Here is a 59,364-nt window from a genome sequence, read left to right as displayed (position 1 = left end):
TTTTTTTTTTTTTTTTTTTTTTTTTTTTTTTTTTTTTTTTTTTTTTTTTTTTTTTTTTGTATGGTTGTTTTACTCTTTTGGTAATTCTACTGTCCAACTTTTTCTTCATTATAAATTATTTTCAATGCATTCAGAAATAAATGTATGACTTCGGGGCTTTTCTTTACCATTTCAGGGGAAGTTGAGTTGTTTGATGATCAATGACATTGATGCTGGCATTGGTAGATTTGGTAAGATTATATTTACTTAGACATAAAATTATAAAAAAAAGTGAATAAAAATAACGTTAACGCATCATCTGTTACCTCTTTTAAAGATAATTCAAATTAACATTTGGAGTTAAAATTTATTAGATTATATTATATATTGAAGTATTTATTCAACCATATATAATTAGTATGCTTATATTTTGTTCTTGTCTAGAGAATACACAGGTGACAGTCAATAATCAAATTGTTGCTGGAACTCTGATGAATCTAGCTGACAATCCTAACAGAGTTAGCATTGGACAAGATTGGCGAGAAGCAGATATTACAAACAGAATTCCGATCATTCTTACTGGAAATGATTTTTCAACTATTTATGCTCCCTTAATTCGTGATGGCAGGATGGAAAAATTCTACTGGTATGAAATTAATTGTTTTCAAGATTATTACGTTGTTAACTTCTTAAAGAAGTTATAATATATTGTACTAGTATAAGTTATAATATATATTTAGATCTGTGATCATGTTTGGATCCTAATGTATAAGTTACATTCTATACTTGTGATACTCACCCTCTTGTTTCCTTTTGTTTTTCAAGTCATAAATAGTATTATAGCTAAACCTCCCTCTTCTAAAATGTGATTTGGTAACAGGCAGCCTAACCGCGAAGACATAGTGAATATTGTTCATAGAATGTATGAGAAGGATGGGATATCCAGGGCTCAGGTCATTGACATCGTAAACACGTTTCCTAACCAAGGTAAGAAACCTTTTTTGTGCAATTTTAAAGGTTTCAAATTGGGGTTGATACCACCAACAAGTTTGTGGAAAGCGACTCCTTTTCGCTTAGCGAGGATCAATTATAAATTCCAATAAGTTGAACCTGAAGTAGTATCATGGTCACTCTTGCTCTCTCGTTCTCTCTTTTTGTGTGTATTTTGTGGAGTGCTGGACGATGACCATGAAAATTCTTTATATTCATATAGTCGTATCTTGTAAATTCAATATACTTATGTAGCATTTTTGTTTCATCACAAATGTCAATAGCTGCCAACAATTGTATGTTTCACACAAAAGAGAAAATTTTGGTGTATGATTTGTGGGGAGTGAGGGAGGTTAGAAGGTCTCGGACGATATTTTTCTGTCTCTGCCACTCTAATATCCACAACGTACAGCATTCTTAACTTTCAAAGCAAAGTTGTGAACGTATCATCATTATCTTACATTTAAAAATTGATCCTTTTCTTTTTTCTCAGCTTTGGATTTTTATGGAGCTCTAAGGTCACGGACATATGATACATCCATATCTAAGGTATATAACATTTTCATTGCCATTTGTAAGACCTTGATACTATCAATGTTTCTTATAAATCATTTATTGAATGAAGGTGTTAGGAACCATTCCATCCATTAGAAAAGTTGAATAATTCAATATTTTCACATCGAACTCCCTTTGTGTTTCAGTGGGTTGATGATATTGGAGGAATGGAAAAGCTAGGAGAAAAGCTTCTTAAGAGAAGGAAGAATGAAGAGCTTCCTACATTCACACCACCAGAGGTGATCAATCTATAACATTTCCAAATTCATGCTTATTTGGTTTGTCTATTCTGCTAGTCCTTTAATTGCTTGATGTTGATCAATAGTTACTTAGTCGACTGATCTATCAACAAATGCGTGGGTACTATTAATTCTTTTTTTTTTTTTTTACTTTTATAGATACATAATGTTGATGTATTCACAATGAAAGCACTCTATAGCACGTTAATTTATGAAATTTTTCTTAATTGTCAGTATGATAGAATAAATAATACTTAATATCACATTGAAGCGAAGCTGTGTAGCTCTCTAAAGAAGTCTAGCATGAATATTCACACCATTTTATATCCTCGCTTCACCAATGTGGTCATTATCCATCTTCACTGTACAGTAAGTTTTAATTGTTATAATAAAACGTACGTCTTCTTGTTCGTTCTGAAGATCTGTATGACATTCCAACTATTTATCTCTGAATCGAAAATGACTAGTTGCACATAATTACCTTTTGTCTATGGAATATTTAGGAAGTATATATGTAAATTTGTTCCACAATGGTAATATAATGAATTTTTTCTGTTAGTCTTCTGGAGTATACTGTCTGGATTTGCATAAAGTTAAAAGGAACGAACAGAACAGAACTCACTACTTTAGTTGAAAATTATATATAGTCCTTTTGCTCTTTTCTTTATTATTTAATACAGAATCAGTGAAGTATGTCATTCACTATTTCCATGTCCATCGTCTAGTTACTTGAACTTAAAGTATAGGTAAACATGGAGTGACTTTTGTATTTGGTTGAACAGCAAACAATGGACACCCTTCTTGAAGCAGGCTATTCTTTGGTCAAGGAACAGCAATTTGTCATGGAGACTAAGCTTTCAAAAGAATACATGAAGAACATGGACGACTAGCTAGAAAAGTGAGATAGTGACTTAAATTTTTTTGTGATATCTGTTCACATCGCATTTTTCATTGATTGACAAGCGAATTCATGTATTTTTATTGTCCACGGTATTCGTTACTTAATTCTCTTTTTTTATGAGCACATCTGAACCAAGCATTTATGGTTCACATCGTTAGTCACTGCATAAATATATGTTACATTTATGACTGCGACCTACTTAATTTGTCATGTCAAGAGATCAATTTTGAGTGAAACTTCTTATGGCCACTGTGGTATTCGGCGGGCTCTTTGGATGGTTAGTCTCAAACCTTACCTGCTCTCTGCTCATTATAAGATTTTGATGTCATTTTATTGATATTATTATTAGTTTAAAATATATCCTTCTAACCGACTGTCAAAGTGAATATCATACGTGAAAATAGGGCTACTTTTCCAATTGCTGGACTTAAACATCAAGTGAGTTCAATGCAAGACCGCAGGTAATTTTTACTTTTTTTTTATAGTGTTCAGCTAATAAAATATAGTGGTGGGGCTGTAGATAGATTTGAATTTTTTTTTTTTTAATTTTTATAGTGTTCCGCTAACATAGGAGTGAGACTATAGATAGATCTAAACATTTGATATTTTAGTCGATAGTATATATTTTGAACCACTTTCAGAATGACAGGAGGCAATAGTGCAATACTAGAGTCTGGATAAATCCTATAATAGCAGTAATTCCTGCATTTGAACTTCATAAATAAAAGTTAAGCATGCACTTACTCAAATGTCTTAATATATTGAATCACAGTACAGTTGCGTCGCAATCTAGTCATGATGATGCGAAATTATTAGCATATATATCTATGAATATATACATTAACTAGCGTTCTTTTGTTTTCTATTTAATCATGAAGAAACTGGTTAGATGTTTAGTGCTGAAAGATGCCCATATTGATTGCCCATTGGCTCGGCATTCCCCATGACTAAGAAGGCCACAACCTTCAGTGCCAAGTACGCAGGTCTCTTTTCATTGTGCTTGATAACATGGATGTGCGGCTGCTAATTTGGCGCCTTTAAAATTGTGCTATCATTGTTCAATTCTTCAATAATGACACCATAGAAAATTGAAAACTTTTGTACCAGCGAATTTGGTATCTGATATCTCTTTAGTCTATCCTCATATCTTATTTCACTTAACCGACAATTTTTTTTTTCCTGAAGGTACATTAATTTATGCTACCGATTGGATGTTCATTAGATATTTTAGTAGAAGAACCTATAATATGAAGACTACACAGCAAAGGTACACATCTCCTTTCACTTTTCGCTTATTTAAACTTTTATGGCATAGCTTGTGGAATTTGAATTGATTACCTGATTACCTGATTACCTACTTTTATGGCATACCTATAATATGAAAACTACACAGCAAAGGTACACATCTCAAGCTATACATTTTTTGCCATGTTGGAGTCTTTTTATCCTATGGTCATATGAACTTGGAATTCTAGAACTCACTTTTCAAGATACACACTTTTACGAGTCATTTTATAAGTCTCAACCCCACAAATCAAATACAAAATACACTTAAGTTCTAACCTTTTTTTAAAAAAAAAATTTTATTATTCAACTAGTAGGTTAGTTAGTGTTCGAATTTCAACTTTATGTCTAATTGGTTTCTAAACTTTATAGCGTATCTAATAAATCTTTGAACTTTCAATTTTATGTCAAATAAGTTCTTCAACTTTACTTTTGTATTCAATAAGATCATGAATTTTGTTATTTTGAGTTCAATAGGCGGCTCCTAACCTATTCAAATTTTTTGAAAATTCATGAACCTATTAGACACAAAACTTTTTAGAAATTTATTAGGTAAGTTATTAGGCTCAAACTTAAAAGTTCAAAAATTAAATTGGTAACTTAACCCATTTAAATATAAGTTGCTCAAAGTCAAAATTTAAATATAAGTTGCTCAAAGTCAAAATTTAAAGCTTTAGGCTGATAATTCCATCTTAGGCTTGCTAACTATCTGCCAAAGTTTCCTCATTTCTTAAATGACTAGGCAAAAAAATAAAATAAAGAACATCAAACTTAGGTTTTCCAACCTTAGGCTACAGTTTTTTTTTCTTTTTTTTTTTTTTTTCCTTTTTTCCCCTTCTTATGAATTCATGAATGAATAAGGAATAGGCTTATTAAAATTGCAAGCCAAACATCCTCTTAATTTTCAAATCTCTTGGCAGAAAACAACATAAAGACCATCAAAATAGTATTACTCTTTTTGGCCGTTTGGACAATTCTCCTCCTTCGAAACTTGTGCTTCTTACTTTTCAAACCCTTGTTAGACCTCACAAGTGGAATATCCTTTTAGATATGCCCTTTCTAGATAAGAAATTGAAATGAAATGTTTGCATACACATAGTGCATAAAAAAATATCAAAGGAACTTACATATTTATACAGAATGATAGAAATAGAGCAACAGAAGTCCTACGTCTAAGATCAAACAATATCTTTTACTTCTTGATTTGATTTTCATTTGTCTATATATTCCATGATGAGAGAACAAAGTGGTATTAGATATTATTCTTTTGGGGGCCTCAATCTTCTAAAGATCAGAACAATAGTCAGTCATTTGAATTGGATTATAATAGGTATGCCCTTGATTTGGAAGTCTAATTGGTCATGATTTAAACAATCTTCATAATTGGAGGGTTGTCCTTGCGAAACCCAAATGGAAGATGACTAAGGCCTCCCGAAACATCCATTTGGATTCTGGATTTTGTATTTATTGGTGTTATTTAGGCAAGGCTAGTCCCTACCCTAGTGGTATCTTTTTCTTTCCAATTGGGCCACCTTCAAGAAAGCTTAATTTATATCTATTCAGGCTTTAATCATTTAGCCTCCATCAAAGTCGTTGTTTTCAATGCCTTGTTGACCTCTAATTAGACTAATGGACAAATTAGTTAGATGAAATTATGGGAAATTATCAAAATTTGCCTAGATGGGACATCCTGTGTGTCGGTCCACGTAGATTATTCCACATTTTAATTGGCACACCTCTTTTTTTTCCTTTTTTCTTTCTTGTCGGTGAACAGTAAAAAAAAAAAAAAAAAGTCAAAAATATCTTCACAAGTAATTTTTTTTTAATCTTTTTAGGTATATATTTATTGTATACTTAAATTTATTTATTCGGGTCTTTACTCAAATGTATAAAATTGTTAGACGAACACGACTCTCTTGGTATGATATTGTCCACTTTGAACATAAGCTCTCATGGCTTTGTTTTGGGCTTCCCCAAGATGTCTCATGCTAATAGAGAGCGTATTCTTTGATTATAAACCCATGATCATTCCCTAAATTAGTCGATGTGGGACTTTCATCATCTAACACCTCCCATCGAATAAAGTACGCCTCTCCTTAATCGAGGCTCGACTCCTTTGGAGTCTTAATCATTTTTTAATGCCTTCGATGAGGCTTGACTCATTTTCTTTTGGAGTCCTTTGTTCGACATTTGAGGATTTACCAATCTATTGGCACGACTAAGTTTAGAGCATGACTCTGATACCATGTTAAATGAACACGACTCTCCACAATGGCATGACATTGTTCACTTTGAGCATAAACTCTCATGACTTTACTTTAAACTTCCCCAAAATGGCTCATTCTGATGAAGATAGTATTCTTTGATTATAAATTCATGATCATTCCCTAACCGATGCGAGACCTTCATCATCCAACAAAAATAACATTAATTGTGACAATATTAGAATCGTCGTTATTAATAGCTTAAATTTCATTTCTATGTATTGAACATATAATAATACGAAATATAAAAATTTATTTGCCATACAATGCTTAGATTTAAAAAAAATAATAGAAAATAGTTTTTTAAGTCTTAAATTTAAATATTAAATTGCTAAAGTTGTGAACAAACTCGATTATAGGAATATGTGTTGACCATGAGTGAACCATGGTTGATCTTGAGATTAGATTTGCTTCGGTTCAAAAAATAAAAATAAAATAAAATAAAATAAAATAAAATAAAATAAAATAAAGCATATCGAATAAAAGATTTGAGTGAAAAGCGGCTTTACCTATAAAATCTTTCCTTCTTTTGTTGAAGTTGACGAAGTTCGCACCACATCTATTTTTTTTTTTTTTTTTTTTTTTNAATTAGATATTTTGATTTAAAGGTTAAATAAATTTTAATAAAAAAAATTGTTGTTCTGTTCAAATGTCTCTAAAAAAACACCGACACCTCTCTTGATTTCGACGGAGTAACAAACTAGCCATTAATTCTTAATTTTATATATTATTATATTTCAAATTATTATTTTTTTATGCTCTGAAAGTCCCAACTGTTTTTTATTTCAGGACTTGAAGTATAGACGACATCAATTCTATTAATGGAATTATTATTTTTTCTAAAAACAAAATTAGTTTATTAAAGGTATATAATTGCCCTAAGTTTATTTTACATATTACTCTTTTTTTTTTTTTTTTAAACCAAATTTATACTATCGATTTTTTTTAATGGCGTGGAGAGTGTTGGAGAAATTCTCACATCGACTATGGAGGGTGTTGGATGAAATTCTCACATCGGCTAATTTAGGGAATGATCATGAAGGAATATTATCTCAATTGTTATGAGGCCTTTTGAGAAGCCTAAAGCAAATCCATGAGAACTTATATTTAAAGTGGACAATATTTATTATGGAGAATCGTGTTCATCTAACATGGTATCATAGTCATGCTCTAAAACTTAGTCATGTCAAAGGACTCCAAAAAGAAAAGTAGTCCTCGATTAAAGGGAGACGTACTTTGTTCGAGGGGAGGTGTTGGATGAAAGTCTCACATCGGTTAATTTAGGGATGGGTTATCATGGGTTTATAATCAATGGATACTATCTTTATTGATATGAGACTCTTTTGGAGAAGCCAAACGCTGAGAGTCTATGTTCAAAGTGGACAATAATACCATACCATTATAGAGAGTCGTGTTCATCTAGCAAAGAATTCTTAATCGAATTGTTTTTTTCTTAATCGAATTGTTTTTTATAGAAAGAAACGAATCTGGATTAATATTAATGAACAACTAAATAATATATCTATACCTTGGCTTTCTTATTTTGAAAATTTCCTGTGATTGCGTGTCCCATTATTTTCAAATTTTCTCCGCGGAAAGACAAACGGAAGCTTCCAACGAAGCTGCAACGTGTCGCCGAGTGAGTGGCTGATAGAGTATCCTTTAAAAAAAAAAAGCCAGTGTGCAAGGCCCGTCTGGTCACCAATAGGCATCTTCAAATCCGCCACGTGTGATTTTTGCCGACACTAAATACATCTCCGTGTGATTATTTAGAGATTAATAAGAAAATAAAATGATTTTAATTGAATATATATTCAAATTTTTAATTAAAAAATCAAAACATTTTTCATAAGGTCAAAACTGCCCCTTTGGAAAACATTCCACTGGGCTTCTGGACTTCACAGACCCATGTCGGACACGTTTATAAGATTTTGTCATATATAATTTATATATATATTATATTAAAAACATATAAATAATAATTTATTCTCACTTACCAATTTAATGAAAAATGAAATACTAAAGGAAATGACGGTGTTGGTGTTACACAGCTATCCCGAGTCCAATCACGTGCTTGCTTTTTCAATTATTATTATTTTACTTTCAACTACTTTGACCCATTTTTAGGCTCCTTCCCTATCAAGGTTTCATCACAATTCTCCTCTTTCTATATATATATATACATACATATATATATATATACACCCAAAAGTGTTACTCTATAGAGTACACTACATTCAATACAAATCACTCACACTTACACAAACTCACATATAACTCTAACCAAAGAATCCCATACTCCTTACGCCTGACACTGTTTTTCGACTCTGATGTGAAGTAAACTATGACTAAAACCTTGACATCAGAGACAGGAGCAGTGGAGTAGGGCACCTTCCACTGTGCGCCAAAGCCGAAGGCGTAGTGGTATTTCCTTCGATGACTGCATCATCCTAGTGCAGGGCGAGTAGGAAAACTGTGGTATGACGTTGACTTTAGACATATAATAACCTCCCACCTGATGAGTTGTCGAACCCTCTTTATAAGGCAGCTCGACCCTGGTACAATCGCTATTTTGCGGGTGTGTTATCGTCTTTATCTTCCATTGGATGCGAATGACACTGGGAAATATCCTCTTTGTCTTCGGCTTTATTCCCATGGATGATAATGATAATAACCAGCGTGATATATTCGTACGTTTTAAAATATATTTTTCACTAAATTTTGAGATTGTATTAATATAATAAATTTAGAACGTGAAATTTTTATAAGTATGAAAAAAAATCTGTTGTATCGAATCTACAAACTTGGACGAAAAATTAAAGATTAAATTTTAAGATCTTAATTAATTAATGTAATCTTCGAATAAATGATATTGTATATATATTTTGAATGAGTCGAAATTACATCTATAGAAACATGTCAAGACTATTAGATATCAAATTCTAAGCAATAGGTGTTACATAATTTCACCGCATATTTTCTTTAGTTTGTTTATTATTTTTCATATTTGTAATTTATTATCTTGTTTAAGGATAAAATATGAGAATTTGAACTTCTGACTTTAGGAGACGTTCTATTAATTTTAAATTATTGTGAGAAATATTAGTGGATCGGTATAGAATTTTCTTCAAAAACATGTTAAAATGTCTTTAATAATTTTGTTAATTAGATAATTAAAATTATAACTTACAAGGAAAGTTATTAGGTGTATTTGAACCTTACATGATTCATCCAAGAAACAAGGATAAAATGAAGGAGAATACAATCAATGTCCCACCAAAAATTAATTTATACAACTAAATTTTATGTACAAATATAAATTTAAATCTTAAATTTTTTATTAATTTTATTAAATAAATTAGATTTATAAACGATCATAAATAAATCAATTTAGACCATTTATTTCAAATAATAAATAATTTTTAAACGGATGAATTTAAATTTTCGAACAAATCTACTCAGGTAATAAAATTTAATAAACTAAATTTTTCCTAATTGATATATTAATAAATAAATAAAAATAATAGTTTTTAGTACATTAATACTTCATTTTATTGAATAAGATATTTTTCTCTATTATTACACCATCATTCATCTATAAATTATGTAAATATTATTAATTTAAAAAAAAAAAAAAAAAAAAANGGTTGATTGTCTTTCTAATCTAAATAATTTTACCAGATTTATTTAAAGTTGTGGACCCCACACTATTAATTAAGCCAAAAGAAAAAGAAAAGAAAAGTAAAAAAATAAAAAAAAAGAAAAAGAAAAACCCATTATTTTTCAATAAAGATAAATCCATTGTTAATTTTACCTATTAAAGCAACAAATAGAGATTAGAACGCTAAATGGAGTGTTATTAAAGGAAAGTTAAAAGTCACTTGAAATTATTTATGTAGAAATAAATAAATAAATAATAATAATAATAATAATAATAACGAGTATAAAGTTAAATTATATAAATAAATAAAAACTTAAGTTTTTTAAATTTATTTTTAAAATATAAACTGTAATTTTAATCTTACCTTTTCATAAACATTTTAAAATTATTATTAAAATAGAAATATACAAGAATATTAGATAAAAAATTAACGTAATAATAATTTAGAATGACACGATCGTGACTTTATGCTTATTTGAAGTAAATTTGAAAGAACGATGTTAATAATTTAGAATGACACGATCGTGACTTTATGCTTATTTGAAGTAAATTTGAAAGAACGATGTTAAAACGTGTCGATTAATTATACAGTAATGTAATAATTTTTTAATAAAAGGGCAATCTAAAAAATATTCCATTATAATTGAGCTAAAATGTAAACAAATAAAATAATAATAATAATAATAATAATAATAAAATGCGGGGAGTTTGAAAGTCATAGTGGGACAGTCGTGTATACGTAGGCAACCGGTCCCGTGTCGGTGGCCTCGATTTCAGATATAAAATCGACTGCCCATTTGGTTCTCTATAATTGGCGCTTCCCGTTTTCAATTTGTTTCCCTTCAACTTTATTTCATCTTCCATTTCGTTGCTCTGTTTCTCTCTCTCTCTCTCTCTCTCTCGCTCTGCAATTTCGTTACCGTGTTCTGTACAATCTCTCTAGCCAACAGCACTGGAAGAACCGAGAGTGAAAGGAGAGGGGCAGTTCTGGCCGGACTAAGTACCATAGCCGTTCGACTCGGCGGCTGTGGAGGCGGATTTTGGTACCGGAGGAAAAAGAAGAGGCGGAGCCAGAGAAGGACCAAAGTTAAGCTTCGGTTTATGGAGCTTTGGCATAAGATGGTTTTCCCTGTCCGACGAGTTTGGCTCGCTGTTTCCGCTCGAGTTAGGGCTCGGAAGAACGGTTAGTTTGTTAATACTCTTCTTCTTTCGCTTTCGATTTTAATTTTTCTCGAATCGGAGTTTGATTATGGCTTAATTTGATTCAATGTGATGATCTCCACTGCTTGATTTGCTTCCGATTGATGGAATTGCTGAATTTCTGTTGCTCTATGGTTTCTGATTTTTCTTCTTCCATTTATTGTTTCGATACTGCTATTTGGAGTTGAAAACTGCATAAGAATTTGTTTGAATCATCATTTACAATCAAAATTCCTGCATAATATTATGGTATGCGATTAAAAGGGGGAAAAATCTCGTTCTCGATTAATGGTACAATAAATTTGAAAAAGACGAAAGGAGCCACCAAGTGAACCGAGAGGTGAAATACGGTTCATAATACTCATTTCTTAATCTTTTCCTCTTTCTTTATTAGCTTTATCGCTTTAAATAGGTTATATGTTATACCTTGATCTGTATGCAATGGTTATTAGCCACTTAATCTCCACCACTATGATAGCGAAAGAGAGATAAAGAGAGTTGATGTTATAAGGCAATTGTAAATGGCCATGTGATTATTCAACCTATCCAGTACAATAATTTGGTAGGAAAAATCACAAGGAACGTTCCGTAGACATTGGCCCATCTATTCTTATTTTTTAGAGTGACTATTGTATCTATGTGTAACAACTTAAGCGCGCCGTTAATAGATATTATCCATTTTATTGGTCGCCACCAGCTTTACAGTTTTAAAACGTATTCGGCTGATTGCGATACGTTACGGGCCAAAGTGGATAATATTTACTCGTGGTGAGCTTGAACTGTTACAAATGGTATCAGAGTTAGACGCCGAGTACTGTGCTAGTGAGGACGTTGGCCCCCAAGGAAGGTGGATTGTGAGATCTCACCTTGGTTGGAGAGGGGAACAAAATATTCCTTATAAAGGATATGTCAACCTCTCTCTATCCGACGCGTTTTGAAATTGTGAGGTTGATAACTATACGGATCAAAAGACAATATCTATTAGCGGTGAGATTGGACTTGCCATATATATAGCCAAAAATATCACCAAAATGATTTTCAATATGAAATTCCTTTAATGGTAGGAATTTTAGTTTATGAGCCAGATGTTTCTATCGTTAAACCACACTTTCATTTTAGGGAATTCAGTTTCTAAACCGACATCTTGCTTTATATTCAAACTACTCGTTTTAATTTTCTTGTTAACAATGAGATTCAAATCTTTGATCTAAGTATCATCTTAACAATCTTGCCGAATCTTTGCATGAACTTAATTTTATTTTTGAAGGTGTATTATATTTTTGGGGACAATTCCCCATTTAATAATGCACAAATAGGTCCCCACTTGCAGCAATGCAGTTGAAGACAGAGCGAAAGATTAAAGGCACCTTTATGCTTAAAGTTTTTTTCTTATAACAGTTTTGATTGTCTTGTTGTGATTCTTAACAGTCATCTGTCCCACTTGAGACTAACGACGGTCTCCAAATGCGCATTAGTTTTCAACTAGTGGCCTCCCATTTTGATTTGGTTTTGTCCTCTATTGCTATTCTAACCATAACGCCAACAGGCCTGCCTGTCTCTACTCTTTTTAGTATTGTCCAAGTCGCACCACAAATTTCCTCTACCCTCTTCACACACACACACATATAGAGAGAGAGAGAGATGTGGTGGGGTGGAGTTAGGTCATTCCTGTCCCTTTGAAAGGAGTGGGCTCAAATTAGGCCCATTCAAGTCTGAATTGGTTGTTGGGTGGCCCCATCCCTCAAGGAATCTTTCATAATATGAACTGAACTAATCTTTCATCCATAAGATTGCTCTTTAGAAACCTAAGCTAAGCTAAGCAATGATGTGAACTTTTGTGCTAACAGGAGGAGGGCTTTTGAAGAAGCTCCATGATGATGTAGAAACCTGTGGATATGAAGATGTGAAGGTGATGTGGGAAATGTTGCGTCGATCGGAGTCGGAGCTGCTCGGTCAACCGAAACGCAAGCAGCGCCTATTCTGGAGAGTTTCTGTGTGGTCCAACCATGCTGCTGCACCCTCCTGTTACTCTGCAACTCATGCTTCATGAGCCCATCAAATCAACAACTCTACTCTCACTTCAGCTCAGCTCAGCTTAACAGCCAATGCTCCAACGGCACAGAAGTCTTTACCAAACTTGTTCAAAGAAATGTGAAGTCTTTGCACACGCAGTTCCTCTCTTCCACTTTGAGCAGAAAAACACCCTCTTGTAAGTATTAATAAATTTTTTTGGTTTGTAGCTAAGAATCGTTTGTGAATCAATGATGCTGGATTGGATGCGTCTCCATGAAAATGAATAGAAAACCAATCATAAATTCAACCTTAATTGAACTTTATAATGTTCAAATTTTCATGTTTCTCGATACATGGAGGAGATCCAAACATTTTATCGATTTTTTAAAATGCTTTAAAGTTATTATCATACTTTAATCATTATTGCGACTTTTATGCTATTATTGTAAGGTTTGATGTAACATAAGATTGATACTAAGACATTATTGACACAAAGCAGGAGACATGATTGGGACTTGACCATTATGACTTGAAAGGAATCTATATGGAATGTTAAATTATTGATGAATCCAATGACTTAAATTAATCCTTTAATAACCTATAAATTCAATTTTCCCCACTACATTCTCTTTCTTTTTTTTTATAAGTTCTATATATATATATATTTTTTTTTTTTTTGAAAACATAAAAATATGTTATTTTTTTTGGACAAGTTCTACATAATTTAACATAAAATATGATTTTCGTTCTACGTTCCGAGATAAGTTTCTATTTGATCTAGAAATTTAAAAAAAACGACCATTTTAATAGATTAAAAAGGGCCCATGAGCCCTTAGATGACAACTAATAAAAAGACTATTTGACTATTAACATATCCACTAAATTTGTTGACATGATTTATTATTACCTAAAATTTTCGATGATGAACAAAAAAAAATGTGTTGATTCTTATCACAAAAATATCTTTGGGGTCGTGGGTCAATGGAGGGAGGACCATCCGTTCCTTAAACTTCAAAAACTAAATAGAAACCTAGCTATTACCAATCTCGAGAACGAGATGTATATGTAACCCTACAATTTAGAAGAAGAAGATAGAGGCAAATTCTTTTTTTCAAGGATCATTAATTGAACACAAATAAATACAAAAAAAAAAAAAAAAAAAAAAAAAAAAAAAAAAAAAAAAAAAAAAAAAAAAAAAAAAAAAAAAAAAAANCGCCACAAACGGCACAAACATCAGCATCTCAGCCGTGAATCTAAACTCCGGCTTCCTCACAAAACAACTCTTCAAAAACCCTCTCGCCTCCTCCGACAACCCTTCGGAAATCATCGGCATCCCGTCCTTCTCTATAATATATTTCCCAATCCCGTCCCTGTCCGTGGCGGGCCACGGGCAGTTACCAGTGAGCATTTCGAGCACGACGCAGCCGAGTGCCCAAATATCACTCGGCGATTCTTGCACGTTCGATCAACATCTCCGGCGCCATACACATCAATGTTCCTCCCAAACAATACCCTTGCTTTGTCTTGCTCATTCTCCTTGCCAACCCTAAATCGCCGATCTTTGCCTCAAATCGTGAATTCCTCTGCAGTAATAAGATATTCGCCTTCAAATCACAATGTATTGATTCTTATGAATTAATCCTTTGATTATTGACTTTGTGTACCTCCGAACCTCTTCTTCCGGTAACCCTTCTCCACCTAATTTTATTCATAATTAAATGAAAAAAAAAATATGTAATTCACTACTCTCAAGTATGATATTGTTTGTTAGACGAACCCGACTCTCCACGATGGTATGATATTGTCTACTTTGAGTATAAACTCTCATGGTCTCATACCAATGGAGAGAGTATTCCTTCATTATAAATCATGACAATTCTCTAAATTAGTAGACGTGGGACTTTCATCATCCAATAATTGCTACTTGTGTTCTTGATTTGGTCGGCTAGGGTTCCGGCCAGGGCGAATTCGAGCAGCAAATTATAAATCATGCTGCCATTGACATCGGTGGTGATCTCATCACCAAAGCATTTGATCAAAGAAGGGCAGGGTTTTAAATTATTGTAAATTTGTATTTTGAGATGGGTGGTTTAAGAGAAGCCATGAAAACGGATCCAAAGGTTCCTTTTCCGATCACCGGGCCTCTTTTCCACCGGATTCCGTCGTTGGAAGAGGTGGCGGGAGTGGCGTGTGTGTTGTGATTGGGTTGATTTTCTCTTCATTTTTTTAGGGAAGAAGGGAATTTGGAGTGGGAGTTGTGTTGTGAAGTGGTAAGTAATGGTACTGAATAAATTGGGTATTTGAAATTAAAAATAAAATAAAAAAAGTACGATAATATCCTCTCAATCATCCATGAATACGTATTTCTTACTTATAAATTCAGGATCTAAGATATGAGTGAGTGGCTAAATCTCAGCTTTTCTCTCTCTTTCACTATACACTCGTATTCTTTGTTAAGACTAATCGAGGAAAGATTAAAACACTCATGGGAGAGTTGTAACCTACAATTCTAATCGAGGATGGGTTTTTGGAGTTAGCTTACCCTTGCGGTATCACGACCCTTTGTCTCGGCCATTGTAGCACGTGTGTTATCCGGGGCATAAGAGGCATGATGATTTGACGTCATCCTCACCTTCCTCCGACTTATCACCGACAGTCTGCTTAGGGTTCCAACCTCAATGATTGACAACTAAATACAAGGGTTGCACTTGTTGCGGGACTTAACCCAACACCTTACGGCACGAGTTGACGATAGCCGTGCACCACATGTGTCCGCGTTCTCGAAGGCACTCCTCTCTTTCAAGAGGATTCGCGGGATGTCAAGTCCTGGAAACATTGTGTTTTGTATTTCTTGGAATGATAAACTGAGTAGGGTGAGGGATACTAGTCAAGGTATTTCTAAATTACTCTAAATACAATAACTCTAAATTGTAATCCACCCAAAATTTATAACATGAAACTTCATTATTCTTCGACGTGGCATGAATTGAAATATCTTTTGATAATTTCAACAATATTTTCTTCCCATATTCATTGAAACATATTGTATGATTGATGTCTTTTGGTTCATATCAACTTGTCTCTTCCAAGTTTGATGATGTGAGATTCCACGTAAGTTAGGAGTAGAACGAAACATTTTTTATAAGTGTGTAGAAACCTCTCCATAGAAGACGCGTTTTGAAAATTTAAATAAAAAACTCGAAAAAATAAGTTCGAAAAAGACAATATATATTAGTAATGGACTTGGACTCTTACGGAAGATCTCGAGTTGGATCATATGACTAAATTCCAACTTCCTCGAACTCCTACTTACATATTTAGCTTAAAACACAATCACTTGAGTTCAAACATAAAGGCTAATAGACTACACTCATTACCTCTAATAGACAGCCTAAGTCTCTATCTGTTTAGGTGTCAACCAAAGACATTATTTCAAGTACTACGTGTTGAAGAAATGATCCAGTGGGTCTTGTTGTTTTTCATAGTTGTCATTTGTTAAGTTTTGGACACACGATAGGGGTACACATTCACACACATTGGGGCCTCTATTCAACAACAACCGCCACAAAATTTATTAGAAAACCATAGCGACGATTCTACACGATGATATGATATTGTCTACTTTAAGTATAAGCTCTCATGGATTTACTTTGTGATTCTCTAAAAAGCCTCGTTCCAATAATAGATATATATTCTTTATTTATAAACGTATGATCATTCTCTAAATTAGCCCGACTCTTTCCTACTTTTTACTTTCTTCTTCCCCCTCAGTTTTAATTTTAAATTTCTCCTCAAAGAATTACACCCACTTCTAGAAGGGGTTTTTCAGTAAATTTTCATTTTTTTTTTACCTAATTTTTCCAACCATCTCCTAAATTTATGAGTTGGATTTTTCTTATTTTGAATCCATCAATTTTCAAACCTTTCTTAATATCAATTTTCTTTGTTTATTTTCTATTATTTATAAGAAAATCATTCTCTAAGTATCATTATACATTCAAAAACTCTTGCTAAGAAAAAATTTCCACTCTTGTAACTAACATTTTACTCTCTTCTCCAGGAAGTCCCACATCCGCTAATTTAGGGAATGATCATGGGTTTATAAGTGAGAAATACTAACTTCATTGGTATGAGGCCTTTTGGGGAACCCCAAAGCAAAGCCATGAGAGCTTATGCTCAAAGTGGACAATATCATACCATTGTGGAGAGTCGTGTTCGTCTAACACACCTTAGGTACTAATATATATAGAAAATGTGTAAACGAGGGGATGTCAAGAGATAAAACAATAATAATTTTTACCTACGTCATCTATTTATTTAATTAATGTTGTATATCTATGAAATTTTAGATGAGTAAGTTTTAATTTTGGTGGTATTTAAAAAAATTAAAATTAGTTGCGTACTAAATATAATACAACTTTTAGTAATTATTCTCAAGAGATAAAACAATAAAATATTAAAATATTCGTGGGGGATATTCTCTCGGAATTAGGAAATATTGGAAGGCGTGATAAAAAAAAACCATACAAAATAATAATCCATCCAATTAAAAAGGAAAAAACAATTAAAAGAAATTAAAAGATATAATGGGGCCCACATCAAGTAGATGACGACAAATATTTGCATCAGAACATCCACCATAACGCCAAATCTTAACCGTTGGATCATAACACGTGGTTTGGATGTCGTTTTGTTCTGCAATTTATCTGCTTCGCGTCTCGGTGAACGCGACCACATCAAATACCCACAACTCCATGTTCCTCTCTTCCTCTCTCTCTTCCTCTGTATGTGAAAATTCGAAGAGGATTCTTCACAGCGAAGATTCGGCGAAGTTCTTCCCCGAATTCTCTCCAATGGCGCGCGATAATTCCGGTAAGCTAGATAGGATTCTGGAAGGCTTTTCTCCGGCGTCGGCTCCTCGAATTCAGTGGAAATCTCGCCGGAGATCAGGTAGTACTACTTAATTCTTCTCTCTGGTGGAATTTGGCTTCAATTTTTGAAAATTTTGTTAAGTCGATGAAGATCGGAAACGCGGAATTTCTCTATGGGAAAGTAATCGAATCCGTCTAGGTTTTCTAATTATCGATATAATCTGAGACGTTTCCTCACAAATTTTGAAGAACACTTCTGCCCTAACCAGGCTCCTCTGTTCTGATTCCTCATCTTTGGCTCTTGAACTGCTTTCGTGATTTCTTTGATGATGAATTCATTTTTCAGTTCGTCAATAGCCTTGAAAAATTGGAGATGAGAAAAGATGCACGCTAACACGAACGGTTAACTTCGCTCTTAAGTTACGTGTGCTTTTCTGTTTCTGTTCATGCCTGCCTCGTGATTTCTGTTACCAAAAAAAAAAAGAAAAAAAAAAAAAAAATCAAATAATTTCTAATTGCAAAACTAATATAATTTCAATAAAATAAAACATTTAATGTAAATTTGAAAACTTTTTCTATGGTTTTTATTATTATTACTATTTATTTATTTATTTGGAGGAATTAATGATAGGGAGTAGATTAATAGGAGTAGTTTGATAGTTTGACAGTTTGATAAAAAGATNTTTTTTTTTTTTTTTTTTTGTGTGGTGATAAAATCGGCTGAACCAACCCATTTTTCACCCCACCCACCCGTGGGAGTCGACGTTTTCATTGACTTTATTTATATATTCATTTATTCATTTTCCTCATTTATTTGATACGAAAGGCCATTATTGTCATCATATGGGGAATTATTAATTAAAATTGAATTTAGAAACTATTATTTTTTAAAACGACGTCGGAAAAGGAATCCTCCACCCCATAATAGAGCATGCCTTACAAGTCAGTCATGAGCTTTTTAGTTTGTTTTTAAATAATTTTTTATGCTTTTCAAAAAGCTTTTATAATTTGATTTTGAGTTTTCCAATGAAAACTCAATAAGAATAAGAATAGTGTTTATTTCTTATAAATTCATAACATTCCTCTTAATTAGTGGACGTGATAATTAAGCTTAGGTGAGTGAGGATTGAATTACAGGATTGATCATTGGGATGCACCTTGCCATATATAGGGAATGTTTAAACGTTCTAAATGGACATTGGATCCCTATTCCTACACTTGGATACTTTTCTCTAATATCAAGTTTGGTATTTAAATGATGGGACTCAACACCAACTATTTTAAGTTTTTTTTTTTCATTAGGCCCACATTCAGTTCTCAATTTCTTGTTGTCTTCTTCTCCTTCAAACTCAAGATTTGATGATTTGATGATTTGATGATTTGATGATTTCTTGTTACCATCCCATCTTCCCATTTCATTTCATTTATCGTCATCATAATGTAATTTTTGTATGATTTATTATATTTTTTAAGACTCGCCTTTACTTTTCTCCTTTTTTTTCTTTCTTGTTCATAGTTCACTGTTTCACTCATTATTGTATCTTTGCTTTTAATATAATTTTCCCTTTTCTGATGGAAAGCATGGTTTGTTCATACTTTTCACAATTTGGTTATGTCAACCTCAATTGGATGTCTTTTTTTTCCACTTTTCTTTCTTCTTTGGACCTAATCTAACTTAGAGTTATCTTGAGATCGAGAGTTCGAGCTTATTTTTCTTTTTTAATAATTAAAAAGTCCTATAAAACCTAAAAAATCTGTTGGTGTCATTTTGATCTCTAAACTTCATATTTTGTTGTTAAGGGGTGATGGTGTAGCTCGCTAGTGCTAGGTCTCATAGCTTAGAGTTATCATGAGGTTGAGAGTTTGAGCCTCTCTCACCCCATTAGTATTTTTTTTAACGATTAAAAAAAAGTTTATGTCATTTTAATCCCTGGACTTTAAATTTTTTTCACCGAGGGGTGGTGGCACAGTTGGTTAGCGCGTAGGTCTCATAGCCTCTCTCACCCCATAGTTTATTTCTTTTTTAAACAATTAAAAACAAACGTCCTGATAAACCTAGCTAAACATTTGTTTGTGTAGTTTTGATCTCTGAACTTTAAATTTTTTCATCAAGGGGTGGTGGCGCAGTTGGCTAGCGCGTAGGTCTCATAGCTTAGAGTTATCCTGAGGTCGAGAGTTCGAGCCTCTCTCACCCCATAGTATTTTTCTTTTTTAACCACTAAAAAAAACGTCCTATAAAACCTAGCTAAACATTTGTTTGTGTGATCACTTAACTTCAAATATTTTCTTCTAAGGGGTGGGGTGGTGGCGTAGTTGGCTAGCGTGTACGTCTCATAGCTTAGAGTTATCTTGAGGTTGAGATTTGGAGCCTCTCTCACCCTATAGTATTTTCTTAAACAATTAAAAAAAAAACGTCCTATAAAATCTAGCTAAACATTTGTATCGTTTTGATCTCTGAAGTTCAAATTTTTTCATCAAGCATTTCTGTATTTGTTGTCCCTCTAATTTTGTTGGAACTAGAATGCTCTCTTCTTTCCAACAGCTACCGAGAGGATCTTAGACAACATAACTCAAGATCATGATGCTGCTGACAAAACATCCGACAAACACGAACAACCTCAGCCCCCCAAAACACTCTTCCCCGACCTCTCCGACCGTCGAAAGGCCCTCTTTGAGCCTTTAGAATCCGTCAAAAACATCAATGGCCGCAGACCATCAGCTGAATCCTTACTCCCTCCACCCGACTTCGACGCCACCGCATATCCCCGAGGCTGGCTGATCGGAAAGAAGCGAAAACTCGTCAATGTCGACGTTGTCGAAAGCATGCGGAGGATTGCCATTCAAGAAATGAACAGAAAGGCATTCCTCTAATTTTACTATTATTATTACATCACATCAACGTGGTCTCTCTAGTTCATTGTTGTTGTCGTTGTTGTCGTTGTTGTTATTGTAGGACCGAGAAATCGGCGGTCTGAATGAGCAGCTCGACGAGGACGCGCGCTGCTTAGAACATCTTCAAATTCAACTTCTACAAGAGAAGAGCAAAAGATCAGAGGTCGAGAGGGAAAATGCAATGCTGCATGATCAAGTAAGTATGCTAATGAGCATGCTGGAAAATGAAGGAGCTGATGGCTCAGATGAACCTTAAAATTCTATTATCATATACTTTATTTGTTTCTTTTAAATTCTTTTTTTGTAGATTATAATTTGGTGTGGTTGGCAGATAAATTTTTAATTATTTTAAATATCCATGAAAATACATGCATCCTTAGTATTGTATGGATATGGTAAATGTTTTTTATTTTTATTTTATTTATCTATAATTAATTTTGTGGTCGACGTGGACGTGCAAGAACCTCACATTTTCCCAAAACAGAATTATTAATTAGAAATGGTAAGTACACGAACACGCGGCTGTTATTCCAGGCAACCCCACGTGCAGATCACGTGTCGGGGGAACAACCAAGTGCTTAACAACTGGTACAAGCGGCGTTGACGTTATCCGTAAACTTTCGGATAAACACTGGGCCCCACCCACCTTTATTCTTCAACCTTTTTCTTTCTTTCCATAATTTCCACTTTCTTACGTGTCACTACAGATGTCAGGAGATTTGACACGTAACCTTCCACTCCCCACGTGGCAAGTAGTTAGCTCCTACCCGTACTATGCCAAAACTTAAAATATTAATAATACAAAACCGTTCCATGTGATGGAAAATAGAATCGCATTTAAGCAATATTGAATTTATTTTTTTTTTTTTTTGGGTTAAAGTGCACGAATCTCGAGGATGGTATGATATCGTCTATTTTGAATAAGCTCTCATGATTTTATTTTGGGCTTCCCGAAAATGTCTCAGGCCAAGGCCAATGGAGATAGTATTCCTCACTTATAAATCCATGATTTTCCACTAAATTAATCAATGTGGGACTCACACACAATAATCTTCAACAATCCTTTCCTTGAATAAAGTATACTATAAGCCTCCCTTGAGGCTTATGAAATTCTCGAATAGCTTCCACTTAATCAAGGCTCGACCCCTTTCTCTAGAGCTCTTGTTTCGACACTTTAGTCATCTTTGACTACACCTTCGAGGCTCACAATTCTTTGTTTAATATTTAAGGATTCTACTGACATGGTTAAGTTTAGGGCATGGCTCTGATACCATATTAGAAACACGACTCTCTACAATCGTATGATATTGTCCACTTTGAGCATAAGCTCTCATGATTATACTTCGGATTTCTCCAAAAGGCCTCAGTAGTATTCCTCACGCAATATTGAAAATTCTTAAGCTTGAGTTAATTACTTGACATAAATTTAATGACAAAATCATATTATTTATTTTTAATTATTCAAAGATATTTGGTTGAAATTAATCTATCTCTTATTTTTTTTCAAATGGATTAGTTGAATACAACCATCTTTTTTACACAAACAATTAGAGACAATGATGTGATAAATAGAGTTCAAGAAGAAGAATTAGTTGAATTAAGAGAGTAAAAAAGGGGTTATTAATAGTTAATAAAATAAGGAGCGATAATAATAGTAAATTAAAGAGGGATTGGAGCATTATAAATGCAGGTGAAAGGGTAATTTTGGTATGATACACAAAAGTGGGGGCTACACAAAGGTCAGCCCTCCATCTCTTGTTCCCATCCTAAACATTTCACCAATTTCCTACACGAAAATGGTGACAAATCCACAGATGTCGAATTTCTACACACTGAATCTGACCGGAATTTCCGTTGGTGGGTTGAAATTGGTGGTGCCGCGTTTGGCTCGGAGTAAGGGAGTTTTGAGCTTACTCGATTCCGGCACGGTGATTACCAGGTTGCCTCCGTCGGTATACCAAGCTTTGAAGGAGGAATTTGTGAGGCAATTTTCTGGGTATCCAACGGCGGCTGGATATTCGCTGTTGGACACGTGTTATAATCTTAGTGGGTTGAAAGAAGCGAAAACTCCGAATGTGAAGCTTCATTTTGAAGATGAGGGAGTGATGAGTGTGGATGTTGGGGGGCTTTTTTACTATGTGAAATCTGATGGGTCTCAGATTTGTTTGGCGTTTGCGAGTTTGGCGGATGAAGATCAGATTGGGATTATTGGGAGTTATCAGCAGAAGAATCAGAGGGTTATTTATAATTTGAAGGAATCCAAGCTGGGTTTTGCAGGTGAGCGTTGCAGTTTCTAGCTCTGTTGGGACAGATTTTCCCGGAAAATTGGAATGGATTTTCCCGGAAAATTGGAATGGATTTTCCCGGAAAATTGGAATGGATTTTCCCGGGAAACTTGAAATGGATTTTCCCGGAAAATTCTGGGGTGGAGAAACGGGGCTTGATGTTGTACTATTGTAATGGGTGGGGAGAATTTGGGTTTGTATATATTTCATTTTTTACTCTCTAAATCTGAATTCAAATATTCCCCTAAATAATTTTTACTTATATTTATTGCTTTCAATTCCATATTTTGTGGAACATACTAGTTAGGGGTATTTTTGTCTTTTTGTTGTGATCGACACCTAGCATATAGTTAGGGGTATTTTCGTCCTTTTGTCATCCTCCAGTGTAGCATCTAGTTTTTTTTTTTTTTTTTTTTTTTTGGGGTCGTTGTATCCTCCAAATTTCACAAATTTCACAAATGTATAGTACTCTATTTCATTATAAAAATCTACCGTATGCACTCTTTTGCTTGCATTTATAACTCTCTTTCAAAATCTCTTTCGAAAATTTCTCTCGCCCTCGTTTTCTAGAATCTTCTTAAATCGAGGTTAGAGGCTCGAGCATACGTCGTTTGTCCGTAAGCAACATAAGAACGAATTGGCTTAGCTCACAGTATATGGTAGGGGGATATGACTTCTTTTGTCATGGTCAGTACTGTAGCATCTAGGATTTTTTTTGTATCGTCCAAATTCTCTTTGTGTATGTGCTTCTCGGAAACGTATAGTACTCTATTCAATTACAAAAATCGAGCGTAATCAACTAGACCATTTATAATTGTAAGACAAAAAATGGTGATGGATACGAATTAATTGTATTGTTAATATCAATTTTATTTATATCAAGCCAATAGTAGATAAATGAAAAAAAAAAAATTATTATTATGAAAAAATCATATCTACTAAATAATTAAAAGGGGGGCTATAGAAACTGATTTCCTCTTTACGACAAAGTATTTAATAAAATTATTATGTCTATTTTTTAATAATGTAAATTAAAAAATAATATATATTAAATTTATTAAATACAAAAATACAAACAAGCAACTTCCATTTGTCTCCCTAAATATTTTCTTACTGTTTCTTTTCTCCCTTTCCTTTAAAATTGCGGTTTTCCATTGGACGAATCGGTCATTTCGTCTCTCTCTCTCGTTCTTCCTCTTCTTCGCGCACTTCCCTCTTACCACTCCACCTCCTCTGCTCGTTTTAATGGCGAAGATCTCACACTCACCCCACGAAAATTCCATTTCCACCACTGCTGATCCATCTCACTCTTCTCCAATCCATCAGAGCAAGGCTCTCAAGCGCACGCGTAAGTCCGTTCGTCGTGATGCTCCCGCTCAGCGTAGTTCTGCATACCGCGGCGTCACCAGGTTAGGTTAGCCTTTGTCGATTTGGTTGAAGTCGAATGAATCGATTGATTTGAGTTCTCTCTGTTTTCTATGTTTTTTTTTTTCTTTTTTCTTTTGCTTGAGTCTATTTGGTTTGCTTTAGGCATAGATGGACGGGACGGTATGAGGCGCACTTGTGGGATAAGAATTCTTGGAATGAAGGACAGAATAAGAAAGGAAGACAAGGTTCTGTAGTTATCTGTTTGTTTTTTCTTTTTGAATCTGTAAGTTGAGGCGATTCTAATTTTTTTGTTCTTTGATCTTTTGATTCATGCCTCTGTATTGCTGTGCGTGGCTTATTGATGAAATTTTGAATCGAAACGCGCAGTGTATTTAGGTATGGTCTGCGATTGGAACTTGAACTTGTGATTTCATGTTGAAACAGAGCTTCGATCGGGTTAAGTATGTGTGCTATTGTTTACTTCTGATCTACAGGAGCGTACGATGATGAAGAAGCGGCGGCTCATGCTTACGACCTTGCAGCGCTCAAGTACTGGGGAGCAGAAACTGTTATTAACTTTCCAGTAATTTTCCAATCGATTGATCGTTGTTCTGCACTCACCTCTTTTTCTTTTGGCTATGGAAATTAAGAAATTGGTTGAAGCTGTGTTCATTCTCTGATTTGATCATTTGCAGCGATTAACGTACCAAGACGAGCTTAAAGAAATGGAAGGCCAATCAAGAGAAGAGTATATTAGATATTTGAGAAGGTAATAACCATTTTATTCTCATCTTAAACTTCAAAATAGAATCCTTATCCATTTTTATGAGTTCAATTAACAGGAAGAGTAGCGGCTTTTCTCGCGGTGTTTCAAAGTACAGAGGTGTAGCAAGGTACCATAGCCTCGTTCACATTAAAGTTTAGAGCTACAATTTTATTCAATCAAAACATGTTCATATATAAATAAATACATGTGACACTGTTTTGCCTACTATTTTAACAAGTAATCTAAGTTTGTTATACCATTGTTTACTTAACCTTCAATTTTGTTCATGAGTTTATGGTTCTTAGATCTAGTTTATAGTATCAAAGGTATTGCAATTACTAAATTTGTTGCTTCTGGCAGACAATCTTATGCATCAAACACTAATTTGATACCTTACTCCTAAGTCAAACACTCCCTATTACCTACTTATACTTCCCCTTCATACACATATATGAAACACATGTGATGTGTTGCGTGTGGAAGTTTCTTTCTTGGCTTTCTTCGTCGCCATTTTGGGGTTCTTTTTAGCCATCAATTGGGGAAATATCTCTTTCCACTTACAGTAGGGACAATTAATGATATCACCATTCAACCACTACTAACCCACTGGGAAGGAGGGGAAGAACATTTCCATATGTGCATAGTGTGTTTTTATTTTCTTAATTTATATTCTTGATTTTATTTTTCTCAAATCTTTTTATTATGTCGTGGCAATTGACATGCAAATACCTTAAATGTTCAAATACTTTTATCTTTGTAATTATGAAAAATAAAAAAAACAGGGAAATGCAGGCACGTGGCTACGGGCATGTAACACAATTTTCTTTGGTCAAAGCTGCTTTAAGGAGCAATTATCATAATTCTTTTTCCACATTTGAATTATTGAATGATAAAGATAAAATTTATTATTTCAGCATAAAATTTATACAACTGGTAGAAATAGGAGTAGTTTTAGTTTAAATGAAGAAATTGAATAATTAAACCATATGTCTGCTTGTGAAGATAGAACCCGTTACCATCTTTGGGAGTGTTGAGGAGTGTTGAGGATTATTGGGGTGTGTCCCATATTGGTTAATTTAGTTAATTTAGTAGAAAATCATGGGTTTATAAGTGGAGAATACTATTTCCATTGGCATGAGGTGTTTTGGGGAACTCCATATCTCCATTGGCATAAGGTGTTTTGGGGAAGTCCAAAGCAAAGTCCTCTTATTCCTAATAGGGGATTGTAATGCATTTACATTTTTTTTTTTTTTTAAATTGAAAGAATTTTGCTTAATTTATATGGATTTGAATTGCTGCAGGCACCATCATAATGGGAGATGGGAAGCTCGAATCGGCAGAGTGTTCGGCAACAAATATCTTTACCTTGGAACATACGGTATTTTTCTCTTTTACTGCACAAACCCAACTATTAACGGTTGAAAACAGACTAAATCTATAGTTTAATTAAAGAAAAAACCACGTAGAAGCTAAAAAGATATAAAGGGGGAAAATAAAAAACAATTGTTTCTTTAAATTATAGGTTTTTCATGATGTGGTCAACAGCCTCCATTCATTATATTATTATAGAGTTGCTATCACACATCATACCATTTTTGTGTCTTATTTCATGCATCACTCTTTTAATATTTTGAATGAATAAGAATAGTTTTATTTCTTTTGTTTGTTAGTTCAGTTGTCATCTAATCTTTTGATTTCATAGAATAATTTATATTATCGTCTGCCTTTCTATTCTAATTTTTTTTTACTGCCAAAACCCATAATATTAATTATTAAAAATTGTTCTATGTTTATCATCTATTTATATAATGTGAATTTATACCTTTCAATAAAAACCGTGCTCTTATCTCGATTATAAAGCTACATCATTGCCCTTTTAAAGAAGTATATAATAACATAAAGTGTTTGAAAACTGTGGTAATTAATCCAACATAAAATCTAGTTAAACTTTGGTAGTTTTAGGTAAGTACTGAGATATGGCTCCTCCTAAAAGCTTCTTTCTCTCGAAGCTTTAAAACCCGTCTACTAGGGGAAGGTTTCCACATCCTTATAAATGGTGGTTTGTTCTCCTCCCCAACCAATCCCCTCGAGGCTTTAAACGCATTTCATAGGGAAAGGTTTCCACATCCATGTAAATGGTGGTTTGTTATTTTCCCCAACCAATGTAGGACATCATAATCCACCCCCCTTTTTGAGGCCCAGCGTGCTCACTGACACTCTTTCCTTCCTCCAATCGATGTGGGACCGCCCCCAAATCCACCCCCCTTTGGAGCCCAGTGTCCTTACTGGCATACCGTCTCGTGTCTACCCCCTTCGGGGAACAGCGAGAAGGCTGGCACATCGTCCGATGTCTGGCTCTATACCGTTTGTAACACCCCAAATCCACCGCTAGCAGATATTGTACTCTTTTGGGCTTTTCTTTTTAGGCTTACCTTAAGGCTTTAAAATGGTAAATAAATCTATCCATATTATTTTTCTTCAACAAAAATTTAATTTTTTTTTTCTTTAAAAAAGCTAAAATATTTAAACCATATACGCAACTAAATCTAGTAGTTGGCATGTAGATCACCAAACCTCAACTGCAGCATGGCCAGCTATTTAAGTTTTATTCATGTCGACACATGATATCATAAATTCATTGTCTTCTCACCAAAACTTGCATACATATTATTCCGGGGAAATTAGAAATTAATATCTATTTTTTTTTAAATTGTTATTTCTATTTGCTTTATTTTCACTTTACAGCTACGCAAGAAGAAGCTGCTAGAGCTTACGACCTGGCGGCAATAGAACATCGTGGCCTTAACGCCGTTACAAATTTCGATATCAGCCGTTACATCAAATGTCTCCGTCCAGGGGAACAGCATATCCCAGACAATAACCGTCCATCAAGTCCAAACGCCGGTGACACTGCCTCAGAATTTGACCCCAAATCCCCTCTCGAAATTACCTTTCCGTCGCAATCTTCGAGCTCCGACCAACCAACTACCGCGCCGGAACCTCACGGCGGCCACCCCTCATCGTCGTCGGCGACGTTGGAGCTGCTACTCCATTCGTCAAAATTTAAACACATACTAGAAAGGACATCCGCCGCTGAGACTCCACAGACGCTGCCGGAATCCGTCCGGCCGCGTCGCTGTATACCGGACGACATTCAAACCTACTTCGATTGTAGTACTCAAGATTCTGACGACATTGCCGGAAGCGACGACGGAATTTTCGGGTACCTAAACTCGTATTTTCCTTCATCAGTTTTTCATAGCGCACTCGATGCTTAATTAGGTGTAATCAAGAAAGGAGATTGAGGAAATGAGGAAATAGCTTGGGTTGGCCATGGCCATGGCGGATTACGACGATCACCAGAAACGGCGACAATGGAGGGCATCGCCTGAGGTAGGTAATTAATTAAAATTATAGAAATTTTGGTTTTTACTTTTGTGAAGCCTTCTCTTTGATTCACAAGAATGGGGTAAGAAAACGTTTAATTTTTTACCCCCGTAGAAATTATCTGCATGCTACCGTAGAAATCTTGGGTGCATTGAGGTTGGAAGTTTAGCAAAAATCACTCATTTCTAAATTATAATAAGAAGGGCTTAGAGTCTATCTCATGGATTCATGGGTGAGATTTTATTTTTGTAAATATAAATAAAATACATGGTAAGAATGAAAAGTATCGGAAATTTTCAAAAACCCTCTTTAAAATCATCTTAGTCATGTAAAATTGCTTCTATTGTTATTATTATTTATTTTTGTAGTTTTAAAAACTTATTCGAAATTACTTTATTTCTTTTAAACTGATTCTATTTTAAAATCATCTTAGTCTATAATTTCTTTACAAAAATAATTATTTTAATCCTTAGCATAAGATAAAAAAATAGTTAGAATATAATTTAAACCTTTATTTTTTCAGAATATTATGACCAAAAAAAAAAAAAAAAAAATTNAAAACATGGTAACAAAAAAAAAAAAAAAAGATTAAAAAAATCAAAACTACAATAAAATTCAGATTGTTAGGCTACATTCTCTATTGACATGTAGATATATAATTAGTTTCGAATTAATTGATGTAATACTTTTTCCCATAGTTCAGAAATTCAATCCAAGTAAGTTATTATCTTAAAGCTTGTGGTCACATAGGCTTCTTAGTTCTTGCTGACTTTAGGCATCCCTTTTATTATGCAGGGTCCGGGCTACACACTTGGCGAGTGATTGTGATTTGGTTAGCTGGAAATTGAAAGTCTTGACGGTATACCAGCTCAACTCCTCCAGGAAAATTGATTGTAGGTATAATAAATTTGTTCGATTTTGTCAAATTATTAAAGTTCTTAAAGTTCGATAGTATTTTGTATAATTTAATCTTATGTTTAGATAAACTATATTCTCCTTTTAGATGCTCTAATATTTGCAAATTATTAGGCCAATTGATCCAAAAGAGAAACTTGATTCACCAAAAGCATTAAAGCAAAACATTGTTAATCATCAAAATTCAGAACTCTTAAGTCAAGAGAATTTACAAATACATCTTCAATTAGGGTTGCATCGATCTTTGGTAAGTCAGGCCATTGCAAGGAAAGTTGTTCAGAGATTGAACAGCAAAAGAGCTGAGAAGCAGCCAAGGATTATCATACTGAGCAACAAAGCTTTGAATCTATGGAAGCCAGGCATATGCAAAATGCTTGGTAACCTGTCAATGGATACCTGCCAAAACACAAAACACCCCATAAATTATATCAACATCCCACAAGTCTATGAGCTAATTGAAACTTTAATGTTCTAATAGACACAAAATTCAATTTTATATCTAATGGTTTCGTTTTCTAACTAGTCGATGACCTTTTAGATAGTAGCATGAAAGTACAACGACTAAATGGTAGGACATCCAGTTGGTTTTGGTCGGTTTTATTTCCAATGAACACAAAGAAGGGCTGACTAGGAATTGATCTGCTTACCTATAATCCATCACATACTTGGACTTCCCAATCCTTCCAAGTTGGAGAATTGTTTGCTTGCCATTTTCCTGTGCCAAAAACCCACTAACAAGCTCAGCCTCTTCTAATTGAAATTCATTCTCTTCTATCTCATTAGAATGTAGATTTGTACCTCTAAAGTTAACTGAAAATTCTTCACAGAGGTTTGGATCATAAGACCTGAAACTGCTCTCCCTCTGTCTCTGAAGTCCAACTCATATTGCTTAGAAATCTGAAGAACAACCAAGAGCAATGAAACATTGAGGAATATCCCAAAAGACTTCAAGTCTCTATTGAAGAGTTTTGAATTGCAATTTCCAATTCACCTTGTTGTATTGAGGAACTCTAGAAACAAGCTGGTGGACTTTGGTCTTTTCTTCCTCCCACTCCCTTGGCAGCCCTGCTATGTGCTGCACCTGCTACAGCATACAATCAAGCAGCTATTTAAAAAGTTTCGAAAACGTTCGAAACATGTCGACAAGTATTAGAAATGCCTACAATATGAATATGAAATACTAATAGCAACTCAATGACTTTTATAGGCTTCCCCTCAAGATTTTAAAAACGCGTCTGCTAGGGAGAGGTTTCCACACCCTTGTAAAAGAATGTTTTGTTCCACTCTCCAACCGATGTGGAATCTCACAGTCCACCTCCCTATTGGGTCTAGTGTCCTCGCTGGCACTCGTTCTCCTCTCCAATCGACATGGGATCTCACATGTTTCTATTGACATTTTTATAAATTTAAAAGCATCACATCACATTGTTGGTACAAAATTCTCACAAAGCCTTGTAAGAGTTGAAAAGGTTTTCATATGTTCTTAAGCACCTGATTGGTGTTTTTCAGCTGAATTGTTTGGTGCTTGGGGATGAAAGCCTTCATGCTTCTATGACTGCCTGTCCAAGTGGTTATTGTAGGCATGAATCTGTAGAAAAAACAGGCAAATCAGTTACTCCAAACGAGAAATAGGGAGGGGGAAGAAAATAGAGAGAGAGCTGGAAAGATGGGGCGGCGGCCTACGTTACAGCAGCAAGAAGCGATTTCGACTGGCTCGGGATGGGTTTCAGTCGGCTCGCCTGAGAACGAACATGAAAAGAAACCATGTCATAATCATAGGTACTCTGCAAACTTCTTTCTAATTCAACACAATTGAACATTCCATTAAACCTGATCCCATATATGATATTTCGAACCAACAAGGTTTGTAGTCATGGATCCAACAAAACTATCATCTGCATTGCACAATATCCCTCTTGCACTCTGAGCTATTTTATACTCTGACCTCCCATTCCGTCGTCGATGCCGAGCCACCGCCAACTTCCGGTCCTGCCTTCCCTTCCCTTCCTGATACCAAGATGTTCACCAAAAACAAGTAAGTAGGTGCAGGGTTGGGAGTTTCTATTGTTCTATTTTTCTTGGAGGGTCGAGTTAGAAGGTCCTAAATTTCTCATAAAACACCCTTGATTATAAGATAGATAATCAAAATCTCAAGGTTAGAGAAACATAAACACAACCATCCTCAAAAAGTCTAAAGCTGAACAACTAAGATTTGGCATAAGCAAACTAACTGTCAGATCCCACGTCGGTTTGAGAGGAGAACAAAACATCCCATATAAGTGTGTGGAGGCCAAAGCAAACAATACCTGCTAGTGGTAGGCTTGTGATGTTTACAATAACCCGTTTAAAAGGGCACCATTTCTATCCATTTTGCTTCGAGTTTTCAGAACTAGATTTGAATTTTGAAAATACTAACAAAATAAAGAAATTCATGAACCAAAGTAGTATAAGAATGGGAAAGAGACAAACTTACATTGGTGTAGAGAGAATAGAAAGCACCACCACGAAGCCCATCCGGTGACTTCTCCTTCACAATGACACAGGTACATCTCCCCACATCCACAGGCAATGGCCTACACAACAACGACCTGAAAAAAAACAAAACACAAAACATAATCACATCCTTAACATCCTCAAAAGAAGCTGTGAGGTAGTAGTTGAAATGATAATCAAAATGAGTATTCAATGTCTTGTTCAACAAGGTTGTGAGATAGTAAGCTTAATTTAGTTCTCAAAAACAGAGAACTAATAAGAGAACCCACCTGTTAGGCAATGTGGACCAAGAAGAAGCTGGAGCAGCTTCAGAATCCGAAAAGTCCCAAATCTTCAACGAACTCGAATGCTCTGAATCAGTCCCCTCCCACAACTTAGACCCAAAAACCTTATCTGGTTCATTCATCTGCATACACAGATGAAGCGACGAAGGCTTCAACGCCTTCCCAGTCGAAAACGACTTGAAATCCCCAAATTTCTTAGGATTAGCACAAGACCCATTAATCGGAATCGCGTTTTCTTTGTCGCAGAGAACTCCATTTTCATCGCTCTGTTTCTCCTTCGTATTGGGTGTCAAGTTTTCCTTACCTTGCCGGAATCCGCCGTCGCTACAGCTACGGTTGTGCCGGAGGTCAGTAAGGGGATTAACATAGAGAGGATTATAGGAAGTTTGGCGTTGAATGATCGTCTTCTTGTCACCACTCATGCTTTTGTCTGTTGAGACAAGAACAGGGGAAGAGTTAAGAGAATGAGAAAATGGGGGAAGGTATTTTGTGGTCTAGTCTCTATCTCTGGATTCATAACCTGGAATTTATACGCGAGGAAGAAAGAGACCATTAAAAGCATTCAGCTTTGTTTTAGAACATTTAAATTAGAGTGATTAAGAAAAGATTCAAACTTTAAATTTTTTTTATTTTTTTATTTTTTTATTTTTTTTAATTTTTATAAGCTGAAGTGAGCTGTGGGAAGATGACATTGGGAAAGGTCAGAAGCTTTGGGGGAAAAAGGAAATATTTGAATTTGAAATGGGCATTGGAAAAAGTGGAAGCTTTGGATTTTGTTTGGAGGTTTTGTTTTTGCATGAGGAACCAACGGTAACCTTAAAAAAGAAATAAATAAATAAATAAATAAAACAGTGGGATTTGACTGTTTGATGGAGAAGGAGGGAAAGGCGGGAAGTGGGGTTTTTTCAAAATGGGACATTTGAGAATCTGTCTTTGTCTATGTTCTTGTTTGGAAGTGGACCCCACTCTGTTTCATTTGCTTCATTCTTTCAAAAACGAGTTAAATAAATAAATCAAAACTATAGCATTTTAGGGAACATGTTTAAAATTAGTAATGTTAAGGTTTTTTTTTTTTTTTTTTCGTAATATATTTTAAATAAAAATACAAATAGTTTACGTCAAATAGATATATTATTCATTTACTAGAGAAGAATATTCATTTAAATTAGGAATGAGAAAAGAAGTAGAAAGAGATTTATTCTCATTAGTTAACTGAGACTTGAGAAAGGGATTACATTTCTTATCTTTGTCTTTGACTTTACCCCATATATATATATAGGCAAAAGGAAGGAAAATCCATGGACCGACCCCATCATTTCCACCCTATAGGAACTACGATATCACCTCAAGGATGCCTTCAGTATTTAAGGGTCGCGGACCGACCATAGAACCCTGTTCAATAAGTGGAATGCATTGATGTCCGCTATCTGGTTGGGCAGTAAGGGTCGGAGAAGGGTAATCACTCATTCTTAAAACCAACATTCTTAATACCAAAGAGGCGGGCGGAAAAAGGGGGGAAAGCTCTCCGCTCTTGGTTCTCCTGTAGTTGGATTCTCCGGAACCACAAGAATCCTTAGTTAGAATGGGATTCCAACTCAGTACCTTTTATTTTTTTTTTTTTTTTTCGTAATATATTTTAAATAAAAATACAAATAGTTTACGTCAAATAGATATATTATTCATTTACTAGAGAAGAATATTCATTTAAATTAGGAATGAGAAAAGAAGTAGAAAGAGATTTATTCTCATTAGTTAACTGAGACTTGAGAAAGGGATTACATTTCTTATCTTTGTCTTTGACTTTACCCCATATATATATATAGGCAAAAGGAAGGAAAATCCATGGACCGACCCCATCATTTCCACCCTATAGGAACTACGATATCACCTCAAGGATGCCTTCAGTATTTAAGGGTCGCGGACCGACCATAGAACCCTGTTCAATAAGTGGAATGCATTGATGTCCGCTATCTGGTTGGGCAGTAAGGGTCGGAGAAGGGTAATCACTCATTCTTAAAACCAACATTCTTAATACCAAAGAGGCGGGCGGAAAAAGGGGGGAAAGCTCTCCGCTCTTGGTTCTCCTGTAGTTGGATTCTCCGGAACCACAAGAATCCTTAGTTAGAATGGGATTCCAACTCAGTACCTTTTTGAGATTTTGAGAAGAGTTGCTCTTTGGAGAGCACCGTACGATGAAAGTTGTAAGTTGTGATCGAGGGGGGAGGGGAGGGGGAGTTATTGTCTATTGTTGGCCTCTATAGTAGAATCAGTTGGGGGGCCTGAGAGGCGATGGAGGCGGTGGTTTACCCTATGGTGGATGCTAGCGGTTCGAGTCTCCTTATCTCCAACTCGTGAACTTAGCCGATACACCGACAATCTAAACTCTGAAGATCAAAATATTGATAACACCTACAACTAAAATGGAAATCGAGCGTTTCGAGGTTTAAAATCATCTATTAAAATTATCTTTAATATTAAAACACAAAAGTAGTTAGTATATATCGAAAAATAGAAATTATCTATTAAAATTATTTTTTAAAATATATATACAAAAAATGAGAAATTTTTTTTAGAAAGAATTCCAGTTCGGTCTAATTAAACTAGGTTTAAATTGTGTATAAAGTTGGAGGTTGAGTGATAGATTTATGGTTAATTATAAGTTTAATTCCGTGCCTATCAAATTATAATTTTTTGTCAAAACAAATTGTCACATCATTATTTAAATTAATTATTAAAATATATACAGAAAAAATTTGAACTACTTACAAAAAAATTTACAGGTGTTCACAAATTAAATTATATTAATGTATCATGCAACTTAAGATACCCCAATAACATTGGGTCGTATGGTTGTTGGACCAAAAACTAATTTAGCCCAAAATCCTACAAGGCTCGTCAAAAAATCCATAGCTAGAGAATGCAGAACATTATGTGACACCTGCTAGAATACATGAACAAAGATCGCAGCCTTATATTTGAATATTTGATAAAATTTCTAATTTATATATATATATATTTATTTATTTATTGATACACAAACTAAGCTAAGCTAATTAGAGTTAGAATAACCATAAACTAAAAAAAATAAAAATAAGATATCCATAATTTTTTTTCAACGTATTTAAATGTTCCTGATTGATTTATCAAAGAATCATATAAATATATAAATAATGGATTCTCATGTGATACACTTTTGATAAGGAACTCGGCAAAATAGCCTCGTAACTTCGGGAGAAGGGGTGCCTCCTAAAAATTGTATACCCCGGGAACAGTAGTTAACAAAGGTCGTGTAAATAATAAATAAATGAAATGAGTTTAAAAGTCATAATCACCGTCTACCTAAAATTTACTATGAATTATCAATTACCCAACAATTATGCTACTATGAGTACACAGAGCTATTCATGAGTCAAACAAACAGATTTCAGGCATCTTAGGCACCAGTGAATTGTTCAAATAAAGCATTAAATTCGTTTCTGCAGGGTAACACAGTTGATTTTCATGCACCCAAGACCACATACATTACTAATCAGCAAACACAAAATGACTGGTTAATGCATTCTTTGTGTTAAGAAATTCATTTCTCAGATATTAACGTATACAGAGTTCACTTGCATTTTACTACACAACTTTGTATGGCAAACTGACTAACTTGAACTCATTTTCTTTCTTCTTTTTTTTTTTTTCTTTTTAAATCTTCAACCCAAATTGTTCGGAATTACAAACAAAATGCACAAATTGCAGAGCACTAACCCGAGTATTAAAGAATTTTCAGTTTCCCTTTAGCCATGGAAGTCTTTGCAAGCTCCAGTTGACACTGAGCCTTTTGCGCCCCAGTCAGTCCAGAGCAAGAGGAAGAGCCTAAGGTGACAGCAAAGTAAAGGTAAATCGTGCAAAGAAAAGTCAAGAGGACAAGTGCTGTGAGGAGGAAGCGATGTCGCTGAACGAGAGTCGACCAACTACCCAACTCATTTGGAGGAAAGGCCTTTCGGAATGATGGGGACCTCCTGTGAGGAGAAGACAGGACACTGTCAAGAACCATGTTGCATGATCCAACCTCCTCAGTCAGCCTGAAATGTAAAGCACGGATTAGATAATTTACTACATGATTTTTTAACTTTTTTCACAGCAAGATTGAAGTTCATTTAGCATGCTAGCAGAACATTTCGAGGAAGGGTAATTGATCTCAGTTTCTAATGTTGTTGATGATGACTTCACCAAGAACAAGACATTCCAAACATCATATATAAGTAAGAAATCCAAACAGTGGCACTTTTTTTCTTTCTAAAAAATGGAACTCATACGAGCACAATTCTTTATCTCTTGGCTCTTGTACTGATGCAAGACAAATGCAACCAAGTAGTAACCATTCAGCACTGTTCTCCAGTTCTTCCATTACCAACAGATGTAAGAATGAGGCAACCAACACTCCCAATGCAAGAAAACGTTGTTTATTTCAACATATGATGCAGAAATAAGCCAAAGAATGCAATTTTCAAACATGGGGTTAGAACCTACGACCCTCAAGGGAAAGAGTTCATGTCAATAACCGTTGAGCTAAGCTCAGTTTGATATAAATTTGATATATTCTAATCGAAAGAAAAGTAGCTCATCAAGCAATTACTTTCAATGTAATGTAAAGAAAGACAACATATCCTGTCACATAAACACCAATATCATAATGGAAATCTAAAAAACCATATTCTGATTAGTCCACCGAGAAGCAGGCAAGCAAGTTCAAAAGGTGCCTCAAAATTTATCCAAATAGATAACCCACAAGCACATGTCTGAAGGTCGCTAGAACATGAAATTAACACAACTCACTCATATAACTCTTCATGTTGTGACTTGATAACTTCAGAAATTTCAAGCATTAAGATAGATAGACAGACCGAGTTCTTGAAATACAACTTGAAAAATGGATATATCCAAATTGCAGTCCATTGGCTAAAGTCGATGATGCAAATTTAATTACTTGTTAATTATCAAAGATGAAAACGACCAGAAAGAATCCCAAAAATTCAGATGCAACTGTAAGCCGGTAAAATTTAATGTGAACAAGAACCCCAAAATTCGAACATTTTAAACAGCAGAAAGTTACAGAGGTTCAAAAATGAAACTCTTCCTCCGTGTTCCTAAATTAATCCCAAACCCTATCATTTCGAAACCTCTACTACGCTAAAATTACTCCCACCGAAAAGAACGTAAAGAACCAAACAAATAAACAACCACAACTAAATCACAAAACAAAACTCACGAGATGGCAAGGTTTCAGAAGATCGAATTCTCAAAATTTACACTAAAATCAGATCGAGGCACATTGTTAAACCTACAACAACAATCACTCAATCCCTTCAACAGAAGGCTGTATGAACACAGCTCCGATCTAAACCCATCCAAATCCCCCAACGAATTCAATCAAAACAACCAACACTTCAACCAAAATCCAACAAAAATAAACAACCATACCGAGCAAATTTCAAGCGATACACATCAGTTGGAAACAGCAGATCAAAGAGAAATAGAGAGAGAGAGAGAGAGAGAGAGAGAAACTTACAAAATCAAAAGCCGCTAATTCCAAACAGAAGGAGCTGAACAGATATTTTTGTGGTGCTTATCTGTTTCAACACGCCTCCGCTGCTGGAGAAAGATGCCCGAAAGGCCGTCCACGCGGTGTCCACAGTTGGAAAACTTTGCAGAGGGAAAAAGAAAGCGTGGGAATAATATATATATATAGAGAGAGAGAGACATATCTGAATTCAATGACGGCTCTTCGATGTGGTCTAGGGCCACCATAAAAACCGACCCAAATACGGTTTATTTTCGTTCTGTGTTTTTTAATTGAAATTAAATTAAATATTTTACAGCTAGGAGAGAGAAACCAATTTACAACTTTCTCTTACTATTTATTTATTTATTTTTATTTTTTGAAAAAAATATTCATAATAAAAGTTTGATATAATTATACGTCAGATCAGAGATAACTTTTGTATAACTACGAAGGAATGCTTAATTAATTTTCTACGTCTTCCATCAATGTCAACACACACGTGTGTATATATATATATATATAAAAAGGTAATTTGTAACATTCCCATAATTATTCATTATCCAAAAGTCATGCACATAATTAATTATGAACTAAATAGCTTATATCTATTCATACATATCCTTATACGTGTATCTATCAGTGACCCTTTAACACATGTATCTATTCATACCCTTCCACAAGAATATACCTATAAATTGGTATCGAGTCGAGTACAGATACCTCTTAGCTCTCGAACAAGATCTTGTTCAGAGTGTGAATTCAACTTGTTATATTTGAATTCGAGCTCAAAATTTAATATCAAAATCAGTTGATTGATGTTCTTGTCTCGAAGACATTAGTTAGTTTTATAGATGCGAAATCATATGTTTAGTGGTTAAACCTCATCAAATCATTAGTTTAGTCATTAATGTTCCACGTTAATACCTTAATCTAGCTCATCTAGATCAGTATGAACTCATTTTATAAATATAGTGCTCGGCCATACACACAAGGATAACTAAATTAGCTAGATTTTAGATAGAGGTGTAGTACAAGCTAAGGGTTCGGTAAGCATATTCTTCTTCCTTGTGTACACGAGTTAAAGTTCCTAGGTGTTTTTTTTTAACGATTAGTACGAGCTAGCTTGACTTTCCCTAGGCATCGGGTTCCATGCAGATGCTTCACCTTTGTCTGATTTATGTAAGATAAGTTCCAATATCTTTCTAGTTGATCTCTCGATAATTATTTGTTTTTAGGTTTAATGTTTAAAATTTGGAGTTTAAAAAAATAATTAACAGAGATTTCAATTTTTTTTTTAATTTCAAATATTTACTTTTTATGTGTTCTTTAGAATTCAAAAGTTTTTTTNATATTTGTTTTTAGAAAATGTTTATAAATTACTTTTACTTCTATTTATCTGTATATATAAACCGGATTTGGTTTCGAATCTTGATCTCTCATACGATTGTTCGGGTGGGTTGCTTGGTGATCATAAGAATTTTCTCCTCCTTATCTCTTCCGAGGTAATTCTGCGATTAGTTTCCTTATATCTGTTCTTCCGTGATTGCTTATTTCAGCAACGAAAACCCCTCTATGTTCTAATGTCACTGCAAAATTGAATAAGATGTTGTTGATTTTGGTTTACTGATAACGTTGGTCAGAGGATTTATTGGATTGCTCTGTTTTCTGTATTCTTGATTTAATATGATTAGGTTTATCGTTTTCTGGAGCTTAATGTTGTTCGGTTATGGAGAATCGGGCTTATTTGAATGCTGAGAGTTATTACGATTTCATTTTCCAATGACTTCGGTCTGGCTCCTTGGCATTGGCAGATAAGCTTGTAATCTGGTGGCTGCGTAAGGAAAGAAGATGTGGGCGGCTTCTTGCCTCGCGTCGTGCTGTGCGGCTTGCGCTTGCGATGCCTGCCGCACGGTTGTTTCCAGTATTAGCCGAAGGTCTGCAAGGATTGCATACTGTGCCCTCTTTGCACTCTCTCTGATTGTTTCTTGGATTCTTAGAGAAGTTGCTGCTCCTCTTATGGAGAAGATCCCTTGTGAGTCATGACTTTTCCCTTTCTTAAATGTCTACGGATTTGTAGTTGTAGTAGTACAAGCCATTGCAGATGATTGCGTTATGTATTTCGCTCTTGCTCGTAGCGCCATCATATCTCGTGCTCGCTTTGATGAATCTATATGGAATTCTTGAAAATTTTCCTTAGAATAAGACAATATCTTATAACTCCTCAGAAGGAATGTGTGTCACAGCGAGGGTGTGTGTTACAATACGAGTGTTTTGGGTGTCTTCCTTTTAAATGAGTTTTTCAATGAATTATTAGACAGTAGAGGTGTGCCGGTATTACGCCCCAACCCATGTGTTAGAGGTTAGATTATGCACTTGCTATCTAGAGCAGGCTCGATGTCCGATGAGAAACTAGATGGATGGATATTCGGGATGTCCCGATGAGATGATTGACACATGGGCTCGTTCCCAACAGATGTGTCCGAGCACGATGCATGAGTCGTGTTGTTGGGAATCGAGATGACAATGAGATGCGACATTGCTTACAAGAGACCTTGGCCTGGAGTAGAGGAAAGGTCGAGCTAGATGACTTGACCTAATGTAGAGGTAAGTCGACTAGAATTGTAGACAATTGAACATGCACACACGAGCGGCATGTGTGACCAAACAAGCTTGGATTCCACACAAATTGTGTTTGGTTGGCGAAGGAAAATCTCGCACACATGGGCCCGTTCCCAACAGATGTGTCCAAGCACGATGCATGGCTCATTAGGAAATTGGCTCTGTGATTGGTTGTAATCATCCTTCCCTATTTAGCACTTTTTCTGTTACTTCTTCTAATCCTCAAACTTGCTGTTTGTTCTTTAACTGCTCTAAGGGGTACTTACTACTCAGAATCATTATCAGATGATAATGAAATATTGTCAACTTTAAAAGCTGTCTCCAAAGCAACCACATTGCTGATTTGACTGATACTTTCAAGTATTATGACAGATTTTTATTGTATGTCTTTTTTCAGGGATCAACACTTTCCATGAGACACCTAGCAGGGATTGGTTTCAAACTGATGCAGTCCTGCGGGTTAGCTTGGGAAATTTTCTCTTCTTCACCATTCTATCTGTGATGATGATTGGTGTAAAAAGTCAAAGGGATCTCCGTGATAATATTCACCATGGTGGATGGATGGTGAAAGTCATTTGTTGGTTCCTTCTGGTGGTACTAATGTTTTTCATTCCCAATGAAATTATTACCTTTTACGGTAAGAAGACTTCCAGTTTGTGATGGTTTAATTTGAGATCCTTTCCCTTATTTCTTTCTTTAAAATGGCATTACTATATTCTGCATTTGCAGAGTCTATGTCAAAATTTGGTTCAGGATTGTTTCTTCTCGTTCAAGTTGTTCTTTTGCTGGATTTTGTTCATAGATGGAATGAAACCTGGGTCGGATATGATGAGCAGTTTTGGTTCGTAGAATTATAGTTTCTTCTTGTGTCTTTTTATTGTAATAGCCCAAGCCCACCGCTAGCAGATATTGTCCTCTTTGGATTTTCTCTTTCAGGCTTCCTCTTAAGGGTTTTAAAACGCATTTGCTAGGGAGAGGTTTCCACACCCTTATAAAGAATGTTTCGTTCTCCTCTCCAACTGATGTGAGGTATCACAATTCACCCCCTTTGGGGCCAGCGTCCTCGCTGGTACTCATTTCTATCTCCAATCGATGTGGGATCTCACAATTCACCCTCATTCGAGGTCTAGCATCCTCGTTGACACACCGCATGGTATCCACCCCCTTCAAGGCCCAGCATCCTCGCTGGCACACCATCTGGTGTTTGGCTCCTAGCAGACACGTTTTAAAAACTTGAGTGGAAGTTCGAAAGGGAAAACTCAAATAGGACAATATCTGCTTGTGGTAGGTTTGGACTCTTACACTTACTCTCTCTTTTTGGGTTTGTAACTAATGTTCGAGTTTCCCCTCTTCTTATTAGGTACATTGCCTTATTTGTTGTTTCACTTTTCTGTTATGTGGCGACATTTGTCTCGTCTGGGTTCCTCTTCCATTGGTTCACACCATCAGGACATGATTGTGGGCTCAACACCTTCTTTATTGTCACGACCCTAATTTTTGCGTTTGTTTTTACTGTTGTTGCACTACACCCTTCAGTAAGTTTTTCCCTCTTTCTTCTTTCATCAATCAAACTGTATCTTTTAGATGGCAAGTCATGATTGTGCATGTCTATATATATTTCCTGCCTCTCCCTCTCGTCTATCTTTCTGTCCTACAAATTAGAAATAATTTCTTCAAATTTTGCCTCCATTGATAATAGATTTGGCTAATGTCCAAGTTGTTGTACTGGGACGGCTGAGGAGAGGTTTTCACACTCTTATAAAAGATGCTTTGCTCCCCTCTCCAACCAATGTGGGATCTCACAATCCACCCTCCTTCAGGGCCCAACATCCTCGCTGACACTCGTTCCCCTCTCCAATCGATGTGGGATCTCACAATCCACTCCCTTTCGGGGCCCAACATCCTCACTGCCCCACCGCTCGATGTTCACCCCTTTTTAGGGCTCAGCGTCCTCGCTGGCACACCACCCGGTATCTGGCTTTGATACCATTGTAATAGCCCAAACCCACCACTAGCAGATATTGTTCTCTTTGAGCTTCCCCCCAAGGTTTTTAAAACGCGCCTACTAGAGAGAGGTCTCCACACATTTATAAAAAATGCTCCATTCCACTCTCCAACTGATGTAGGATCTCAAAATCCACACCTTTCGAGACCCAACGTCTTTGCTGGCACTCATTCCCCTTACCAATCGATGCAGGATCTCACACTTAATTTAGAAATTTACGCCTCTGGTGGTGTCTTTTTACTGTTATGGTATTATCTTGAATTATGACTTTCCCGTGGATATCTTTTCAAATACAGAGTGCCTACATTTTCCTCTTGTCTCTTATGACTTCCAACATGATGAAAAAACAGGTCAGTGGCAGTGTTTTACCTGCATCGGTCATCTCGCTATACTGCATGTATCTCTGTTACAGTGGACTTGCTAGTGAACCAAGAGACTATGAATGTAATGGTCTCTACAAGCATTCCAAGGCTGTTTCTACTGCCACTCTTGCCTTAGGTCTTCTCACAACTGTTCTATCGGTTGTCTATTCTGCTGTTCGTGCTGGTTCTTCTACAACCTTGCTTTCCCCTCCAAGTTCACCTCGTGCAGGTAAGAGTCAGCTATTTTATTTTATTTGATTTTTTATTATTTGGATTTTTACAGTTCTTCTGAAACTCACAAGGTTATGCAAATGGTTAATGTTGCACATGTTGATTTTAATTGCCTGTCGAGGTAAGAGTTTCAAATCTCTGCCTTGCCTCCTGGTCAAGAATATAATTTCTTAATTAGTTGAGCTAAGCTCAAATAGCCCGTTTTTGTATCCGTCAAGCCCACCACAAGCAGATATTGTCCTCTTTGGGCTTTCCCTTTCGGGCTTCCTCCCAAGGTTTTTAAACACGTCTTGGTAGGGAGAGGTTTTCACACTTTTATAAAGAATGTTTCGGGGTCCAGCATCCTCGCCGGCACACCTCTCAGTTTTAAAAACCTTGAGAGAAAGCCCGAAAGGGAAAGTTCAAAGAGGACCGGTTACACGTTTCCTTCAATCTTTATGACGTTTGTAACCCTTCTGAAATATCCTCTCATGTATGATAAGGTTATTGGGTATGACATTCTTGTTTCTGTATCGAATGGCAGAAGAGCCATTGCTTCCTCTGGAGAATTCGGCTGAGCATGAGGAAAAAGAGAAGGCAAAGCCAGTTTCATATTCATATTCATTTTTCCACATCATCTTCTGTCTTGCTAGTATGTACTCAGCAATGCTCCTGACTGGATGGACCTCCTCCGTTGGCGAAGGCGAAAGGTTGGTCGGCGTCGGGTGGGCATCGGTGTGGGTTCGTGTTGTGACCGGCTGGGCTACTGCAGCATTATTCATCTGGTCTTTGATTGCTCCTCTTCTGTTCCCAGACTGGGAATTTTGAGCACAATATTTGATGATGTTAATGGTGTCTAAACTCTAAGTAAGTCTTACTGCATGCACGTAGGCCGTGAACGAAAATGTCTAGTGTATATGGGGATCACTGTGTTCACTTGCATATGAGCTTATAACAAAGTTGTAATAATATAAACTAAAGTCATAAACTCAGTCCAAACAGTTGCTGTTTGGATGCAATAAAACAGTTTCTGTTTGGATGAAACTATTGCTCTAATTCGCTTGCTTCTACTTCTTTTATGGATTACGCAGCAGGTGAAATCATATATCTACGTAAATCATAAATCATCATTTAAGCCCGAAGGAAGGTCAGTGAATAGAGTCAACGGTTACATAGTTATACTAGTTTTTGTTTTCATTTTCTCTCCTGTAAACGAACATCTGATTTTGATTCTTTCATTAGGTAAAGATTTAGATTCAGGAGAAGAGGATGTTGTTGATCACTCAAGTAAGGTTACGTTTGGATTAAGTTTGAAAAGGATAAGTTTGGGTTAATAATTAATAATCAAAATAATTTGGTTGGGTCAAGTTAGGACATTTTTGAGACTTAACCATATTATTGAAAGATTTTTCTATGGAACAATTCTTAATAAATAATAAACCTAACCAAACTATAATGTTTTTGAATTGAATTAGGTTGGTTTTGATGGTTCGGTTATTTATTAAAAAAGTTTGTTCTTTAGAGGTCAACTGAGTTGCTCAAACAATCTCAATCAACCTCTCTCACGGTAGAAGAACTGATAATGACTATTTATACCTCTCACGGTAGAAGTAAGAAAACTTCTCGTTGAGTTACGTACTTAAGTAAAAACGAAAGAAATAATATTTTCCACCAAGACATTCACCCCTATACGAGGTTGAGTTTTTTGAACACGAGTACTAAAATGACGTGCTACTTAATTCTACCTTTATCCAAAATTATAAGACTTGTAATTTAACAAAATAATAAAATAAATAAAGGTGGCGTTCAATTGGGTCGGCCCAATCTGGAAACCCAATGAGCGGCCCATCTATTTCATATAAAATGTTCCTTTAGAAGCATCATGGCTCATTTCTAGCTTCCTTCTTCATCAGTTGTCTTTGTCCGCAAGAAAATCACAACAGAGTTGCAGAATCCTACTCCGGAGTCCGAAGTCTAACCTTGCAATCTGATGGCGCCAGACCCTGAGGATGAGATCAAGGACGAGAAGAATCCTCGCCCTCTCGATGAGGACGATATAGCTCTTCTCAAGACCTATGTATGTTCATTTATCAAAGCTTCTTTGTTTTCTACTTTATAAACCCTAAATTGGTGCACTATTTTGCTATCCGTTTCCTGTTTTCTACCCCATTTATACGTTCGCATCTCATTGTCGGATTAGATCCGGCGACTTTACTAGAATCGCGTTGCTTATGATGTGCGCTCCTAGTTCTGATAATTTGTCAGTTTTAGTGTCTGTATTCCTTCACCTGGAAGAATTTTAAATGTGAAGTAAGTTCACATTTGGTCCCCGAGTTGAAATGTCTGGATAATCTGTGAATCAGAGGGCTGCCATCTGTAGGCAGTACGATAATTTATGCACTATTGAACATCTCAGCTAATTCTTCAGGGGAGTTTTTTCATACAATTAGGGTCTCTGAATCTCGATTTTCTTCTTATCCAAGAACCTATGTCCAGTGAGTTTTATGTCAAGGCTCATCTTTTAGACAGTGGAATGGCATATTCTTATTTCTCAGTTTTTCGTCTATCGAAATGAGTAGTTTTGGTGTATCCTCAGTTTTGCTCTTGTAACACCACCATCCTCTTTTGCAGGGTTTGGGACCTTATTCAACCTATATCAAGAAGGTAGAGAAAGAAATCAAGGATATGGCAAAGAAGGTCAATGATTTATGTGGTATGTATGCTTCCCGTTCTGTATTAGAAACCAGCCCATATATTTTGCTATGTGAATAATCAGTTTATCCCTGAAATTAAATATCTGGATGGATTGCATCACAGGCATTAAGGAGTCCGACACCGGTTTAGCAGCTCCCAGCCAGTGGGATCTTGTATCCGATAAGCAAATGATGCAGGAAGAGCAGCCTCTTCAGGTGTGATTTCAATGACGTTTGGATACACTTCTTTGTGGTTTTTAGTTTCTGATGCAGCAATATGTTGTCAATCAGGTGGCAAGATGCACAAAGATCATCAATCCAAATTCTGAAGATGCCAAATATGTTATTAATGTGAAGCAAATTGCCAAGGTTAGTTATTAGTTTCGTGTCGTATAATGCATGCACTCAAAGTCAGTCAAGGCATTCGTTTTAAGTGTGGTTGTGGAGGAAAGGGAAAAGGAGGGACTTATTTACAGTCTTACTTTATGTTTATGTCATTATTTCGTTGATAGTTTAGACTTTAAGAGTTTATTATCCACATTTTTTCCATCAAACCTGCAGTGGTTCTCTAACTTCTTTTACTTTTGTTATGTAGTTTGTAGTTGGACTTGGTGACAAAGTTTCTCCAACAGACATAGAAGAAGGCATGCGTGTTGGGTAGGTTTTGGATGTTCTACAAGTTGTTCTCAGCATCTTGTATTGGTATAATCTGACAGTGTTCAATTCTTTACCATGCTGTCTGTCTTGTACTTAAATTTCAACTATATGATAATAAGCTCAGAATGCTATTTACCTCAAGACAGTAGTTTATTTCATATGTGCATGGTTATGATGTATCATGTTTATGTTGCTTGATTTAGGAATAAACACCATCATTCTTCACTTTTGTATGTTACACAATGCTCTTTGGGAATGATAGAATAAGTGATGCATCTGCCTTAAAAAAAATCTCTTGCTTTTGGTGGCATTTTCTTGTTTTTGTACATGCAAGTATGGCATTGGTCCTAAAACGCTGACATTTTTTCTATTCTTACAGTGTTGATAGAAATAAATATCAGATTCAAATTCCTTTGCCTCCCAAGATTGATCCAAGTGTGACCATGATGACGGTAGAAGAAAAACCTGATGTGACCTACAACGATGTTGGTGGATGTAAGGAGCAGATAGAAAAGATGCGAGAGGTGTGTAGAAATTTTTTATTTGCATTTGCCTTTGAGTAGTTACAGATTTGCCCGATTATTTCCATTTTTATAACTCTTAGAAACTCAAGTTTTTGTGTTATTTTTTTAAAAAATAAATCTGTTACCTGTAGGTTGTTGAGTTACCTATGCTTCATCCTGAGAAATTTGTAAAGCTTGGAATCGATCCTCCAAAAGGAGTTCTTTGCTATGGTCCCCCTGGAACAGGCAAAACACTTCTAGCACGAGCTGTAGCTAACAGAACAGATGCCTGCTTTATTCGTGTTATTGGAAGTGAACTTGTTCAAAAATACGTTGGTGAGGGAGCTCGGATGGTCAGAGAACTATTCCAGGTTGGCTTTTACTTCATACTTCGTAGTTTTTCTTAGTTCATTTAATAAATCAACGGTGTTCATACTTCTGCATTATTACTTATATGTTGTTCTGTACCCTAGATGGCACGTTCCAAAAAGGCTTGCATAGTGTTTTTTGATGAAGTTGATGCCATCGGAGGTGCTCGTTTCGATGATGGTGTCGGTGGTGACAATGAGGTTCAGCGCACAATGCTTGAAATTGTGAATCAACTTGATGGCTTTGATGCACGTGGAAACATCAAAGTTCTGATGGCAACAAATAGGTAACTCATTTTACTAGTGGCCGATCGTGGACAGCAAAACTCTTTCATATTTCTTAGACACACTACTTGGGTTGTATCTGGATGTATCATCTGCTAGTCATTTTGGTTCTTCATTGCAAAACAAATGTGCAACATCATGATCCTAGTTTCGGAATTAGTGATATGAAAATGACATAAACTAATTTCCATCTCTCTTTCAGGCCTGATACACTTGATCCAGCTCTGTTACGACCTGGAAGGCTGGATCGGAAGGTCGAGTTTGGGCTTCCTGACTTGGAAAGTAGGACACAAATCTTTAAAATCCATACAAGAACCATGAATTGTGAGAGGGACATCCGGTTCGAACTCTTGGCTAGGCTTTGCCCGAATTCTACAGGTAAAGACTTGCAGCATTACCTTTTCTGTATAATGTTTCTTTACGGAGTCTTAAGGACCATGTTCGGATAAAAGATGGTATCTGAAGTACTAGAAATCACATGTCAATGTCCAATTATCCTAATTTCATAATAGGGCGGGGTCGAAATCTTAAGGGCAAATCTTAATCCTACCCTCCTCACTTCTCGGCTTCGCCAATTTTTGTTTCTCGTTCCGACATAAGGTGTCTCTATTTTGATCTTAGGTGTACATATTCTTCCCTCTAAGACATTTTTACACGTTTCCAGCACTACTCACGTAGGCTCCTGCCATTCAACCAGTTAATAAACCAAGAGGCCTTGCCTGTTGTACTGAAACAATTTATTTTTCTAAACACGGTATGTCTTCTCTCCTACAGGGGCGGATATCAGGAGTGTCTGCACAGAAGCTGGAATGTATGCGATTCGCGCTCGAAGGAAGACGGTGACAGAGAAGGACTTCCTTGATGCGGTGAACAAGGTGATCAAGGGATATCAAAAGTTCAGTGCAACTCCCAAGTATATGGTCTACAATTGAGGCTCTGAAGCTCCCCTTCATTCTTTCAGAGAAGAAAAGCATGGGGAGGTGTACCAAGTAATCAATCATCATTCATTTATCTTCTGTACAACTCTTATTGAACTGCATCGCCTTTTTTCTTCCCCATCCCATCATGTTTTGCAACAGAACCCATTCTCCCTTTGTTTGCATCATTGTGATTTTGGTATAACCTTTTATCTTTATCTTGCTTGATACATCATCCATCCTTCTTTGGGCTAAACCAAATATGAAGCTTTTGATTAGCACGCTACATTAGTTCATAAAGCATTCCAAGTTATTTAGTTGAGGATTGCTTTTGTCGTACGTTTCTTCTGGGCTGGAGCTGTTCAATTACAAATTGAGTCTTCAAATTTTTAAGTTCAGAATTTATTTATTTATTTTTGGGACAAAAATTAGTTTATTCCCTCTAACTTTTGTAAGTGCAAATATATAACTAAATTGAGTTGAGAGCTTAAATTGGTACAATTATTAGTTTAAGGTTTTTTTTTTTTTAAATTGATATAGCTCCCAAAGGTTAGACTATAAATTAATTTTCACTTAATTTTTGTACATCTAAAGGATTGTGTCTAATTGACCATTAAATGTTCGATTTTAATACCACATCTTTGAAAATTCAATGACCAATAAATTCCTATATGAAAATTAAATTAGGTGCCTAATAGTAATGTCATTTACTTTGACCTATTTAACACAGGTTTGAGTCTAAGAAATAAGTAAATTTCAAAAAAAAAATGATTTGATTCTTTGGCCCATTTGATAAAAAAAATAGAAAGTTTATAATTACTTATTAGAATAAAATTTAATTGAACCATTCATAAAATCCTACAAAATGTTGAAGCAAATAGGCTTATGATCCCATCCAACGTAAAAAAAAAAAAAAAAAATAGTATGAGAGATCGGGTGAAGGTTCTCTAGTGATTGGAACCATCTTCTTCTCTGTATCATCAGTAAAATATTTGTGTAAACTGTCCATTGAACTTGCAAATTAAATTTAAAAAGTTCCCCCCGTAATATACAACCTGATATGGTTCCTATGATCTCACTAGATGTTCATCAAGCTTTAAGTAAAAGGATGCAAGATCAAACCCAATCCTATCCTGATAGAATACCCCAGTGGAGCTTGGATTGGGGCAAGAGAGAAAGCTCTGCTTGAAAAAAGTTCCTAAACTTGAAGAAACAGAATGGAATTACAAAGAACCTTATCCAATAATGAGCATTCTCTGAGTACATGGATTTGGAAAATTCTAGCAACCTAATATCAAAGGTTTTTCATCACACATCGACATCGATTGCACTATTCAGAAATGTTCACAGCAAAAGCAAACAACAAACAAACATTATAACAGTAATTCATCATATACCTCGATCTTTGTTGTTGCTCTGGTTGGATACAATATATGATTTGTCAGTCTGACCACATAAGCAAGAAATCAGTTGCATAAATCAAATTCATTTTCAGTGATGCATTGCATGGGCATAGAAAATTCAAGTATGAAAAACAATAACCAAATCTACCACAATTTTAAGCACTAACTACAAACGTACTGTTGTTTAGTCTACCGCTGTATATTGAGCATGGTCTTGGCTTCACTCTGTTCCTCCAACAGCATGTCACTAGCGTACTTACTCAACAGTTCCATCTTCTTCTTCTCCAAAACCATCTTTTCAATCTCCTTTTCATCAGGTAATGGCACATGCACCACAAACTCCCTCTCCTTGTCCAAATTCTCCTTCATTTCTCTCTCTCTCCTCCTCTCTTCTTCCACAACTTCCTCCTCCTCTTCAAACAGCACCTCCTTCGCTGCAACGTTCACCACGCTAGCTACCTCCCCACTCTTTACTGCCCTCTTCGCTTCTTTCCTTATCTCTTCCATTCTTTGCCACTCTTCAACTGCCTCGGCTCTAATGCGCTCCTCACTTGGACCTTCCACTCTTTCCAAAACCCCATCCTCATCGTCCCTGTAGCCATAGTAGCTTGCATCAATCCTCTTGTATATATCATAGCGAGTCCTACGCTTTCTCAGCTCAGGAGGCTTCTCAAACAACTCCCTCACACCTGGTAACTTCTTAGCAGCACCAAAATACCGATACCCAGGACCACGACCACTGGGGTTTGGTACATCAACTATATTCCCCTCCAAATCAGTCATTTTGGCCGAGTATTTGGTATAATTAGGGCCACCTAACTCAACTATACGACGTTCCCAATGTGACTTCTCTCTAATAAGCTTGTTAATTTCATCATTGAGATCTCGCAAACGGTGCTCACCAAGGCCTTCATTTTGGATCTCTGCAACCTTACGACCAATTTCACGCATAATTTGTTGACGCCATTTGTCAGCTTCTGCAAGGTCACGACACTCGGAGGCAAGGTAAGGCCGGCGTTCCTTGGGTTTCTTCTTCTCCTCAGCTTTTAAGGCTATGAAACGATTAAGCATCGACTGGGCCTTCTCCTCATTTCGAGCCATCTTATCCTACCCTGAAAATCTGCACCATATATTAGGAGAAATTGAGCTTTGTTTGATAAAAATTGAACTACCTTTTGTAAATTCGACTAGGGAACCAAGTTCCAGTGCACCCTCATTTATCCCAATTTAAAGAAAGTACCAAAGTTCACAAGCTTTGGCTTCGCTCTAATGAAAAACAGTGAATATATCAATCCATCCAAGACCTAGATAAGGATACGAACGAAGGAAAAAATACCCACACTTCAACAATAACTAGAAACTGGATAATAAAGGGGAATCCAACCAATCTATAATTCTTTATAAGTACGAAAACATAGATACAAGACGGAATTCTTATATAATTGTATAAAAACAGAAGCAATCATCTGTAGCAAGAAGAACCAGTGTGCCTAAGTCAGTTTTTGAAGGAAAAGAGCAATTTAGAATTTCACCAAAAAACATAAAAACAAACAACTCACCCATTTACTATATGGAAATCAGTTGTTAAACCAATCAAAAAAGAGGAGCAAAACATAAAACCAGTCACCATGCACTTGTTTCAGTTCATTCAACCAACATTTGTTCCATTTCCTTGACAACCCCCAAATATATTTGTTATCTATGACCTGATAACAGATCTGTTCATTGCGAGACTAAAACTAGCATACAACTTGGAATTTATCTAAAATTCATAGAGGCTCTTATGGGAAAAACATTTCAAAAGTAATCCATTCAATGATCAATCAATAAATAATGAAAAAGTAAATCCGTATGACTATGTTGGCAAAACAGCCGTATCTGAATCATCACAACCAGTTTGCTCACTTACAGCTTCATGTCAACTACACGCATCCTCTAAGTTCTAGGGCAACTGAATCGACGACCAAATGACAAACTACAAATAGTCTACAAGTGAATCGCCGCAGTTCTCAACTGAGAAATATTCGACAGACGAAAAACTATAAATCACAAAAAATTTATACAGCGTCATTTCCAACTGACCATCTAGCTTTCAATGAAACATCTTACCCATATGTATGTATGCACACATGAAACCACTGACCAAATGCCATACTATTAATCCAAGTAAATCAATATTTAACGAGTTAATTTGACGATGGAATAACAAACAGACAAGAAATTCGGCCTTAAATCTTCAAAAACAAGAGCATCAAGCAGAAAATAAATACCAAAAATTTTCTATTATCCGAGCATAACAACGTCATAACATCTGCACAACCACAATAACTACATGAAACTATATCTGATACCAAAGCTATAAAGTAGGCACACAACAGATACCGAGAGAAAAAGACAGAAGTAGAATCCTTGCGGAGAGAGGTGAGGGAAAGAGAATGGAGACCAATAGACGAAGAAAGAAGACAGTAACGTTGAAGAAGATGGAGATTGAGACAAAGGATCAAGATATGGCCGCTAGGGTTTAACTACCAGGCATCTATGGTTTTCGATTCGAAATCTGAAGGGAAATTTCAATGAAGAGGAATAACAAAAATCAGATAAAGCTCAGGAAAACCTACCTGATCCTGAAGAATTCGGGCGTCAAACAATTTTCCGATCAAAATTTCGCCGCCAAGTAGCACCTGAAGAAACACTGATTCCGTCTGTGAAAGATATTTTCTATTGCATCAAATAATGGAGCGCAAAAGCCCTCCCTCTCGATCGCGAAAAGTTTAACAAATTATGTATTAATTTTCTTCCAAAAACTTTCAATTTTAATTCTAAGATTAATTAAATATTTCAATTTTTACTTTTCTTTTTTATTTCTTCAAGAAAAAAAAAATAGTTTATTAATGGATTCGCCTAAAATTAGATTAGGTTAAGTTAAAGTAACACGGATTCTTTGTTATTTTTTAAATGCATTTCAACTTATAATATAATTGTCAAATATTTATTTAATTTTATAATTATTTATTCTAAATAATTTTTAAATATTTGAAGAGTAACCTTTCAAAATATATATTAAAATTTAATTACAAGTCTAAATTAAATATTCAAAATTAAATAAATAAATATTTTATCAACTAACATCCTATTACCATTCAAAACAAAAAAAAAAGTACTCATCCAATCAGATTTAAAAATATATTTCAACCTTAATTTTTATCAATTTATTTACTAATCTTAACAACGAGGGTAAATAAATAAATTGAGCTTATTAATTTCAATAATATTTAATTATGCCTAAATTATAAATGTCATTAAATTTATTTTTCTAAAATAAGTTAACTTTCGAAACAATCAGGTGAGTCTATTAATACAATTGCCTCGAATATAATAAAAAAAATATTATATTTAAAATAAATTCAACCATGTTTTCACTAATACACAAGTTATTATATAATAAAGTTTTGAACATTTTAGATACGAAATTAGATAGTTATTTTTATGGTACAATTTGACTGGGATATGTGTTGGGTTTTATGTCCTAAAACTCATAGTTTGTAAACAAAAACATATTCTATTTTCAATAAAGTTATTATTGTTATTTATTCAGTAAAGATTGTTATTGAATAAAGTGAACTTTACTGATCATTAATCTAAATCCAATAAACTAATAACACTTTGGCTATAGTATGATTACTTGAACTATATGTAGAGACATAAGAGTGGATCAAGTAAGGATAAGGCTGAGTACCCTATTCTGAGGACACTATGGATGCGGCCCACTTTTGTATATGATATAAACAATGTGATCACTAAATTGTACATGTGGAGACATGTGAGTGGGGGCGTCCTATGCAATGAGTATTGCATAAGATCGGACCATGAAGAAAACCACTCTCACTTTATAATGTCGTTTACTGTTGAGACTGATTTTCTTTTCATTCGATAACCTAGGTAACTCGGTTTTAATCCTGATCTAACCACGAACTCCTATTTATTCAGAATTATCTTTAGATTTGCATGGGTGAGAGTGACTCTAGTTCGCCGACTCAATAGGCCCCCCATTTCAGGGGTAAGACTAGGTGAATGGCTGAGGACGTGGGGTGCAAGATGGAATTCACTCCTACCCACTTTTAGGGATAGAAGAGAGGTAGTTCCCTTAAGCACTGACTCCAGGTCTTGAACAAGGGGCCCCACCCTCTCATTGGCCTGAGAGGGATTCGGTTTACTGGTTGGACCACAAACCAATTGTTCATTAGAGGATCAGTGAGACATAAGGAACAAGAAGTAACTTTAGGGGTAAAACGGTAAATTGACCCAGCTCTAGTTACGAACAACCTGTGAAGGATCGACTTACTAATCATGGTTATATCAAATGGACAGAAATATATCTATAGTGAGGGGAGTGCAACTACTAGGCTATAGTGGAGTGTCCTAGTAGTTAACGAATGTTGGTTAACAAGGTTAATGAGTTTAACCGGTTAATCTTGGATCGTTGGAGCCCATGATCTATAGGTCCATTAGGTCCCTCTGCTAGCTCATATCGGACTAAACCATAGAACAGTGTGACGAGTGAGTTCGAAGTGTTCGAATTCAAATTAGGGAATATGCGTTACATATATACGATATATTTAACCGCAATTTTATTTTATTTACGAATTAAACGAAAAGAGAGAATCTGAGATATTTAAATAAGATTTAAATATCTTAATCAATTATGTGTCGGAATTGATTGGGATTGGCATTTGAATTAATATTAAATATTAATTAAATAGTTTAATTAATTATTTAATGTTACTTTAATTTGAAATTCATTATTCAAATTAATTGTTGAATTAAAATGAAGAAAGTCAAAATGTTGATTTCATTTAATGGAAAAATACAGGTGAGTGGAATTGTGAGGTGTCAAATTTTGGTTTAACCAAACTTGCCTGCTTGCCAAATAAACTCCACAAGTTTGAGTGGAACTTTAAACCCCAAGTGTAACTTTAACTGTCAAAATTTGGTTAACTCAAACATGCATGCTTGCCACATAATCCCAAACATTTGAGTGGAATTTTAAGTGTCAAAATTTGGTGAACTCAAATTTGCATGAACATGCAAACATGACTCTTTAAATAGAGTGATTATGGTACATGGAAGATATTCTTCTTCTTGGTGAAAAACCTTGAGAAAAAATCTCTCAAAAACACTCTTCATATATACAAAATTCCTCCCAAGTTTAGTCACTCATCGGATTCCACAATCCCGTTCTAAGGTCGGAAGATAGTGGAGAAGACACTAGTGGTGGTTCGAAACCGGTTCGTGAGGAAAAAAGAGTTTGAACTACAAAAGGTTAGTACCTAAACCAATTAAGTTTTAATACTTATGAATATGCTAGTTATTTACTATAATTGATATTCTAAAAGTGTCTTAGATCCAAATTGCTCCCGCATGTGTTATATTAACACCATCAATATGTTATTCGTCGTGATTTCTTAATTTTAACGTACTAATAAGGTAATATTTAAAAGTATAGAGAACACAATTACCTAACTAAAAAAATTATAACTTAAAAAACAAGATTGAAAGTATTATTCACGAGAAAGAATAATAAAATTATTTTAGATTTTGGTAAATAGCTCATTTTCTTGGTAAATAATTGAAGGAGATTAGAATGGTTATAAATAGATAGCTTATCTTTGGAAATTGATCATCATAATTTAAAGTTGAATTTAATGTCGGGATAAAACGTTAAATTTTGGGGTGAATAAGTTAGATATTAGGAGTAAAAGTGTTCGGTGACTTATTATATTTTTTAATTAAAAAACAAATTAAAATTATAGGACATTAAAAAAAAAAAAGCTAACCTTAATTTAGACAAGGATAATGTACATGATTTAAAATTTTAAATATGTGGTAATTTTTCAAAACATTATCCACTACTTTATGTGGCTAGAACCTGTACACATTTTTGTACGTAACAATGGCTGAATAAATCATTTGAAGGTAAGGCATTTAATAGTGGTCCCCTGTGCAGCCACGTATGATTAAAAAATGTGCATCTAAATTCCACATGAGCATTACGGTCCCCGTCCACTATTATTACGCTTGACCGGAAGGTCTCTACAATTAAAAATACTAGACAGCGGAAACGACGCCGTTTAAACTTGCACTGAAAAACACCCAAAATAACAGAGAAAAAGTACCCGAAAAAACCCCGCCTACCATTCTTTCAAACTTCTTCCGCCGTACCGGAAAAATCCACTGCCGTCTGTAACAGTCCTCCGGTTAACCTGCTCAGATATCAAAGAACAGCTTCTCAAACGCCTTCATATGTTGAGTCTGGAGAGAAATGGCCACCGATAAGCTGCCGTCGTCGGAAGCACTCGGGATTACAAACGACAATCCCTCGTACGCAATTCCGCCGGGGCCCATAAAAATCGGCCGGCCCCACCCGAAATCGGCGTCGTGAATCGGAAGCCGAACCCAGCTCGTGATCCCCAAATTCGGATTCCGGAAAGTATGAGCCCCACGAACCAACGCCGATAAGTCCGGCTGAACCTCGAGATAGTCCAAAGCTGATCTCAAATAATCGTTGTCCATCTGAATCAAAGCTTCGTGGATCTTGCCAGCGGCGAACCATGTCGGTTTCGACATCAGTTCCCCTGCGACGGCTACCGGCGTCGCCGTGAAGATGACGTTACCGAAGTAGCCGTTGGGAAGCGGCGGGCGTAACCGGGCACGGCCGTCGGTGGGAATGTAGAGCTTAGTGTCCTGATCTTCCGGCAGGTTACGTGCCTTGCACGTGCACCGCCAGACGTGGGCAGAGAGCATCTCGTAGGAGCTGTAGTTGGTAGTGTTGCCGTTTTCCTTGGATTTGGCTTTGAGTAGATTGAGCTGCTCGCGACTCAATTTGAAGGTGGAGACGGTGGTCCCTTCCGGGTCGGGTTGGACCGGGGTTTTCATGGGCGGAGCCGGTTGGTATTCGACATGTCGAAAAATTGGTTGAGGTGGATCCCGCGCTCGGAGAGGGCTCCGGTCGATGAATGGTGAGAGCTTGAGGTCGAGGCCACGCGACATGTCGGACCAAGTGTTGATGAAGTGGAGACCAGAGAAGCCATCGGCCAGGTGGTGTTGCATCCCGACGCCGAGCGAAACTCCTCCACATTTGAAGCGAGTCACCTGCACACAACGAAATCAATCCAATTGTTCTATAATGAGAATTAAGAGAGCGAGCCTCATATTGGTTAATTCAGAAAATAATCATAAATTTGTGAGTAAATAATATAACATAATAGAATAAAGTATAAAGAGAATACACAACAATAAATGTAAACAATCATTTCCATAATAAAAAGCAGGAAAAATAATGACGCTCAGAAAAGTAAAGCAACGACAAATAGAAACGAGGCACGGAATGTGTGGTACCTGTAACACCAACAACGGATACGATTCGATTCCGCCGGAATAATCGACGGCCGGAATAAGTTGTCGGAGCCGTAACGTCGGCGTGAAATCACCGAAATCATCGATAATCGCCGTCGTCTCAGCCTCGACAAGAAGCACACCTTCAGCGTTACAATCGATCTCGATTCGACCGTCCTCATCGCGCCGTAACCGTGCAGCCATTGGATAGAACGGCACCAGCGCCTTGCTTAGGCCATCCTTGAGAACCTGACTGTCGAAGAAATTGGAAGCACCGGTTGGTCGGTAGAAGTAGACGCTCGGCGTGTGGATACTCGGCACCACCAGATCGACGTTCGAGTTCCAGAGACTCCGGCGCGGTGTCTCCGCCGCTGGTCTCACCATCGTCGAATCCTTCACGGTGATAATCATCTTGATCGTTTTATCAGCTGATCGGCACTGAGAAACTGAAATCAACAACGACGAACGACGCCCTGAGACAGTACCAAAGGGAGTGAGCGTATAAATAAAGGAATCGGAAACCGACACGTGTCCTTTTTACACACAAGCGTTTTTTCCGTGGATAGAATATATAGACGGGAGTTTGGTAGCGACGACAACCTAACAGCACCCAGATTAAACGGTGCGTTTTCGCGTCCTGGCAGAGCCTTATTTTTTAAAATTACATTAATTAGAATATAATAAGTACGAGAGACCTACTATAATATTTCAACACTTTTTTAATTAATAGAAGGCTAGCTCTTTATAATATTTCAACACTTTTTTAATTAATAGAAGGCTAGCTCTTTTCCTTTTGGAGTCTTCAGGGCCTTGATACCATGTGAATTGCTTTAAGCTTCTTAAAAGGTCTCATACCAATGGAGATAATATTCCTCACTTATAAACTCATGATCTTCTACTAAATTAACCAATGTGGGACTCACTCCCAATAATTCTCAACACACTGTTGGATAATGAAAGTCCCACATCGGCTGATTTAGGGAATGATTATAGGTTTATAATAAAAGAATATTATCTCTATTGGTATAAGACGTTTTGGAAAAGTTCAAAGCAAAGTCATGAATTAAAATATCTAAATGTAGTACTCTAATAAATCTTAAATTTTATATATAATTTAAATATTGAAAATTTAATAGACAGGAACGACCAATTCGCAATCGGATGGCAATTGGTTTTACACGTGCCAAGTTGGATCCGTATTTAATAAATTTGGTGGCAATGTATTGCCTGAAAAGGAAATATCATAAAAGAAAAATAAAAACAATAATAATTTAATTGTAGTATTTCCTTTAATTTTAAGGTGAACTATTTATGAGCACCCGCTATATTCCCATAATAATTACGATAAATTTGTTTGAGGGAGAAACGACATAAATGAAATCGTAATCAAATAATATTTTTCTCTTTATGATTTGATTTGTAGTATATTTTATTTTATTCTCAAGATTTAGTTAGTTTATGTTTTTGTTATTTAGAGGTATTCGTTGTGTTTTGTATCTTATTTAAATATGGTGAGTATTGAACCTTCAATCTCAATTCTATTTTTTATTCTTAACTCTGTATTGTTTTTATAATAATATTTTCAAATCTATTCACAAAAGGTATATTTATATAATCTCGAGCCTTTTCTTTTCTTGCTTCCTTTATAAATTGGGTTAAAAATGGTCTGAATCGAATTAAAGACATGCATCATTGAGAGGTTGAGGGGTGAGATTAGGATTCAACCCAATTTCTTCTTATCTTCTCTGTTCCATAGATCAATCATTCCGTTTTTTCTTGTATAAGCTGCAAAATCAATATTATTGAAAAATAAATAAATAAATAACTGTTATTAAGATGTTACATTTATTATTAAATTTACTTTATTTTTAATAAAAAAAGCTTATAAAATATTTTCCCGTTAAAAAAAAAAAAACAACTTATCCATCATATTTATTACCATTATATCTTATCCTATCATATGGTCTATTATTTAATTCAGGATGGGATTCAAGTTTTATTTTTGTTATTTATTTTTGTGAAATATATATATATATATATATATATACACAC

At 35.5% G+C, this 59,364-nt stretch overlaps 9 protein-coding genes and 1 non-coding gene across 14 annotated transcripts in view; 6 read left to right on the top strand and 4 right to left on the bottom strand.

Annotated features, from left to right (window-relative positions):
• Positions 1-2,900, top strand: part of LOC111779282 (ribulose bisphosphate carboxylase/oxygenase activase, chloroplastic) — a 9,818-nt gene extending 6,918 nt beyond the window's left edge. Inside the window, exons 7-12 of the mRNA XM_023659398.1 lie at positions 176-230; positions 424-625; positions 860-966; positions 1,463-1,518; positions 1,671-1,763; positions 2,546-2,900. Coding sequence (XP_023515166.1) covers positions 176-230; positions 424-625; positions 860-966; positions 1,463-1,518; positions 1,671-1,763; positions 2,546-2,653 — 621 coding nt within the window. The 3' untranslated portion in view covers positions 2,654-2,900. The remainder of the gene's footprint in view (positions 1-175; positions 231-423; positions 626-859; positions 967-1,462; positions 1,519-1,670; positions 1,764-2,545) is intronic.
• Positions 2,901-17,753: 14,853 nt separating this feature from the next.
• LOC111779314 (protein HEADING DATE REPRESSOR 1-like) lies at positions 17,754-21,242 on the top strand. Its single transcript, XM_023659438.1, has 3 exons — positions 17,754-18,036; positions 20,500-20,816; positions 20,911-21,242. Exons 1-3 carry the CDS (start codon positions 17,769-17,771, stop codon positions 21,103-21,105), a joined length of 780 nt encoding a protein of 259 aa, XP_023515206.1. The 5' UTR covers positions 17,754-17,768; the 3' UTR covers positions 21,106-21,242.
• On the top strand, positions 20,070-20,153 carry TRNAM-CAU. The gene is given in 2 exon segments: positions 20,070-20,107; positions 20,118-20,153. It is a non-coding gene; the product is annotated as a tRNA-Met (tRNA).
• A 3,029-nt stretch (positions 21,243-24,271) lies between the features above and the next one.
• Positions 24,272-33,676, top strand: LOC111778116 (AP2-like ethylene-responsive transcription factor At1g79700). 4 transcript variants are annotated; one of them, XM_023657776.1, is made up of 10 exons: positions 24,272-24,543; positions 24,665-24,747; positions 24,890-24,898; positions 24,997-25,085; positions 25,198-25,271; positions 25,345-25,395; positions 26,570-26,646; positions 28,014-28,661; positions 29,451-29,548; positions 33,627-33,676. In XM_023657776.1, the coding sequence occupies exons 1-8, from the start codon at positions 24,380-24,382 to the stop codon at positions 28,544-28,546; spliced, it is 1,080 nt and encodes a 359-aa protein (XP_023513544.1). In that variant the 5' UTR covers positions 24,272-24,379; the 3' UTR covers positions 28,547-28,661; positions 29,451-29,548; positions 33,627-33,676. The 4 variants fall into 4 exon arrangements, with proteins under 4 accessions (XP_023513544.1, XP_023513545.1, XP_023513546.1 ...); XM_023657777.1 differs by lacking the exon at positions 33,627-33,676 and adding an exon at positions 31,080-31,164; XM_023657778.1 differs by lacking the exon at positions 33,627-33,676 and adding an exon at positions 31,080-31,163 and having other exon boundaries at positions 29,451-29,552.
• Positions 29,694-32,944, bottom strand: LOC111778115 (tubby-like protein 8). Its single transcript, XM_023657774.1, has 9 exons — positions 32,333-32,944; positions 32,044-32,158; positions 31,401-31,577; positions 31,254-31,309; positions 31,062-31,158; positions 30,562-30,651; positions 30,369-30,467; positions 30,218-30,285; positions 29,694-29,966 (listed from the first exon to the last, which is right to left on the bottom strand). Exons 1-9 carry the CDS (start codon positions 32,767-32,769, stop codon positions 29,891-29,893), a joined length of 1,215 nt encoding a protein of 404 aa, XP_023513542.1. The 5' UTR covers positions 32,770-32,944; the 3' UTR covers positions 29,694-29,890.
• A 2,175-nt stretch (positions 33,677-35,851) lies between the features above and the next one.
• Positions 35,852-37,914, bottom strand: LOC111779417. Of its 2 annotated transcripts, none has more exons than XM_023659592.1 (2): positions 37,905-37,914; positions 35,852-36,417 (listed from the first exon to the last, which is right to left on the bottom strand). In XM_023659592.1, the coding sequence occupies exon 2, from the start codon at positions 36,387-36,389 to the stop codon at positions 36,108-36,110; it is 282 nt and encodes a 93-aa protein (XP_023515360.1). In that variant the 5' UTR covers positions 36,390-36,417; positions 37,905-37,914; the 3' UTR covers positions 35,852-36,107. The 2 variants fall into 2 exon arrangements, with proteins under 2 accessions (XP_023515360.1, XP_023515359.1); XM_023659591.1 differs by lacking the exon at positions 37,905-37,914 and adding an exon at positions 37,817-37,894.
• A 1,380-nt stretch (positions 37,915-39,294) lies between these two features.
• Positions 39,295-44,150, top strand: LOC111779360 (probable serine incorporator). Its single transcript, XM_023659514.1, has 7 exons — positions 39,295-39,400; positions 39,710-39,930; positions 40,915-41,154; positions 41,247-41,358; positions 41,878-42,052; positions 42,873-43,113; positions 43,639-44,150. The coding sequence occupies exons 2-7, from the start codon at positions 39,747-39,749 to the stop codon at positions 43,920-43,922; spliced, it is 1,236 nt and encodes a 411-aa protein (XP_023515282.1). The 5' UTR covers positions 39,295-39,400; positions 39,710-39,746; the 3' UTR covers positions 43,923-44,150.
• Positions 44,151-44,983: 833 nt separating this feature from the next.
• On the top strand, positions 44,984-48,798 carry LOC111779012 (26S proteasome regulatory subunit 7). The gene is made up of 10 exons (XM_023659041.1): positions 44,984-45,171; positions 45,726-45,807; positions 45,912-46,003; positions 46,079-46,156; positions 46,383-46,444; positions 46,824-46,968; positions 47,100-47,318; positions 47,421-47,602; positions 47,803-47,978; positions 48,375-48,798. The coding sequence occupies exons 1-10, from the start codon at positions 45,085-45,087 to the stop codon at positions 48,530-48,532; spliced, it is 1,281 nt and encodes a 426-aa protein (XP_023514809.1). The 5' UTR covers positions 44,984-45,084; the 3' UTR covers positions 48,533-48,798.
• A 1,078-nt stretch (positions 48,799-49,876) lies between these two features.
• On the bottom strand, positions 49,877-52,718 carry LOC111779020 (pre-mRNA-splicing factor ISY1 homolog). The gene is made up of 2 exons (XM_023659049.1): positions 52,539-52,718; positions 49,877-51,040 (listed from the first exon to the last, which is right to left on the bottom strand). The coding sequence occupies exon 2, from the start codon at positions 51,019-51,021 to the stop codon at positions 50,110-50,112; it is 912 nt and encodes a 303-aa protein (XP_023514817.1). The 5' UTR covers positions 51,022-51,040; positions 52,539-52,718; the 3' UTR covers positions 49,877-50,109.
• Positions 52,719-55,888: 3,170 nt separating this feature from the next.
• On the bottom strand, positions 55,889-57,827 carry LOC111778307 (shikimate O-hydroxycinnamoyltransferase-like). The gene is made up of 2 exons (XM_023658043.1): positions 57,316-57,827; positions 55,889-57,069 (listed from the first exon to the last, which is right to left on the bottom strand). The coding sequence occupies exons 1-2, from the start codon at positions 57,721-57,723 to the stop codon at positions 56,185-56,187; spliced, it is 1,293 nt and encodes a 430-aa protein (XP_023513811.1). The 5' UTR covers positions 57,724-57,827; the 3' UTR covers positions 55,889-56,184.
• Between the last annotated feature and the right edge of the window lie 1,537 nt (positions 57,828-59,364).

Source organism: Cucurbita pepo, chromosome LG17 (genome assembly GCF_002806865.2).
Source record: "Cucurbita pepo subsp. pepo cultivar mu-cu-16 chromosome LG17, ASM280686v2, whole genome shotgun sequence".
In the NCBI taxonomy this organism is placed as follows: Eukaryota; Viridiplantae; Streptophyta; class Magnoliopsida; order Cucurbitales; family Cucurbitaceae; genus Cucurbita; species Cucurbita pepo.
The sequence above is the reverse complement of the archived record's forward strand: the minus strand, read 5'-3'. Positions and strand labels throughout refer to the sequence as shown.

Bases quoted from the DNA above. Each gene is read 5' to 3' on its own strand.
- LOC111779314 (XM_023659438.1), top strand. From the start codon at position 17,769: ATGTCGTTTTGTTCTGCAATTTATCTGCTTCGCGTCTCGGTGAACGCG. The intron at 18,037-20,499 runs GTAGTACTACTT...TCTTTCCAACAG, and splicing joins GAAATCTCGCCGGAGATCAG to CTACCGAGAGGATCTTAGAC. The intron at 20,817-20,910 runs GCATTCCTCTAA...TTGTTATTGTAG, and splicing joins TTCAAGAAATGAACAGAAAG to GACCGAGAAATCGGCGGTCT.
- LOC111778116 (XM_023657776.1), top strand. From the start codon at position 24,380: ATGGCGAAGATCTCACACTCACCCCACGAAAATTCCATTTCCACCACT. The intron at 25,272-25,344 runs GTAATAACCATT...TTCAATTAACAG, and splicing joins TATATTAGATATTTGAGAAG to GAAGAGTAGCGGCTTTTCTC. The intron at 26,647-28,013 runs GTATTTTTCTCT...TTCACTTTACAG, and splicing joins TCTTTACCTTGGAACATACG to CTACGCAAGAAGAAGCTGCT.
- LOC111778115 (XM_023657774.1), bottom strand. From the start codon at position 32,769: ATGAGTGGTGACAAGAAGACGATCATTCAACGCCAAACTTCCTATAAT. The intron at 30,652-31,061 runs GTGCTTAAGAAC...ATGCTGTAGCAG, and splicing joins AGCTGAAAAACACCAATCAG to GTGCAGCACATAGCAGGGCT. The intron at 30,286-30,368 runs GTACAAATCTAC...TTTTTGGCACAG, and splicing joins ATTTTCAGTTAACTTTAGAG to GAAAATGGCAAGCAAACAAT.
- LOC111779417 (XM_023659592.1), bottom strand. From the start codon at position 36,389: ATGGTTCTTGACAGTGTCCTGTCTTCTCCTCACAGGAGGTCCCCATCA.
- LOC111779360 (XM_023659514.1), top strand. From the start codon at position 39,747: ATGTGGGCGGCTTCTTGCCTCGCGTCGTGCTGTGCGGCTTGCGCTTGC. The intron at 39,931-40,914 runs GTGAGTCATGAC...GTCTTTTTTCAG, and splicing joins TCTTATGGAGAAGATCCCTT to GGATCAACACTTTCCATGAG. The intron at 41,359-41,877 runs GTTCGTAGAATT...TCTTCTTATTAG, and splicing joins GGATATGATGAGCAGTTTTG to GTACATTGCCTTATTTGTTG.
- LOC111779012 (XM_023659041.1), top strand. From the start codon at position 45,085: ATGGCGCCAGACCCTGAGGATGAGATCAAGGACGAGAAGAATCCTCGC. The intron at 46,004-46,078 runs GTGTGATTTCAA...GTTGTCAATCAG, and splicing joins AGGAAGAGCAGCCTCTTCAG to GTGGCAAGATGCACAAAGAT. The intron at 46,157-46,382 runs GTTAGTTATTAG...TTTGTTATGTAG, and splicing joins ATGTGAAGCAAATTGCCAAG to TTTGTAGTTGGACTTGGTGA.
- LOC111779020 (XM_023659049.1), bottom strand. From the start codon at position 51,021: ATGGCTCGAAATGAGGAGAAGGCCCAGTCGATGCTTAATCGTTTCATA.
- LOC111778307 (XM_023658043.1), bottom strand. From the start codon at position 57,723: ATGATTATCACCGTGAAGGATTCGACGATGGTGAGACCAGCGGCGGAG. The intron at 57,070-57,315 runs GTACCACACATT...CGTTGTGTGCAG, and splicing joins ATCCGTTGTTGGTGTTACAG to GTGACTCGCTTCAAATGTGG.